The sequence below is a fragment of the Aphis gossypii genome, unplaced genomic scaffold (genome assembly GCF_020184175.1).
Source record: "Aphis gossypii isolate Hap1 unplaced genomic scaffold, ASM2018417v2 Contig00060, whole genome shotgun sequence".
In the NCBI taxonomy this organism is placed as follows: domain Eukaryota; kingdom Metazoa; phylum Arthropoda; class Insecta; order Hemiptera; family Aphididae; genus Aphis; species Aphis gossypii.
Window position 1 is genome coordinate 295 of NW_026082995.1, and position 68,534 is coordinate 68,828.

Here is a 68,534-nt window from a genome sequence, read left to right on the forward strand (position 1 = left end):
CGCTACCGCTCACAACTGCCGCTCGCCGCTAGTAATCAATGTACACACTCCGGTTTAATTACATGGGCTTAAATTTTTTTCCTAACGCGCCGCTCGCCGCTCGCCAATGTACACGCGGCCTTATGGTTCCAAGCGTCAACGCGTTCAAAACGCAAAACCGCGACAGGCAGCGGTGTCACGCGGCAACGCGCGTCAAAACCGCGCTAGTCTGTCGCACTTCATTTACACATGTATGCATTTCCATCCCGCGTTTTCGACGCGCGGTGCTCGCGCGTTTTCACCACGCGTCAAAACCGCTGTAGTGTGTCGCGGCCCTTAAGAGGACGCCACAACCGCATGTGTTGTCTCCGTCTTACATACATACAACATAGCAAATTTACGTTCAACGGAATCAATTTAATGCTATTATATTATTAACTGTTCTTACTAGTTAAGTATATGATATACTTATATCTACCACAGATTTCTATAAAGAACTAGATAGCGAACTCCTGCTATCAATTGAAGTCAGATTTTTCAGTTGGCATTATATGGTATTGTGTATGTAAATATTAATTATGTTGTATTGTATTTTATGATGCCTAAACTTGTTGTTTAAAAAAAATAAGAATATTTTATAGAAATCATTTTTCATTTATTTCTATACTTTACCATTAAAAACGATATTATTCCAAATACTATATACGACAATACGGGACACTTACTACTGTAAAACCTGGCGACCGGTCTTATCAATTCCCCCCGAGATTGATATTAAATTGTCTAACTTTACTCCTTAAAATATGATAATACTTCCCACCATTTTAGAAGATTGAATATCAATAATTGTCATCAATTAACAAGATTCATAAGTTAATAACAGGCGTAGTAATTACTTATATTACTTTTAACTGCTTAAAAAATAAAAATGGTGTCCAAAAAAGTATGCGCTATAAATCATTGTAAAAATGATTTAAGTGGTCAACAGAGATTGTCTTTTCACTCATTTCCAAAAGACGTTCATATGTAACTACCTATTTGTTTATTATAAAAATCATTCGTAAATCATAATACACTAGAATTATTATTGTTTATAATATTACAAATTTCAGTTCTCAAGAATGGGTTAAGTTTGCAAAAAATTCAAAAATAAATGAAGTTATGAGAACTTTTGGACATTTACATCTGAGTCTAAATTATAGTATTTGTTCAAACCATTTTAAACCAGAAGATTTTGTACCGAACAGGGGTTCTAGTAGAAGATTGTAAATTATACATATCTATAGTATTAGTATTATATTATACATTTTTTGTTTATGAATATTTTTTTAGATTGAAATATGGTGAAATACCTTCATTAAATTTACCAGTTACATCTCCTCCTTTAACTAAACCATTGTTGAAAAGTAAGGGTTTGATACATTTGATTATAAAATATATATACCAACTTATACCTAACTACTATAAATAACAAACAATTGTTTTTTAGGTTTAAAATTAAATTTCAATAATATTTTTGAAAATGAAATGAAAAAAAATCAAATACACAGTCCAGTGTTTTGTATGTATAAAAAATTTGATCGTTTATCAACTCCTAAAAAACTCACAAGTTCAAAAAAAAAACATTCCGAGGAAAATAATGTTTTAACTGAAGAATGGAAGATACATAAGAATCCAGTAAAACGATCACTTTTTGGATCAGACCTAGATGCATCAACATCAAATTTAGCAAATATGTTACCAAAAAATGAACATAATATTATGGATGAATCTAAAGCAGGTTTGAATATTTATAAGATGTTTCATTTCCGGTCTGGGACATGGTTTGTGTTGTATTTTTTTGTAATATTGTATTAAAATGTATGTACTACTAATTGTAAGAATAAATACTAGAATTTAGATTTACAAGCGAAAAAAATGATTTACTCAGACATTTGTAAATTGGTATTAAAATAAAAATCATTTAAATTATTATTTATAAATGTGTATTGTGAAATGTTTTGTGGATAAATGTTACATAATTGCATAAATATAATTTTTATATAATTATATATTAGTTTTGTCCACGATCTTGGTTTTCTGTAATGGTATATTGGTATGTTATGTTATGTATTATGTTGGTTTAAGTGCTTTTTTTGTTGGTCAACTTTTGATTTTATCTTATAATTTACTATTATGTTTTTTTTCATCTTGTTGATGTCACCATTTTTAAAAAAAGTATCTTATGATTTAACCATAACTGAGTAATGAATACATACACACATTTTTTGTTTTAGAAGTACCTTATTCTATGTCTGTTAAAGCAAAAAATATTGTAGAACATCAAGAAAGTATGATCCAATCACTGAAGGTTAAGTTAAGAAATGCTCAGAAATTAATATGCAAGGGTAAAAAAACAATATTAAAACTGAAACAAAAAAATAAAAAAGAAGTGTATGACAAAAAATCTAAAATGGATAAATTTTTAAGATCTAACATGATAGCTAGGTCTGAATTTCGGTTAAGTCAATTGAAAATAAGTGCAAAACGATACAAAGAAACAGAAAAGTCATTTGCGCTGGGTCTATATTACCACTCACCTGTAGGTTATAAATTTATGAAATCATACCTTAATCTACCTGCTGTAAGATCACTGAGGAGATGGTTGCAGGGCTTAGATGTATCATGTGGTATAAATGAAAACATTCTGAATATCTTAAGTTTAAAATTTAAAACAGCTCCAATAAAAGAAAGATTAGTTTCAATAATTATGGATGAAATGTCATTAAAAAAATTAATATCATACAATTCACAGAATGACATATTTACTATTTGCTCTTGTCGACGCGTCAGCAAAACCGTGTATTTGTGTGACTAAGACGTTAGAACAACCAATTATCCATCTTGGAATGTGGATTTCTTCAAGTTCTGGCAACGTTTGTTGATAGTTTTGCCATTTTTCGTTTAGTTCTGTACTTACAAGATCATCCCAATTTATACGTGCTAACCATAATTTTTGCATAAATATTTTTGCGACGACGACAACGGGTCCGACGAGACCAAGTGGGTCGAATATAGTCGCTATCGTTGATAACACTATACGTTTTGTAATTCGTTCTGTATTGTTTTTGCAATTATCGTCTACTTTATATTGATAAACGTCGTCAAACGGATTCCAAAACAGACCTAATGTTTTTATAGTGCTATCGTCTAAATTTAGAACGCGCAGTGGGTCATTGTCCTCGTTTGATATATTTTCTAATAATCGATGATCATTAGCAATCCATTTACGTAATTTGAAACCGGCGGTGTTTAAAATATTGATAACGTCGTCGCGCAATTTTTCGGCGGCCGTTATATCGTTAGCGCCGCCCAGATAATCGTCCATGTAGAAGTCATTAGTGATTGCTTTATGAGCAACCGGAAATAACTCTTGCATTTCTTCTGCCAATTCATTAAACATCCCGTAGCTAAATAGGAAGCTGGCGTTGTTCCGTATGTAATTGTTTTTAATTTGAATTCGGTGATCGGCTCGTCCGTTTTGAGCGCCATAGGATTCGTTGAAGATTTGCATCGGTGTTCGACACCCAAATTTGGCGATACATTTTTTCTATGTCTGACGACATGACGTATTTATATGATCGGAAACGTGCAATAATGCATATTAATTCATCTTGAATGTTTGGCCCCTTTAGTAGCAAATCATTTAAACTTTTTCCGGAATCGGTTGCACACGACGCGTCAAATACGACGCGTAGTTTGGTGGTAGCGCTACTATCGCGTAAAACCGCGTGATGAGGTATATAATACGACTTTTCTTCTTTTTCACCTGGGTTTACCCTTTCCATATGACCGAGGTTCGCGTATTCTTCCATAAACTCGACGTATTTTTGTTTTAATTTGGGATTCGACCTAATATTAAAATATTTAACAAAATAAACTCAAATATTTTTACCATTTGAAAAAGCATTAAATAATTTTAATTTATTTATTTTGTGAATGATTCATTACGATTTATGAATAATACAAATATTTATGTAGGTATTAAATTTATTGAAATTATGACAGTGGAAATATATAATAATTGTATTTAACTCAATACAAATTACAGAGTGTGGTATATTAACTAAGTGCTAATGTAGCTTGATTTTGTTGTTTTTTTTTTTTGTTTTTAATTGATATATTTGTAATAACTAATAAGAATATGTTGGATTAATAGTCAGTATTTTAACGAAACACATGTTCAACAATGAGTCATTCTTCAGGAGGCAATACTATACGCAAAATAGTGTCCTCTTTTTTAAGTATGGTCCGGTTAGGATAACACTGATAACAAATTGAACAATGATCAAATTAAAGTTGATTTTTAATTAAATAAATTATTACAACTTCATATAATTATAGATAAATATGTATTTCAACACTAAGGCGGCATAATCATTTATTTAAACCAAAATCGTAAAAAAACATATTTTGTATAGGTATACAATATACATATTATACCTAATATATAAATATATTTAATTTAAATTCATTTACTAGTGTTATTCTAATGGTATGACATAAAAACAATTTCATCATCTTTTAATTCGGATGATATAATTTTTGAATTGTGATTAAAAATTTGTACAAATTGTATAACATTTATTATGATATGGTTTTTGTGTTGAATTTCAAACTTGTGGGAGACAGTGTATTAGTAGGTAATTGACATGATATGGACGTTCTATAATCGCCCAGTGTATCGTACTGCCTATTTATATTATTCCACCCGGCATAGGCGTGCGCACGGGTGTTGCAAGGTTTGGTATAGCAACACCTGCGGGCTACAAACACTCACAATTTTTATTTTTTCTAACTAAAAATAGTTAGTAACGTAGTAGTTAAAATGTACAAAATAAGAAACATTACAAAAGACGTCTAGCATTGTAATAATAATAATAATATGTAATAACGTATTGTATAAAATAAATGACATTTTTGTATTAATAAAATAAATAATATGTATTGACTTATTAAATATAATTTTTAGCAACACCTACCACTAAGTCCTGCACACGCCTATGCCACCCGGTGCATATAGGAAAAACGGTTTTGATCGGGTTTGGGGTGTTGTACAAAATTGTACAAAAAAAAGTACATAAGACTATATCATTTAAAATTGAAATTTTTAAATATTTGGTAATGGCAGTGCTGGAGTAACGTTATTCCAACACGCGCATAGGAAAAACGGTTTTGATCGGGTTTGGGGTGTTGTACATAATTGTACAAAAAAAAGTACATAATACTGTCAAGGTTTGGTATTAAAATTCAAAAGTGGCAGTGCTGGCGTAACGGACCTCGATATTGTGACGAGTCTCTTGATGAGGCGCTCAATCTACGCATGCGCAATGCAACTCCTCGCATATTTATCCATAGTATCCATTGTAACCTATGGATAAATATTAAATCTTAATATTAATTAATATTAAAATTAATTAATATTTAATCAAGAGACTCGTCACAATATCGGCAACATTTTTTTGTACTGATATAATACGCCGTGGCTCCATCCATAGTATATGATCTAAGACGCCTTAGAACGCTTTGCCACTCGTCCCCCAAAGTACGTAATATACTACTAACTAGTTAAACAGAAATGTACATTATTTTGTATAATATCAACGATTGCATACATTTCACATTTTATCTTATCTTATAACTATAAAACCTAATTTTTAAATAAATACTATAATAAAAGTCATTACTAAGGGTAGTTATGTCAATTATTAATTTACACCATATAAGCGACTAATTGTCTACTTCTAACTGAATTTTGTATATTAATTTTTTTTTTATTCTATACATTATATATGGAAACATTTTTTGCGAATAAAATAAAAGTTTAAATTAATTTAGAGCGTGATTTATTTTATTTTATTGTAATTTTATTTTTGCATATAAAGTAGTGTTATGTGCAATTGAATAAAATGAGCGCATTATTGATTGCAATTGGTCTGTCAAAACCCATAAAACACCAAGCTAACTTTACCAATTGATCTACAATTAAACCTTCCTATATTGGATCACTTAATTAGGCTAACCATTACAATAATACAAAAACCACATAATCGATGAGTAGAGGTTACCAATATTTAATAAAAACATATAGTGTAGTCTGTATATTAGCTATTTGAAACAAATAATCTCATATTGGTTACTATCGAAACAAATAGATCGAAAACGAATAATAATTGTATTAAATTTTTATGATCAGATCTAAAATCACTGGAAGTTTTAATTTATTTTAATCTTTTTACACTACAACCACAATGACTAATAATAATCAATTCGAAAAACTTTTGCTAGAGGCGTGGGAACGGTGCACCGATGACAAAACTTTACGCGAGTCAGATTCATACAAATGTGCCAGACAGACGTTGGCAAAATTGACGTGCTCTAATCGACGAAACAATGACGAACTATGTCAATTAAAGTCTTTAATCAGTGCATTGAGAGCTGGCGAAAAGGTCTGTTGTCCTAAAGAGAAATCCGACGATAAAAAAGCGTGTTGTCAGAAAGAACGTTTGAATGATGAACACTTGTGTTGCCCGAAAACACAGATGCCAAACGAAACTTGTCCCCAAGATGAGAATCCAAATAAAGAAGTTATGTGTGGGTTATTCTTTTCCAAGGATATAGAAAAACCAGAACAGATTATCTACCCTCAGTTTCCTATTCCAGATACTAAAGCCGATTGCATACTTAAATCAGCATTAGTCACAATAGAAGATAATGTCAGTATGCAACAGTTCTTTCGGGACGTGGCTGTGAACACTTGTGACCGTGGTGATTTGCTGATGCGTGTCACCAACGACGTGTTAACAGATTTTCGGGTTTTTGTAGACAGCGTTTTCAGTAACCGCGTAACACAGATTGGCATGGTGCTGGCTCGTGAGCATATGTCCATACGTGATCGATATGCGGAACTTGAGTCCCGGACGTTAAATCGGGCCCAATTATCGGTGTTTCATGTCAAGGAAGTAATGCCCATGTTTGACTGGATGCGGTATTCATCGGAACCAGGCTATATCAAGTCTGTGGTAGTGTCAGGATGTCTGCAAAATGCCCGGGCGGAGGATACAGATGGCGAAGATGCCCGAGGAAAGGGGTTACTCTACCAGCTTAACTGGCTTCGTTCCGAAAATGACAGGGCTGACGGCGAAAATCACTGTCTGCATGAACGCCATGCTAAGCTTACGGCTGAACTTTCCACAATAAATGGAAATATATCATCAGTTCAGTGTCAGGCAGCCAACGACATAGCCTGTTTATCAGATCAGCTGGAAAAACTTCGAACAAAGTCATGTGAACAGATGGCCATTATTGACAAGCTTATGGAGGACATACAAATATCTATTCAAAATACAAAAAAAGGATCAAAAGTTATAACAGTATCGACACGACGTTGTATTTAATTTATTTATGGCTCTATCGATGCGGTGATTCAACTGGAGTAGTTTAACGCCCCTGGTTCATCTAAAGCTTTTCAGAATGTATCTATCAATACTTTATTTTCACAAAAACTATAAAATTTGTACAATATTATAGCTTTTTTTTACATAATATACGTAAATTCAATAGTAAAAATAATCTGTATCATTTTACACATGCCATCCACTAAGTGTTCTAAAAGTACAGTAATATCACTCTGATTTAAACTCTAGACTTTCGCGAACCATACAATGCATTTATGCATTAATCTGTATCAAACAGTATCTGAATACGCCTGTTGCATTATCAACATCTCAGGTCACAATAACTATTGAAGAAGTAATGTATGCTGGACACCAGTGTTGTTTTTAGTACGCAGATATAGATCTATGGTTTATTTTATTTTTAAGGATTATTATCTTCTCTGCTCGTGGAATTTTGGTGAGTTTTGTGGTCTATTCACTTTTCCCATCACAATTAAATAATAAATAATCAATAATAAAGCATGAAACAATTATTAATTCAAACAAATTGAATTATTGAACAATTTTTAATTCTTCCAACAAACTTAATCTCCCACATTACGAGTTATCGTATACTATAGACCAGTGCCGCTACTAGGTTTTGTGGGCCCTAATGCTAAACAATATTATGGGGCCCTTATACTAGTACAATATATTATATATAATATATAAAAATTTTGTTTTCACTATTGTAAGTTGTTTCTATAGGTCCCATAGGAATCAGCCTTTATAACCGAATTTGTTTATGTTACCTTGTAATTTGAATAGTATATATATTCAGATTAGTTTATTTACATTATTTAAAAAGTCGTAATTTATTATACACTTTAAAAATTAAATACAAACATAATAATATATAATAATAATAATAATACCTAAAATTATAAATGTGAACAAGAGTAAATGAAGTAAAATACAAAGAATCATAAAGCCAATATACATAACTAAATACTTGTGTAGATGAAATTTAAAATATGTTCTACAAAATAACTTTTTCTTATCTTAAGTATATCAATGATATACTGGAAATTTGTAGACAAATTACTTACAAAATTTTTTTTTTCTTGCCTTTTTAAAGCAAAATCATTAATAATTTTATTATATTCAATTCATGAGTTTTTGAGCGTTCTATACTTAATATACTAATATTTGATAGCCTTTCTTGTTCCATTGGGTTTCTTAAGTAGTTTTTTATAATTTTTAATTTGGAAAATGAACTTTCAGCTGACGCAACAGTGACCGGTAATGCTATAAAAATGATACAAGCAGTTAATAACTCTTTAAAAAGAGAAACCATATCATTTTCTAAATCTTTTGTAGTTTTAATAGTTAACAGTGAATCAATCATAACTTCCACTAATGATAAAATCTGTCTTGAAAAATCTGAACTTATATCTTTCTCATAGTAGAAAATAATGTCATAAGTAGCCTAGAGAAGGTCATTTTCACTAGATGGTAGAATTACTTGTAGTTGTAAAAAGTTGACTTTATCAACTACTTTCTGTAAACCTATAAAGCGATTATTTAGCTGAACTAAAGCTGTATCAATCATTGGAATAATACTTTTACTCGGAGGATTTCTTCCATAACATCTTGTCTTCAGTCTCCATCTAAATCAGCAAAAAAATTGTTTGAATATATTTGACGCCGATGATTAATGTTCACAGATCTTCCTTAACTACTACACAAATGTGTTGCTGAAGTAACCAGTTCTTCGCAATTCTCCCTCAAATTTTGAATTATCGTAATAGCTGATTGTAAACATTCATAAGCATTGTGAAGGTTAGAATCAACTGATTGAAATTTTTTAGATACCACATAAAATGGTCTTATAATTTGTTCTCATATATTAAGTATTAGCACAAACTCAAAAGATTCTAACTTATTTTTTAGACTTTAAGCTCTATTAATTTCTTCTTTCTTGTTACTTGTTAGCATTATACTTGTTAAAGATTTTAAAACATCCTTGTAACGATACTTTAAGGCAAAAACTGTGCTATGTCGAGATTCCCACCTAGTTGTATATATTTTTTTTAAGGTCCGTCAGCCTGGCACCCCGAATTTAAAATTTTGAACTCAGACAACTCTAGAAAATTAGCAACCAATTCGTAATAATTTGTAACCGCAAAATCAAAATTTGTAACTTAAGTCTTAACCCCCAAATTATATTTTTTCTATAAAGGGTTCTAAGCTGGCACCCTGAATTATAAATAGTAAGTAACTTAAGTTGCAGGTAAAACATACTTTGTAGACTGTAGTATCAGACTACTATTCTAAGTGGTTTGAATCAATTAAAGTAATTCTAAAAATGTAGGCACAGTTGTTAACGAACAGAAGAAATTATTTTCTAGATATGGAATACCGAATGAGATTATATCTGATAATGTACCATTTGATTCTTTAGAATTCAAAACGTTTTTTTTAGACAATGATATTAAATGTTTTTTTATGAGTCAAAATCATAGTCAAAGTGACGGGATAATTGAGAAAAATCAGTGGGTATTTTTAAAAAGATTTAAAATATTAAGTATGATGAGAATAAGTTGTGTATAGCTTACTGGGATATAGAAACAGTCCACTTTAAAGCATCAAATTATCTCCAGCTTAGTTATTACTGAATCGTGGATTATAAACTAACATACCAGTTAGTGCAGTGTTATTAGAACCTGAGATATTTGATAAAAAAAAATTATTGAATCAATTTGTGTTGAACAGAGAAAGACAAGAGAAACAATATAATGTAAACTCCAGAGAAAGAGATCAGAATAAATTAAGTAATGCTAAATATCTATAGTGTGGTACAATGGGACCAAGGCTGTAACTGAGGGGGATGTCCAGGGATGCGGACCCCTCTCCCCCCCCCCCCCCCGAATTTTTAAAAGTAGAAACATTTTAGCGGTGAATATAGTTTATAAACTATAAATTGTATTAAATAATAATTGTATATTTTTGTTAAAGTAGTAATTTAAAATAAGATAAAATTTATCATTTTATTTTATTTCAATGCCGTAATAAAAATAAGGATCATATATAGATACGATTAGGTACTAGCATTTATAATCAATGATACTAGTTACAATAAATGTGATTGTCACAACTCACAGATGATATAAACATCAAACTTATATATGAAAGACGGTCGCTGAAAATCCAAATTATTTAATATTATAAAACAAGTATTTAACATTATTGTGTGTATTGTAAACATTCATTTTACTGCTGTTCGTGCTCACATAAACTGTATAAAATGAGTAAAAGAAACCAAATTCAAAATTATTTTACAAAAAGACAAAAGGTATGTTAAAAATTTACTATTGTATTTGATTATAATTATATAAAATGGTTATAATTCAAATGTATTTTATTATGTATTAATAATTATTATTACGTTCAATGCCGAGGTCGACACATAGATTGACTTTAATGTCTCATTATTTTTGCTGGTGTTGTTTGATTGTATATTATTATTTTTTTTTTAATAATTGAACATGTTAATTACCATACTATAGAGTATAGATCAATAAAAAAATACCTTCTATTTTATTTATTTTAGACTGATGATATCCCCACTGTCCAAACACAAGTAGATATTAATTTATCATCTGATCAGGAAAGTTATAGTATTGTGCAAACTAAAAGTTTAGAATCGGAAACAAAACAAAATAATGAGTTAAATTCAAATTATAACGAAACAATTGAGGTTGAAAACAACGATATTAGTTACTGTTTAAATAAAAATGTGTGTGATGAACTAGAATTAAAATTTTTAACTTCTCCTTGGATGCCAGATAAAAATTATGTATTTCCAACATCCACAACTTCAAAAAAAAATAATTAAAATTTTAATTTCACTGGTTTGAACGTTTCCCGTGGCTTGTTTACTCTAGAATTGATATTGGTGGTGTCTTATGTAAATATTGTGTAATATTTGGTTAAAATTTGGAGGCAAAGGCAATAATCAAAACATTCCTCTTTAGTATTCAAAATTGTTAATAATTGGAAACATGTAATTGAAGTATTTAATCAATATTCTAAAAAAGATTTTCATAAATCAACGTTTTACGAGGTGATAATTTTATAGCTATCTATTCAAACAATCAGCAAAATATTGCAGAAAAATTAAATTCAGCGCGTGCTGCACAAATAAGTTTAAATCGAAAAAGATTAATACCGATAATTGCAACTATAATTTTATGTGGCCGGCAAGAAATAGCTTTACGTGGTACTAATGATTCTGGACCACTTTCATCAAAAGATGTTGAACCCAAACAAAATGATGGAAATTTTTGTGCTTTATTGCGAATGCGTGTTTCGTGTGACGATAAAAACTTAATTGACCACTTTGAAAATAATAAATTAAATGCTTTTTATTTAAGTCCTCTAATGCAAAATAATTTTATTGAAATTTACGGAAAAATTATACAGGAACAAATAGTAGAAAAAATAAACAAATCAAAGTGTTTTTCCGTATTGGTTGATGAGACGACTGATATATCTTGCTTTGAACAGTTACCTATTCATTATATGTGGGATATTTGGAGCAAAGTATAGATGCTAAAAATGATATTACATATGTACTAAAAGAAGATTTTTTACAATTTATACCAGTATATTCTACAACAGGACAAAATTTGGCAACAGTAATTTTAAAAAATTTAAAAAGGCTCGGTATTAATAGTCGATACATGTTAGGACAAGGGTATGAGGGTGCAGCATCTATGAGTGAAAATTTCAAAATCATAGTCAAAGTGACGGGATAATTGAGAAAAATCAATGGGTATTTTTAAAAAGATGTTTAAAAATATTAAGTATGATGAGAATAAGTTGTGGTATAGCTTACTGGAATATAGAAACAGTCCACTTTAAAGCATCAAATTATCTCCAGCTTAGTTATTACTGAATCGTGGATTATAAACTAACATACCAGTTAGTGCAGTGTTATTAGAACCTGAGATATTTGATAAAAAAAAAATATTGAATCAATTTGTGTTGAACAGAGAAAGATTAGAGAAACAATATAATGTAAACTCAAGAGAAAGAGATCAGAATAAATTATACTACAGGGGTACTACACTCAGCTATTAATATACTGATTCCTTATACATATCATTAATCAGAGGATCTATGTACATTGTACGTGTACAATGTGTACATACTTCATCAATTGTATTAATATACATTTATATATATACATATATATATATATATATATATATATTTATTTATTTATTCAAATATACGGACGTAAGTCCTATTACAATTTCGAATATGTGCACATAAGAGTGTAAGATATTAACAAAGTAGTAAACAAGAAAAAAAAACATTAAAACAAAAATAATACATAAAACTAATAGTATTTAAATGAATATAATAAGAAAAATATAAAGTGCGATAAGGTATATAATAAAGATAACGGACAATAAGTTATATAAAATCAAAGGGGTAAGTGTTACCAGCTACCATGAGGAGATTAGCGGGGGAATTTAAAATTTAATTTTTATTTGAAAACTGAGGGTAAAATGGTTTCGGATCTCAGGTATTAAGGTTATTTATTTTTAAATCAATCAATGATAACAATTCCGGACAATCAATAACGCCTAATAGTAATTTATTAAGAAATTTGGAAAGTAGGAGTATTTGACGTTCATTAAGTGGTAAAAGATGACGCGGTGACGACGGTCGTACTGTTGTTGGTGACCGCGGCTCACCGGTCCCGGTTCTATGTAGGATAGAACACAATGCGAAGAAAAGGAAAAAGAAAAACTAACACACGGTTTCTGGTACACGAATGTGTGGGGGGTTTGTTTTATTAAAAACACAAAAAAAACAAGAGAAAAAAAAAACAAAAAAAAAGGGAAACAAAGCCAATAACGTGGCTGTACCGTTTCGGTGGGTGGTCGAAACTTTTGATCTACGCTGTTCGACGGTTAACGCAAGAGAGCCCGACCGCCGGCGGCCGATACTCGTTCGGCACGGCCTGTCTTCCCGTCCTGCCTAGCCTTTGGGGCGTTGGTGGGAGAGTCGACAGAACCGTCTTGTCGTCGTCCGTGATGGCGGTTGATAAAAGTGCAGACCGGTCGTTGCGATGCCTGTACTTTGTACTGGCAGCCGTTGCGTACCGTGTCAAAGATATAGAAAATGTAATACGCTATTATAAGAACCGTGGGGAGGCCTGTATATATTAAATTTAAAGGAAATGAAACCTAGAAAATTATTTTGAACAGATTCTAGGGAAGAATTTTGTTTTGAGGTATTATTTATCCAAATAAGAGGGCAGTATTCTAGATGGGAACGAACAAGGGAGCAATATAGAATTTTCAAAGGAATAGGATCTATGAATGAGCCACAAGTGCGCTTAATAAAACCCAAGTTACGCATAGCTTATTCTTTATCATTTCAGTGTGTGGGGAAAAATTTAATTTAGAGTCAAAAATAATGCCTAAATCCATAAATTGAGATACAAGCTCAATATTTGAAGCGGAAATAGAATAATTATTGTTAATTGGATTTTTTATTAAATAAAAGTGCATAAATTTACATTTATCAACGTTCAAAGATAAGTGATTCTTATTACACCATGAAAGCAAGTTATTGATGTCAGATTGCAAATCAAACGCATCTTATTCAATTTTAATTATTTTTATTAATTTGAAAACGTGTAAAAAACGTGTATAACATTTGTAAATGTAATACAAATTATTATCAATATCAAATTTTTATCATATCATATTATATTTTATATTATACAACTAATCTTAATCCTTTTACTTTGAATATTATATATATTGTATACATAGAGTTAGAGTAGTACTCAATAGATTTATATACGAATTATATTCTATTTAACTATTATATATCTATTAACTTACACAACTTTCTACCATCACCTCAACTTTAATTTTAATACAATGATTGTATTACAATCAATACTAAATACTAGGAAACTCAAGACCTACAATTTTTAACAGCCATCTTACGACAAACAGTAAAGTACTTATTAAAATATATTCTTAATTAATAATCTTAAACATGTACCAATATAATTGATTAAAAAAAGGTATCATTGTAACTAGAGACCTAAATTTTTATTATTATTATTATTACCTATGTAAAAAGACCAACAATATTGACATATAAGTATTATAAATAATAATAATTAATAAATAAATAACAATAATAATTTGGCTTACAAAATTATAATTTGGAAAAAATCTTTTATTTTATTCTTCTAAAACAATGAAAACAGTTTAATTTTATAAAATTAAAACTAAAAACAATTACTTACCTAATAAATAATTATACAAAATTTTACAACTACAAATACATATTAAAATTAAATATCCATTAGATTCTAATGATTTTTGGCATTCATTTGATTTTGAGCCACATTGTATTTCAGGTTATGTGGTCTTTTTTTATAATATTTTAAGATGGCCTTCTACCAGCATTTATCTTACGAGACCCACGTGTAACTCCTGTTTTACGACGACTTATTGATGTTGGCTGTACTTTAATTTGACCTTTCCTCTTGTTTATATTGGAAGATGCACTACTCAGTGAATACATTAAGTTAGCAAATTGGGATGTATTTTTTACATGGCTTAATCTATTTCCTATTTTTTTAAGTATCGATGGTGGTAATGTTGGTATCATATTCTGCAATCTATTCCATTCATTTTGAACATGTTCTACTTCTATATTTAAACTATTATTACAGTCATTATTAAAATTATTTTGTATCGGAGAATCTTCATTAATTGGATATTCTATAGTATTCTGTATGTCATTTGATGAGTTAATTGATGTATTATCCAATTGCTGAATGTCTTTATCAGTATTTTCTATATCATCTGACTTGGATGCAATTGATACATTTTCTTTTAATCCTAAAAAAAATGTCGGTTTAGGGCATTTAGTACTTCCTAAAGCTAACATAGCAAGTGCATGGCGTTCTTCTAACGTAACAGCTGGTGCGTTTGGAAGTTGCGATTTGATGTTTTTATGTATCCATGCTTGGTGTTTACAAAATGATCCTGTATGTCCCATTTTGCAAGTACAAACTCCATTATCTATATTTACTATATATGTCTCACTTGGATTATTTACACTTGGAATAACATAGGTGGATTCATTAACTTTTTTTACATCACTAGTGTTAATATCATTTTAGAACATCATTTTGTATATAATCTGTGGGTTTCTAGATGTCTACCATGTGCATGATTAAGTATGCGTAGAGTGAAATACTCTTCACCAACTGATATAATAAAATCTAGAAGAGCAACAACATTGTAGGCTTTAGTTCTATTTAATAATATATCTTTCATTATTCGAATTGATGCTACAGCATAATTATTTGTATTGTTATTCCGATAAATAATCTTTGATCTATGATAACGAACCCACTGTTCCTGTCTTTTGCAGTTATTCTCAAATTGCTTAATAAAATTATCTGGGGCTTCTTTTTTAATACGAGCTTCAATTATCTGAAAGTCGTTTTTTGATTCAGAATACATTGCCTAAAAATTAAAATTTCTATGATTAGGTGTATAATTTAAACTAGGTATAATAAGTATATAATGTAATGTAATTATTAATTGCTATGAATCTATAGCAACATTTTCATTGATTGGTTTGATGTTTTGTAGTTTAATAAGTTAAATAAATTGTGAACATCAAAATTAAATATTACCGATTGAAATAGCTTTATTAATGGCATATGGTTAGAAAGATGAATTCCATTTTTGGAATCGTGAAGCCATCGACACTCTGCTTGTGCCATATACAAATTACAAAGAAATTTATTTGCCTTTGGCCAAAGTCTAAGTAATGCATTTTTTTCAGCAGTGGAATCATCAGTCATAAAGACTAGTGGAACCTAAAATATTATTTCACTATAAGATATTTCTTAAGATATGAATTACCTAATAATAATTGATAAAATCATTTATAAAGTTACATCTTATACAACTATTACTATTATAGATAAAAGTTTATAAATAAGTGACTTAAAGTTGAAACCTAAAGTTTAAAAAAATAAACTGATTATAAAGACATAAGGTGATGAATCAAAAAGAGTTGAGTTAAGGATTAATAAAACTAAACGCATAAAAGTCTAGCTTATTTTTACTTTTAACACACCAATACCTTGCCTTAATAAATAATAAATATCATTGTTGTGTTTTACCTCATAGCCACCAAAGCTTAAAGGGAAATTCTTCTGAAGAAGTGTAAATGGCCCAATATAACTGTTCTCAGATTGGCCTTCATGGATTATAACAGCTAAAGGGATTGCTCCAGCTTTTGATGGGGTTAATATATTGCAGTGGCGTATTTAGAAATTTGTCATGGGGAGGGTCCGGAGAATGTTCATAATACAAATCTGTGGGGGGGCTTTGCCCCCCACACCCCCCAATTACCCTTTATTAAAATAATTTACCATATTTATAAGACCATTTACAATTTTTTAGTATTTAATTATTTTATATATTTATTTTTATCATACACTTTGTAATAATAATAAAACCACAATTAACTAACACATCATGTAAGCAGTTTACTAGTAAACTATAGGTAGTAAATTACTGACATACTTAGTTCGTTATTCATGATTACAATTTAAAATTTATATTTTAAGTGCTATAACACATGATTACAAAACAAAATCTAATTTCCTAGGGGTAAGCGCCAATTCATCAATAATTGCTTCCACATCAATGGGTATGTCCCGATGAACGGACATCAATGCCAGTCCATTTAGCCTATCCTAAATACAAAACAAATTAAAAATATAGTAATGTTATAACTTTTATAATAAATATTTCTTAAATACATTACTTAATTCATAGTTGATCTTAGATAACTTTTCAACCTTTTTAAGGTTGAAAATGATCGTTCTGGAGTGGCTGTAGACACTGGCAATGTTCAAAATATTTTAATTAACAAATGTATATTTGGAAAATCTGTCTTCGAACAGCTCATAAGTGCTTCTAATCCAGTTTTGGTATTGACATCTCCATTGCTTATTTTAACTTTCCATATTTTTAATTCTACAAAAGCATTATCCTTTTCAACTGGTTGTATATAAAACTCAACTAATTTCTCAAATGCCAATCTTTCTTCATCAGTAAAAGATGAACTAAACAAACACTCAAAACCTATAACATATAAAATAAAACATCTTCAATTTTTGTTTTAACATGAAAATATTGTTACGTTGGAGATTATATATCTAATACATTATAGTATAATTAATCATAATTCATATTGTGTAATTATTTATTTATATAGTTTTCTACTAGTCGCTAGGAACTAGATACTAATAAGAGTTTTGAGATAAAATTAGATAACATTAAATAGTTTTACCTTCAAAAACTGTTTTATGGTTCAAAAATCGAGAAGTTAGTTGGCTGATAAAATTATCTATAAATGGCACAAACACTGTAACTCTGTAATACTCTTCTACCGAAGATACTTGGGGATTCGCTCTATTTGTCTGTTTTCCAGCAGTGCGTTTCTTTGATATTTCCGTGCCAATAACATCTGCCAAATTCTATTTTAATATTGAAAGTTTATTTATTATTATGTAAACCCAAATAATTAAAACTCAAATTACTTACTTTTACTTTTTCAAATAAAATTTGAAATTCTTTTTCAGAATTTTCTCTTATTTCTTTTAAAGACTGAAGTAATACTTCTATAATATTTATAGTATGCTTTAAATCTATTCTTTTCTTTTGTAATTGTTTGCATACAGGCAGTCCAAAGGCCAAAAAAATCTAAAATATGTTTATTATTTAGGTAATTAAGTAAATAAACAGTACATATTTATTTTTTTACCTTTAAATTTGAATTTAAATTTGATATAACTAACATTATTATTAAGTTACCAATGTAAAACTGAAATTGTAAGTGTAACTGAGTGCATTTAAGGAAAATTGTAAAGATTTCTGTCTTGCAGACATAAACCTTTTTTTTTGTTGGGAGGTGTTATGGTCTATGAGATATCTGTAAGATATCTACAAGATATCAAGGCTAAGTTAGCATAACCATGCCTCGTGTCGAGGGCAATGCGGTTGCTACTATGACCACATAAAAACGTCATTATTAACGTAGTTTTTTTCTTATTTTTTAAGCGTAATAATGGTACAAACTACAAATTCAACATTCTCACGCTTCTAGTATTTGACTTAATTATTAACTACTTACAAAGAATTGTATTAAAGTAGGTTCTAGGCATTGTACAATATTATTTTATTTATTTTTAGGTTTTAAAAAATGTATGGATTCCTAAGAAAGATTTTATTTTTCCTATACTGAATACGTATACAAAAAAGAATTTGAGATTTCAATATACTTGGTTAGAAAGATTTCCATGGCTAGTATATTCTAAAAAAGAAGAAGGAGCTTACTGCCGATATTGTGTAGTTTTCGCAAATTATGGAGGAGTTGGAAACCAATCTTTAGGACAACTTGTACTTAGTGTATTTCGCAATTATAAAAAAGCTCTTAAAGTAATAATCGCTTTTAAATTTTTAATAATTTATGAAATGTTTATAGTTTAACGGCTTTCAGTTTAGTGCACTTATACTTATTTGTTTTTAAATTTTTCTATTATGATAATATGTATAACATAAAACTATTATAGGAATTTCAAGATCACACAAAGTCTGCTTATCATGAAATGAGTGTTTTAAAATCTCAACAATTTCTAAGTATTATATTTGACCATAAACAGCCATCAGTAATAGAACGCATTGACACCGATAAGTGAGTTAACTATTTTAACAAAAGTACCTTAGTACCTATATATTGTATTAAATTTTCAATAATGTCATCATCATTATAGATTGGCTAAAATCAAAGAAAATAGAAAAAGACTAGTTCCTATTATTCAGTGTATTTTGTTGTGTGGTAGAGAAGAAATTCCTTTACGGGGACATCTGGATTTTGGTAAAATAGTGGTAGATGGTAATTGAAATTATAAATAACTAATTTGTTTGTATAATTTGAATTACATATATTTATTTCAACAATCAACAGATATAAATTCTAGAGAAGGTAAATTTCGTGCCATTTCAAAATATCGAGCAATAGGCGATGAACATTTAAAAAATGTGTTGGAAGGTTGTGGTAAAAGGAACAAATATACAAGTCCTATAATTCAAAACCAAATTATTGAGGCGTGCAATAAAATTATTCTGAAACAGATTGTTGATAAAGTAAATTCTTCAAAATGCTTTTCAATCTTAGCTGACGAAACGACTGATGTAGCTACGAAGGAACAATTGTCAATAAACGTGCGTTATGTGGATGATGATGATTTGTTACACGAAGATTTCCTTCAATTTTTTGAAATAAACAGTTTAACTGGATCAAGTTTAGCTTCATCTATATTGAATGGTAATATCAATTATTATAAATCATTGTTGACTATTTAAATATTATATATGTTATATGTTTGAATTTTTATTTCAGGTTTAAATGACTGCGGTATTGATTTTAACCACTTGTATGGCCAAGGCTATGATGAGGCCAGTAACATGGCAGGGAAATTCAATGGTTTCCAAGCTTTAATTAGAGATACCCATCCAAAGGCACTATACGTTCATTGCTCTGCACATTCTTTCAATTTAGCAGTATATACATCAAGTGATATAAAATCAGTTAGAAATTGTTTGGGAATCGTTGAACGACTTTATGTATTTTTCAACACACCAAAAAGAAAAAATGAATTAATCAACGAAATTGAAAACAGTGACTCTATACCTAGTTCTAGCGCTAGGACACTTAAAAGGCAATGTGCAACACGTTAGGTACAGAAATATGAATCATTAAATGATTTTGTTGAATTATTACCATTTGTTATTAAAACACTTGAAAATATTTCTTCTACGTGGGGTGTACCATCTTCTGTAGATGCTGAAGTCCTATTAAAAAGTGCATTGGATTCAGAGTTCCTTATTTCTTTATATGTTACTATGGTACATTTTTAATTAAGTAAACTTCAGTATTCTTATATTCCAGACCAAAATCACTTCTTAATGTAATTACTGAAATATTTAACTGATTATTGACTGTATTTAAAAATAGTTCAAGTTTATTTTTAACTTCTGATTTTTCTTTCATAAAATACACATATGTATAATTAGAATAATCATCCTTGATTATAACAAAATACCGTTTACCTCTAAGAGAATTTTCCTCCAATGGGCCACATACATCACTGAATTAACTGACCTGGCTTAATAGTTTTAGTATTACTTAATGTGAATGGTTTTCTGTGTTGTTTACCATAAATGCAAGCTTCGCAGAAAAGTTTGTTTTTTGTTTCTGTATATGGAATCCGCATATGTTTCAAGTAGCTTCGAATATATTAGACATTCTGATGACTTAACATTTCATGCCACTGAAGTAACGTGAAAATTTCAACTGCAACATTTGCTTGTTCATCTTGATTTAATGGTTTTATTCTCAGAACCATTGAAAACATTTTATTCTCACGAGATCCAATAGCAACTACACGATTGTCCTTTTTAAATGTACTACCATCTCTGCCTGTCGTTATTTTTATACCTTTGTCAAGGTACGCTCCACACAAAAACAAATTTACTTTAAGATCAGGTACATGCAAAACGTTTAACAAATAACTATCAACTCATTTATCATCGATTTTCACTTGAACATTTATATTACCTTTACCAAATGCCATGATAAGTTTACCATTGTTGCGTGCCAGTATCAGATTTGAATCCAAATGGTTAATTTGAATGAAAGTTAAACTTAATAACATAATATGTCTTTATTGCATATAAACAAAATACATGTAACAAATAAAATAAGTGGCTGAGTGACGTGAAAGTGCTCAGTTGTTGATAGCTTTGGTACATCTGTCGTTGCTGGTCTTCGGGCTCCCTTATATATCGTGGTGCGTCTCTTGTTTACGTCGTGCGGTCGCCTTTTGGGTGAAACCAGGTGTCCTTGTGGTTGTTGTTGCCAATAACATCTCAAATGTATCATTAGAGTACTATAATTATTGGTGCGCTTACTATTCTGACACAATGTGGTCATAGTAGCAACCGCATTGCCCTCGACACGAGGCATGGTTATGCTAACTTAGCCTTGATTTCTTGTAGATATCTTACAGATATCTCATAGACCATAACACTATCACCGATACGTACTGGTAACTGCACTTCAAATAACCCATAATTACTGAACCACTATTTTCTACTGGTTATGTGATCGCTTGCACCTGAATCCACATATCATTTTTCTGACTCGCATACTTCGATGTCTTTTGATTTTTACTCCGACCAACTCATTTCCTGTGTTCGACTCGTTTTTATGCTTTTCTTTTTGTTCCTTTAAGAAAATCCGGCATTCACGCTTCCAATGCCCTGGTTTTTTGCAAAGATTACACTTGCCTGGTTTTTTATCATTGTTTCGTTGATTTTCAGAATTGGCAGTTTTAGTATGTTTTTCTTTAAATGTTCCAAACGATTTCTTTGCAGAAAATGCACTGCTACTTGCAGTATCTTTCTGTACATCATATCCTTGAGTTTGCCTTGTTTCCTCTATTATGAGTCTTGATGATAAATTAGACAATATTTTATCCACATTTGGTATCGAATCCCATGAACTGTAGAAATATTTATAGTTTTCTGGCATAGTCATTAATATTTTGGTTATAGGCATTGACTCAGATATTGGTTCACCCAGTTGCTTTAATTTTCTACTAAGACATTCCAATTTCGAGATATGACTTGCCATATTGTCATCTGGGTTCATAACATAACTGTAGAATTTTTGTTGAATTAGCGTTACACTTGAGTCCGATTTTTGTTCATATACGCTAAACAACTTGTCCCACATCTATTTAGCAGTGTCACAATTCATTATATACTGTAGTGGTTGTTCGTCCACTGGCGTGACTACTAATTTGTATTGAGATTTATGAGAATTAATTATTGAGAGATTATGAGATTAATTGTGAATTTTATTTGAGATTATATATGAGAATTATTTGAGATTTATTGAGAAAAATATTAATTAATGAGTACGGGTTCTGCAGAGAAGGACGCCGAAATCATTGACGAATTTGAAGAAATAACTCGAGAAACATTAGATAAGATAATAGGTATAATAGAAAACGATAGTAGTATTGTAGATTTAAATGATAGTAGTAGTGAATTAATTACTGAAGCAGAAATAAGTAGATTAATTAAGGAAGATATAGAAATAAGTAGCCCAGCAGATTTAAATAAAAGTATTAGATTAATTAATTTAGAGGAGTTTGAAAAAAGTCCTATTACAAATAATACGCGTACGATAGGATTAAGAAGCAATAAAAATATTGTTCATTCAGAATATATAACCTACCCCCCTTTTTGATTTTGCTTTATGACCTAATGCCTTGAAAATAATTGCCCTTTTATCGAGTATTTCTTTTGTGTATTGTGCGAAAACTGTCTTAAAATTATTGCAAATGATATTTTTCTGTGTTGGCATTAATTCGTTTTCAATACAAAAATTGTTTGTTGTATCTACATAATGGTCGAAAAAATTTTCTTTTTCATTAGTTAAGTTAACATATGTCAGTAGTGCCCATTTTGTGTTTATGATCCTTACGGACCCCTTGTTTTCAAAATATAGTCCTGAATGATTAATCACGTGTGTAATATTGTACAGCGCATTGTATGGCTTCCTTCTAGACAAAAGTAAATTAATACAAAATTAGTGTATTTTTATTTTCTAACAATATAATTATTGTGTGTAAATATTTTTAGCACAATATATTGGTAAATCTGTAATAGAAAGTTTAATGAGATTGTCCCAAAGTGGTTACTTAAAGCTTAATTTTAAATTAACTGAATTACACTTGCATGCTAAAGAACATCAACGCCAGAAAGTAAGATAAGCCACGCAACTTTTTTCACGTACAGTAGCAAATGCTATTCAATATTATGGTGATAAAAATGCTCTCTTACCATCAAACTGGGAAAAGGTAAATAAATATTTATTTATTAGCAAAATATTAACTACAAATTATTTATCAAACAAAATATTACTTACTTAAGTGTGCAGAGATCATTCTTTTGGCGAACAATTGGTTTGATCGATTAAATTCTCAACAAACATATGGGGATAACTCAAATGCATATGGTTTAGAAATAGATGAACAGAATAAACTTCTTGATGAAATGAAATTGTCGGAACGGATTTGGTTACACATAGAATAATCACACCTCCAAATCATCCACCAATTAACATAAGACAATATAGACTGGCTGAACAACAAAAAGTGGAAATCAATAGACAAATTTCGGAACTGTAACAACAACAAGTAATCGTCAAAAGTAATTCACCATGGAATCATCCATTAATACTAGTACCAAAGAAAGCAGGCATTGACGGAGAAAAAAAAATCAGATTGTGCGTGGATTTCAGAAAGTTAAATTTAATCACGGAAGGCAACTCATAGCCTTTACAATTAATTACAGTCATTCTAGATAAGTTGGGGCATTCAAAATATTTTTCTACACTTGATATGGCAAACGGTTATCATCAAATTTCAATCCATCCATGCGATGCGCATAAGACGGCATTCTCGACCTCTACGGGTCATTGAGAATGGATTAAAATGCCATTCGGTTTAAAAACCACACCGGCAGTTTTTTCAGAACTGATTCATGCATTATTATCAGGATGCGAAGATTTAAATATGTACGCATATTTAGATGACATTGTCATAAGTGCAGAATCATTAGAAGCAATGATAAAAAAATTAAAGTTAATTTTCGGAAGATTTCGGGAGAACAATCTCAAATTACAACCACATAAGTGCCATTTTTTACGTAAAGAAGTGACATATCTAGGACACAAACTGTCAGAAAAAGGAGTACAACCAGATGAGAACAAAATTATATGTGTAAAAAACGTACCAATTCCAAAAATCCAAACGGACATAAAAGGATTTCTAGGTTTAACTGGATATTACAGGAAGTTTATCGAAGATTATGCAAGAATTGCGAAACCATTAACAAATTTACTTAAGAAAAACACAGAATTCATTTTTGACGATACTTGTCAAAACTCGTCTGAAAACTTAAAATATTTATTGACTACAGAACCAATACTAATTTATCCAGATTTCAAGAAAAAATTTATATTAACTACAGACGCATCCAACTTCGCATTAGGCTGTGTATTATCTCAAGGTGAGATTGGAGAAGATAAACCAATAGCATACGCATCTAGAGTATTGAACAAAAGTGAAGTAAACTATTCCACAATTGAAAAGGAGTGTTTAAGTATCGTTTTCGGTATTAAATATTTCCGTCCTTGTTTATGGGGTACAAAATTCAAAATAGTTACCGATCACCGACCATTAGTTTGGTTATTCAATGTATCAGATATGAACTCTAGATTAGCTAGATAGCGAATCTTATTACAAGAATTTGATTATGAGATAATTTACAAGCCTGAGAGGGAAAACGGAAATGCGGACGCATTATTACGAATATGTTTAATTAAGACAAACGAACCAGAAATTATGTCTTTTGAAGATTTTATGAATTCAAAGAATATTTATATTAATAGGAACGTTAAAGAATTAAATGAAACATACTCGTATACTAAAATTCCAAATGACTAGTGAATTAATAACAATACCAGGTGATCTAACGTTGAGATTACACATATTAAGAGATTATATTAAAGAACTAGGTCACATTGGAAAACAAGTTTTAAGTTTAAACACAGTAACAGAAGTCACAGTGGTAAATGATAATAATAAAAAATATTTATACGCTATTTCTCATAAGAATTTTAATCAGAGTCCAATGTACATAGAACTCTATAACACCTTAATTAATGTAAAAAATGTGTGTATTAACGAAGGTATATTCAAACTAGCAATAACAAAGATAATGTTGAATCTAAACTTTGACGTTGTCAGAAGTATGATTAGGTATATTTTCAGAAATACTAATATTCAGATAAATATATACAAGGATTATGCAATAAAAGAAGAAAAAAAGCAGATATTAATTGAAGAACAACATATAACTTGTATAGGCAGTCATCAAGGAGTATCAAGGACGGTTAAAAGATTAGAAATGTGGGTATATTGGAAAAATATGAAGAAATATGTACGAAAATTTGTTAACAATTGCAAGAAATGCCAAATAAACAAAGAAAAAAGAAGAACACGTCAACCAATGGTAATAACGACAACATCTACAAAGGCTTTCGAGAGGGTAGCTCTCAACATAGTGGGACCCCTACCAAATTCAAAAAACGGGCATACACACATTTTGATGCTTCAAGATGATTTAACTAAGTTTTCAGCAGCGTTTCCAATCAAAGCAACGGACGCAACAACAATCGCAAAGACGTTTGTAGAAAAATTTGTTTGTTATTTCGGAATTCCGAATACAATACTTAGTGATCAAGGTTCAAATTTTTTATCGGACGTTTTTAAGAAAATGTGTAAGATGTTGGGAATAAACAAATTACAAACAACAGCTTATTCACCACAATCAAACGGAGCACTAGAAAGGTCACATAAGACTTTAAAATAATTTTTAAGAAATTTCAGTGACCTTAAGAAAGACATTTGGTGTGAGTACATATGTTTTGCTATGTATACTTATAACACGACACCTCACACGTCACACAAATTTACACCATACGAGTTAGTGTTCGGAATCCAACCTATTATTCCATCACAGTTTACGAACAGAAATCATAATGCATATAATTATAATGATTATGTATATGATTTAAGCGGCAGGATGCAAGATGCAAGACAGATAGCGCGTAAACATTTAATTGAAGCAAAACACAAATCAAAACAGGCTTATGATAAAAATGTACATTCACTAGTAATAAAAGTAAATGATAAAGTGTTAATGAAAAATATGAAAAAAAAGAACAAATTAGAACCTAATTGGTTAGGGCCATTTGAGGTTATCAAGATCAATGAACCGGTAAACGTAACAATAATAAAAAACAATAAACATGTTAGAGTACATATTAATCATTTAAAACTATATAAAGAGGAATCTGAATAAACATTTTATTACGAATATTAATTTATAATTTTATTCTAGAAATAACATAATCTTAATTTCTTTTTAGGTTTAACATATTATATCTGTACACCATTTACACGGTAACATATGTTTCATCTCATGCGCTGTACAATATTACACACGTGAGTAATCATTCAGGACTATATTTTGAAAACAAGGGATCCGTAAGGATCATAAACACAAAATGGACACTACTGACATATGTTAACTTAACTAATGAAAAAGAAAATTTTTTCGACCATTATGTAGATACAACAAACAATTTTTGTATTGAAAACGAATTAATGCCAACACAGAAAAATATCATTTGCAATAATTTTAAGACAGTTTTCGCACAATACGCAAAAGAAATACTCGATAAAAGGGCAATTATTTTCAAGGCATTAGGTCATAAAGCAAAATCAAAAAGGGGGGTAATCGATAGTATAGGAAATATTGCGAACATTTTATTCGGAGTATGTAATAGCACTTGTACCGAATCAAATAATAACAATATTAAGTAACTACAACAATCTGGGACAGCATCACTGAATATTCTTAAAAAACAAACTCGGTTTATAAAAAATTTGTTGTAGAAGCCGAACAGAATTATAGGGACATGGTATTTTTACAAACAAAAATTAACGATTTTATGCAGGAAAATCGAGCATCATCGGATTTCTTACGTAACCATACTATGGAATTAGAACATAAAACGCGAGTACAGGACATGTATTTATTATTGAACTTACTTCTTAGTTAGTACGCGTTCGAAACCAATTATATATCGGAAATGTTAAACGTTGCGAGGTTAGGGCAAATACATCCGGGAATAATATCAATAGATATACGCGCGAAAGTATGAAAGAAATTAAATTATGATTACCGATAGGAACTTCTTTACCAATTGATATCGATGATATTGACCCTTATAAATTATATCAATTATCAGAGGTCATTGTTGTATATCATAATCAATTACTATAATTTAATATTAAAATACCATTAGTAGATCAACAAACTTACAATCTATACATATATTACCAATGCCAATAAAAATAAATAACACTAAATTTGCTTACATAAAGAATAACTATGATTATATAGTGATAAGCCCATATAAGGAATTTTATATAACTTTTACACCACAACATGTAGATCACTGCAAAAAGCTTGCTAACTATTTTTTATGCCATGCTGTTCAACCTATTCATTCTAAAGCGTCAAATATAATTTGTGAAATGGCATTATTTAATAATCAGGTAGCTAATACGCAAAATTGTAAATATCTTTATTTTAATCTAAAAGGGAGTATATTTCATAAATTGGAGTTAAGAAATACGTGGATTTATACAGTAAGCACGGAAAATGTAGTTTTAACTTGTGGGTCGGAAGAGAAAACAGAAAATGTTCTGTTATCTGGAACTGGGTTGTTAACTTTAGACGAACAATGTAAAGGATATCCTAATCAAAACATTTTGCATCCAATTACTACGGTAATAAGTGAATAATTTATTGATTTCATTCCTGAAACAAAACTGTTAAAAGGGGAACAAATGGACCATATTACTTTATCCAAATTATCAAACTTGCCTTACACAGGACAAATTGAAAAACTACACGAATTAAGATCGATTTCTAGTTCAATTGACGAGATAAATAGGGATATTGATTACAATTTGACAAAACAGTCAATACAACAAGTGTATACGTATAACCATTACGTAATTTTTAGCATAATAATTTTATTTATATTTATTGTAATATGTAATAAGATAAAAAAAATATGTAAACAACCTACTCCGGTACCCGTAAGAGATTATGGAAATATTCATTTCGATACGATTACTAAGGTCACGGAGGTCTAATTATAAGATCATGTATAATGTTTTATTGTATAATTGAAATTAATATTTGTGTTTTTTTTTTTAGAATTTAAGTATATATCAATTGTAAACATGTTGTGAGCGTTCAGCCTTTTTAGGGGCTTACTTACCACCCATCACATAAGGGGAACACTTATGCGATGACCCATAGACCGAACCGCGTGGTGTATTGTGGACACATCGGTAGAGTCTATGGGCTTTAAACAAACTTAACGTTGAATAAAAAAAAATAAAATAATAATATTAAGTTTAGAGGAGCCTTATGAAATAATAATAGAAAGTTAGGGTAATAGATATAAATATATATGTTGTACATGACTACATGAGATACTCAACATGAGAATAAATAATATTAACAATAAAAGTAATTAAAAATGGAGCAATAGTTAAATGGCAAAAATGGCAATACAGATATAATACATACAGCATTACAAGAATACATAATATAGTTGTCACATGGCAAATGCATAAAATATATAAGTGTACAGTTTTTATTAAATGAGAAATTGATGAGAATACATATGAACAGAATAATAGGTCAGAAAGAAAGAAAGAAAGAAAGAAATGAAATAAATAAATATGTATTTGAAAAGACAGGGGATTGGGGGGATAAATGGGGATAGAATAATACTAATATGAGCTGCGGCTCCGAAATTCGGTTACCGAGCTTATTATATTAATTACAAAGAAATAGGAATATTATTTTGTATAATATATATATTAAGACAGACCCATAGCTCCGTGAGAACGGTTAACGGGGTATAGAGATTTAGAAAAGAGAGAAATGAGATATAAGAAAACAGCATGGTAAAATGGATAGACATTATTTTTTATAATATATATATTAAGACGGACCCACGGCTCCGTGAGAACGGTTACCGGGGTATAGAGATTTAGAAAAGAGAGAAATGAGATATAAGAAAACAGCATGGTAAAGTGGATAGACATTAAAAGGGGGGTTTTTTGGGGAAAATTTATACGTTACGACGACTGAAGGCTGGAGGTATTGATGGTGATCTCGACGTGATGGAGAACCGTTGTGAATGTGGTGGCTTCGCCCGCCACGGGCCTGCAGATGTAGTTAGCCCATCATATTGTCACGTACAAAGCGTTAAACAAAATGGTAGATAAAAGAAAAAAGAAAACAGGAAAAAAACGTTGGTCAACCACGTGGGTAGGTATAAGTGAATTATTGGACGCCAGTTTCCAATAGTAGTGACCAAGTAGACGGTTTTTGACAAAATGCGCAGAGACGGAGATCGTGATGAACGTAGTCGGTGAATTTCGGTGTCTTGCAGTGTCGTCTTGCGGTGGGAAAATTTACAATAATTTGGGTGTTCAGGTATGCCCTGCTGACGCATACCGACGGCGCGGCAAAGCAAAAATCTCGCGGTGGAGTCAGACCGACAGCGACAACCGAACACTGGTAGGAGAGCGGGGAAACGTTATTACATAACCGTTAGGATGTTGTTATAGTTACGCATGGAGATAAGGAATGGCCTAAAATTCTGTGACGTTACAATGTATAACAAGATTAATTCAATGTAGGGATGGAGGAATGTAATGATTCTCATTATTAAATGTATAATATTATATAAAATATTGTATTTATGCATAATATCATTATGTATATAACACGTAGCGGATGTATGGGATTATAATACGGTACGAACGCTGACGTTCACGTAAACAATATTATAATGTATAAAAATAGTGGAATAGATCAATAAGTTATGCACGCGCGATCTATAATCGAAGTGGCGTGATCATAACAAGGGGAAAACTATTAGCTTAAATAGAGAAGAGCATCAGAGATTAGGAGAGTCTGCCTTGGAACTTGAACGACGTTGTACTTTAAGTTAACGATTGTTATATGTATTGCAACGTGCTCTGATATTTAAATATAATATATAAATTACCATAGCCAACAATACTCTAAACATTAGGGGCATAGAGGACATCCTTATAGTTATGTTAGGGTGAGCAGCCAAGCAAGCAATGATCGAGTATAATAAACTAGGACCGAATCTAAAAACAAACGGTAAAAACCAATCGAAAGTATCATCGCCCGTATGCTTTCTACCCGCAGGAAAGTAATGACAAATAATCCGGTGACATATTATGGATACGTAATTACCACCCGGTAGAATATATTAAATGCGGAAGCACTCACCCGATAGAATATTATAGTCATATAATTGACGAACGGTATCGTTCAGATAACGCAAAGCGTGGGTAGAAGCGGATGCAGGTGCAGATGACCAACAGGGGCCTGAGGGTACCGCGGGAGTCCCTAGACGATATAAAAGGGGGTCCAGATTAGGCACATTTCAGACGTGATCCACCAGAGTTAGAGCAAGCACCTTCACGTCACCCAGATCAATAGTTTTGTCATTTGGACTTAAAATATTCTTCACAAGTTTAATTTATTTAATTTATTGGACTTAGAATAATTTTTAATAAAAAACACTTAGAATAATTTCAAGAGTCTTCATTTATTTTACAACAACCTTATCCGATACGACATCATTCTACTGATTGTACGTGGCACATTACAGTATTGTAAAATATATTAGTGTACTGGTGTATTCAAACTCGTATACTTTATTTCAATCCTTACCTCAATTTTACAAGTGCTTGCTGGACACGTTACAACAGGGCCAATAACTATTTCAATAACTTTGTCAAAACAAATATCATGTGCAATATATACTTCATCAAATGACAAAGCGGTTATCTTGTCTTTTTCATCCATTGAAGCACCTGAGGAAAAATGTTTATATTTCTCAATATTTTATTAATTTAATTCTTGAATAGGAAAGTTAACCTTTTTTTTTTCCATTATTGCCATCACACCATCTAAAACACCAGTTTCGATAGGAAAATTTGATGATCATTTTCTCAATGTTGACAGTCCTAAACATTACACCCAATATACATTTTTATAATTTTTATTTTGTATTAAATATCTATTAGATTGCTATTTTAATATGTTCTTATAGTTGAGCTAACATGTTTAATAAAGGAATATTAAAATTTAAAGACATTAAAATAATAAAAACTTTAAAATATAAACCTGGTAATGCATAGTTTAATGTATCCCTCAAATAGTTATATGCTTTTGTTTATACTTTTTAAAGTGATGGCTTTTGTAATATCTTCTAATTCCCATTTAATTATTTTGTTTTTTGGATTAATGAAGTAATTGATTTATGTTTTAGTGAAGAAAGGTAATAACATTGAATGAATTTTATCCTCAAAATTAGTTTTCAATTCAATGTTTTGTTTCGATAATGTTTCTATTTCACTTTTCAATAAATTATTAGCTTCAGAAATATTGGCATACTTTTCATTAAGACATTTATTTGCTGGAGTTTCAATTTTGTCTCATGTAACTCCTGATTAATTTTAAATAAAAAACTTAATTTAGTAAATATTAACATGCTAAAAATTAACAATAGCCTTGTTTTTGTGAATTGAACATGTACCTATCTAAACTAGAATCTAGACCATTGATGGAACTAATAGATTCATCCATATCATTAAAAATACATCTAGATATAGGTTTTCTATTATTTATAATATTTTCTACAGCCTAAAACAAAATTGTACTTACATAAAATTGCTTTGGAGTTTCATCATGGCTTGTACTTATGCAATTTATCTCTTTGAGGCACTGTGGGACATGTTATGTCCCACCAAAAAAATAAGCATTTCTTCACGGGGTGATACGAAAAATAACCCACCTTTTCTTTTATTTTTATTTTTTTCAGACAAAATATTTCTTTTATTAATAACTTAAGGTTGATATTGTAACATATTTTAATGACCTTGATATAAAAATAAATAGCTTATCGGTAATTTGTGATAGTTTATTACAATTTTTTTGTCGATGTTATTAGTGCACTATAGTTATTTATGTTTGAAATTACTCAGTATTTTGTAGACCGATTTGTTTGATTTTATTTTCATTCTACGTAAATATTAGTGAATATTATTAGGATATAAATATAAATGTTTTCGTAATTGTTAGACCAGTGTTATATTGATAAATGTGACCATCCAATAAATAACCTACCGTGCAGTATTGACAGTCGTTTTTCGATCGTCTGGTAATCAGTTCATAGCGTTCGTGTAGTACATAATTTATGTCGTTTTAGATTATTTACTAACGTTTAGTTTTAATTTTTTGATTTAAAACATTTTTACTTACATTTTTACTAACAATATTATTTAATTACTAAGTAATTATCATGAAAATTAACGATAGTGATATAAGTGATGCATTGTTTGAAAGTATACCTTCAGATGACGAAAGTTTTACTTCAGTTGATGATACGGATGAAGATATAGACTATACTCCTAAAATTAAAAATGCAAATTTTGTAATTGAAAAATCAACTGATTCGTCGGATTGTAAGGTAGGAAATTATGTAGAAATTTCAAATCTTGATAATAATATTACGTAGGTACATACTGCCAAGCCCTGTCAAAACGTGTTCAAGTATTCGAAAAACTCGAAATAATGTTGTTGATTATTAAACGGGCCAAGGGCATATAATAATAATATGCGCACTCCGGACCTAATTGTTGACCACTAACACGTAGGACAGGTCTTAAATATACGAGGACTAGCTGGGTGTGTAGTGGTGTAATAGCTCGAACAGCAGTGGTCACTGGTCAGGATTGCCGGGCAAATACTGTCGAGCTACGTAATGCGTGTAGTGTGTTTATGTGTATTATTTGTGTGTTATGTGTGTATATATGTGGTGTGTTTACAATAATTAAAAAAAAGAACTCACAAGAAGGTAACTAAGTTGAAATAATGGTAACAAAAAATGATTTGATTGGTAATAAAATATAATATAATGAATAGCACGGCCCTTATGGCCAAACAGAATAAACAATATTAATTATGACATGGCCCTTTTGGCCCAACAATATATAAAAGATAATAAAAATATAACTCACAGTTGTGAAGCGCAGACTGGCCAACTGGTTCCTAAAACCTGTATAATATAATTTCACACACACAGAATAGTAAAACAATATTGAAAAAAAATACACTAAAATAAATAAATAAATAAGGTGATTAGCACCGGCAAAAAATACAATAATAAATATAAAACCAATGACTGGTGGCGATTATAATATAACAAGAAATACAATATTGAGTATAATATAAGTGGTGATTCGCGCTCACAACAATGATAATAAAAAGGTGGCGATTTGCGCCCACGAATTGCAACTTAGCAACTAAAAAACCCGGCGATTAGCGCACGTAAAAGGCGTTGCTTTGTTAACGCTGGAGAGAAGACTAAAAACAATAGTTATAATAATATTAATTTATTACGACCGCGGCCGGCCTGAATTCTTATAATTTCGCCAGCCGCGTTAATATATCCCAGCCACTGAGATAGATAAGAATATACTGGAGCGCGGACTATGATGTAAAAACGGGCCGACGTATTTTTCGTTACCCCCACTCCTGTATGGCAAGAAATTGAACTTCCATACCAATAACATTGAAAGACTACACATTTTAACTTGACATAACTCAGGGATAAATTATCGTATTACGTTAACTTTGGTATCAAAATTTTTGTATTTATGTGTACTTCAAACTTATATTTACAAAATATAAAAATAAAAACTCTGAACAACATTTTTATTAAAAACAAAATTGCCCACGCTGTAGTATAAATAGTATAATACTCATCACGCGATACCATATTATAATTTATATTATTTAATGAAATTAATATTAAAAATATAATTTTAATAATTTTATCATAATGAATCTTGGAAAAAAAAGCCCCGTACCAACTAAATACATTTTTTTTTAATTTTATAATGTACCTTTATATCAACTTAATTATGTAACACTTTTTTTGACATAGGTATTTATAATATATATTATATAAAATATCCGTTTAATAATAATTTGTAACTACTTTTATATCATAATAATATTAATAAAATAATACACCAAATATTTTAAATTATAGGTATAAAATATACATTTGAAGTATCTATAAGAGATTAATCATAATAAAAATAACATAAATAAAATAGATGTCATTTGTATATAGTTTTAAAAAATGTTTAAGGGTGGTAAAAAATTTCATGTAATAGAAATAAATAAAAATAATTATCATAATAAAGGCATTGTTTTCTGATGTTGTGGCTAACTATTAGAAATATTAGACTACTATTAGAAAATCTAATACCTACACTTATCTCATGCATAGTATTCACTATTTTTGTTTTGTGTATTTACTAATAACATGTTTTACATTTTATTAATTATATAAGGTAATTGAGACTTTAAGTTAATTTCCATATAAAAATGGTTTTGTCATGTTCGGCCTTTAGATGTACAAAGAGTTGGAACAAGGAAAGTAAATTAAAATCTATTCAATTCCATAGGTGAATAATATATTATCTAATTATTATATTTTTAATGTAATGTAGATGGTCTTGATAAATATATTTTTAATTTTTTAATTTAAAATCATGCTGTTTATTGCAATTAATAGGTTCTATAACTATTGTAATAAAATATAAATTAGTATCCAATTAAAATTTAAAACCCTAATTTTAATATCTAGATTCCCACTCAAAAAACCTGAGTTATTACAAAAATAAATAAAAATGTTCAGAGATTTTATTTTTATTTTTTGTAAATACAAGTTTGAAGTACACATAAAAACAAAATTTTGATACCAAAGTTAACGTAATACGACCATTTATCCCAGAGTTGTGTCAAGTTAAAATGTGTAGTCTTTCAATGTTATTGGTATGGCAGTTCAATTTCTTGCCATACAGGAGTGGGGGTAACGAAAAATACGTCGGCCCGTTTTTCGTAACATACGAGCATAGGCAAGTCCGCGCTCCAGTATATTCTTATCTATCTCAGTGATCCCAGCAGATGCACGGCGGCGGCGTACGATAACGCGGTGTAATCTACATGTTATACAACTCACAAGACACGTTCAAATAGGTACATACAAAAATAAATATTATGGTAACAGGTGATAGTGTGTGTGTGTGTGTGTGTGTGTGTGTGTGTGTGTGTGTGTGTGTGTGTCCAGCTGTCCGATATCGATAATTATTTTAAATGATGCGTTTATTGTATGATAGAATTATGTTGCGGCGGCAACAATTATAACTAGAATAAACCTTGTAGTCACCGAAATATTTTTCCAAATACTATTTCACAAAACACAATGCTAAATCAAGAAGTACTATTAGCCCGACCGCTTTCTGAAGAACTTAATGTTTCTATCGAAAATGTAAATGTTTTTGAAAATGGTTCAGTGGTTTCTGCTAAATTTAATTTTGTTGAACCTGTTTGGTCGACATCAACAAATTTTACCTTATCAACTTTTCCGTTTACCTACTTAGAAGGCCCTACTGACGAAATCGATATTTTGATAGAGTGTACACCGTTTTCCATTTTTAAATTGCTAGTTACAAATGAAGTTATTGAGCATATAACTTATCATAAAACTTGTATAGTCAACAAATATATCAACAAAAGGGGAAAATATATGAACCTACAACATTTGATGAAATTAGTTTATTTATTGGTATAAATATATTAATGGGTATTAAAAAAATGAGTAGCTATCGTGACTATTGGTCATCTGCACCTGACTTAAACGATACATATATTAGCAATCTTATGCCAGTCAATAGATTTAGTTGAATATTATCTCATATACATGTCAATGATAATTCGACCATGCCCAAAAAAGGTGAAGAAAATGTTGACAAAATTTTTAAAATAAGGCCTTTTCTTGATTTTATTTTAAAAAATAGTGAACGTTTATATAATCCAACTAAAATAATTGCCATTGACGAATCAATGATTAAATTCAAGGGACGTCAGTAGTAAACATTTGTATGTTCTGCGCACTTTTGACTGCGGAGATTGCAAATTTTTAAGGGGGATTTTTCCCCTCAAACTTTTTTTTTCTCCACTGTACCAGTAAAAACACTGATTTTAAAAATTTAAAACCAATTATTTTTTCCCCTGTTACACATAAAGTTTAAACAGTGTATACACTATTTATTTCCCGTGTAACACAGACGGAGTATTAAGCTACAACCAATAAATTTTTTTCTATGTTACACATAAAGTTTAAGCAGTGTATATACACACTTCATGATTATATTTTTTAGTCATGTTTTTTTTAAAAAATAAAAAATAATACGTTTTGGTTCAAAATAAAAAAAATATATTTATATGTATTGTCTCATTATTCTAAATTAATTTTAAATTGATTAAACTAGTTTTCTTACTTCCCTAGTAAAAGGTACATATTCTACAATGCGATCATGAATTAATAAACAGTAAGCAGTTACACCTGAAAGAGATTCTGATGCTTCAATTTCTAATTGAACATCTATTGATGAAGCTGTAGCTGAATCATTCTGTTTTGACGTATCGATAACAATAATTGGAGCTTGCGTTAGAAATGTAGATGGGCTTAATATCGGGTTCCGAATACTTTTTTCATAGTACGATTCTTGAAACGATGTATACATATCATATAATAAGGTAAAATTATTTTTAGCAAAATCCAAATTTAAATTATCATAAGGATATGCTATTGAGTTTAAAAATACTTTTACATTAGTTATATTACAATGATCGAATTCACCACAATCTTTTTCTAACGAATTTTTATGTCCCTTTTGTAATCCGATTATAATGAATCGAGGTTTTACTAATTTTGAAGCAGTTTTTAGGTTCCATACAACTTTTTTTGTGGTTCCGAGTTCAGGATATTCAAAAGTTTCAAAAGATCTGAACGGGATAAACAAACTTTTTTCTTTTCAATAAGTTTTAATAATTTTAACCTTTCTTCATCATCAACAGTAATATGTGGAACCTTCTAAACTATTTTTTCAAACAACATTTTCCAGAATTTGTACTCTCCACTAGTAATTACTTTTAGAGCGTTTAAATCGCTATGACTTCGAGTTAATATTAGTTCTAATCTAGAATTAACTAATATCTTTTTAAAGTCTTCAAATAGACCTAACCAATATTTTAACGGAATGCATGCACTAAATTCTCCATTACTATTTGCTGGGTTTGAACTATTTTTAAATATCCAACCAGCATTTTCATAACAATTATAATTATCAGGTGTACCTGATAGATAACCTTTTAACGAACTGGTAATACCTAGTACACGTGTACTATCTACTTCTATTCCATTGATTTCAAGTCGTATTTGTTCAAAGAGATAGGAAAAACCGTTATTAGTAAGTTTTACTTTTCCAGCATCTGATACTTGACCTTCTAAATATATAAGCTTTCATTCAGATACGGATAAACATCTGTTTGTTGGATTGATATACGTATTTCATCATTATTATTAAATAAGTTGTATACGGTGTATATGAATGATATTCGATTTTCGTAATTTTAGAATCGGTTTCAAACGGTGAACTTATATCTAAAATATCACTTTCTGGCATTCTGCTTTAATTTATAACCTAAAGCCTTTAAAATTGTTTTATTTTTCGTTGTTATTTTTTTTACTTTATTCGATGTTACCGGTACGCTTTAGTTATATGACTAGCAAGATTTATCTTTTGTAATGGGCTTATATTAAATTTTAATCCCATCTTAAGATCCGTAACGTTTAATATGTAGATTGATTACTAATTTTTCACCTAAATTGTTTCGGATTATGATCTTGATCAACTAATTGTATAGTTATTAAATCGATATTTGTTATTTAATTATAATATATTAGGTTAGTTGGAAATTGAATCAGCTTCGTCCCTATGTTCTCAGTAGGGGAAAACTCATAAATTGAACGACTAGGCATATGGTTATTGAATGAACCTTGAGCTATATTGCACATTACTTTTATTGAATTAACACTGTTCAAATTTACCACTTTCTGTGAATGATGGCCATCAATGTATTGCATGTGTGGTTCATAATTTTTTTTTTCAAATCCCAATTAAGGTCCTATACTATTTTTTACGTTACAACGTATTGTACCATTACTGAATATGGTTGTCCTAAAATCTACTTTATCAATCCCGATATCAAAAGTTATTTTTTCTGTTGGTTTTATTCCAATGTATTCGTTATCATTATAAAAGTCATCTATTTGTGTCAAAATTTGATTTTTAATATCCTTAATACCGTAACACCCCTTATTCAGTGTGATATAACAGGTTGGAAATTTATTATTATTTAGTAAACGATCGGGGTTTTCTAAATGTATTTCAAACTGGTTATTAGTTTCATTTATGTTTGGAAATGTATTATATGTTTGTAAATTTAACAAAGCAATTTCCGAGTCATCGTACTCATCAATTGCTGGAAAATAATGTACAGATAATGTAGTCGTATTACCAGTTAAACTTAATGTAATTGATTCATACATTGTAAAAATTCAAGACATAAATGTCCACAATTAAATGAATTAAAATCTTGATAATTTGAATAGTTATATATAATCGTGTTTCCTTTGAAATAGTTTTGTAATTCAATTGGTGGAGGTAAATCACCGAAGCTATCAAAATATACAACCTTATCTTTAATTTTGTAAAACGCTACCCAATGACTTCCATCACCTGAAGATACGTCTAAGTTTAATATACCACATTCAATTGTTCGTGGTTTTTTAGGTAAGTCATCTCGTGAAAAGACTCCTCTGAAATGATTGATATTAAACTTTACAATGTATTTTATAATGTCTCTAGATGTGAGTGGTCTGTCAGGTAACGTTTTTATCAGTTTTTTTTCCTTGATCCATTATTGATTAAATTCAATCCGCTACCTTTCTTTTTTTCGAATTTTGAATTGCATTATAAACACTAGCACTCCCAGACATTAAACTTCCGAGAGCTAATAACCCTGCGAAAATAGGAATTAGAGGAATCGCACCTCCTGTCTGACCTGGTGTTAAAATCAATCTTTTACCATTAGGATTTTTCTTAACCTTTCCTTTTTTTTGCAGCTAGTGTTCTCTTTTTTATTTTTTTATTACTTTTATGTTTACCTTTATAACTCATACCTATTTTCTGTTTAACCTTCATCATACTTTATTTCAGTATTTATAAAGAAGTTTATAAAACCTTCACCAGTCTTATTTGATTTCTACTTACAGGTTGAGCACACTATCTTTCACTGGTTATAAATTTAAAAGATCCAGAGTATTTATAAGAAAAAAAATGGATTTGATTGAACAGAAAGATATTAGATATTTCGAACGTTGATACTCAAATAATAAAAAAAACGTCAAGACATGGACCGTTATTACCTGATACTATACGTGCTATTATAGTCGGTCCTAGTGGTTCAGGTAAAACAAATATAATGTATAATCTAATCACTCATGAAAACGGAATAAGATTTGAAAATATTTATTTATACTCAAAAACTTCTAATCAAGAAAAATATGTTTTATTAAAAAAATAATAGATGATATAAAAGGTGCTAACATTTTTATATTTTCAGACGCTGATAAAGTTATAAAACCGAATTTAACTAAAAAATTCTGTAATAATTTTCGATGATGTTTTATGTGGTCCGCAGTCGATAATAAGAGAATATTTCGGAATGTGTAGACATTCAGGTGCTAGCTCTGTATTCTATTTAGCACAAACATATTCTAAAATTCCGAAGCAACTGGTAAGAGATAATTCAAATTATTATAATCTAAAAAACAGGATGATACAAATTTAAAACATATATTCAATGATCATTCATCAGCAGATATGGATTTCTCAGAATTTCGGAAAATTTCTCATTTCTGCTGGAATCATAGTGATTACGGATTTATGGTTATTGATAAAACACGTGAAATGAATGAAGGTAGATATAGATGTGGTTTTCATACTTTTATTAAAAAAATAAGTATATAAATATAGTTGTAATATAGACAAAATCTACATAGTATTATCTTTAGTTGAAGGAAACAGATATATTAAGTTCATTATTTTCAATGAATAAAGATAAAGTTTTGTTAAAAAATTTGATATTATCAAAAAAAAATATCAAACGTAAAATAAAACATGAAGCGTGGTGTTATAGATTCTGATAACTATTTTCGCGAAACATTTATACCTTTACTCAAACCATTGACTTCAATTCCAGAAAAAAACACTTCATTATTTCTGACACTACTAAAAAAAAAAATACCTTGATCACTAGTGATGGAGATAGCGAAAACGAATCAAATTCATCGTTCGATAATTTTTTTAATTTCTAATCCTAAATACAGCGATATGATAAATCGTATGGCATGCATTATGATTCGGTAATGATCAACTTAAAATATCAGATATTCCTGTCACTTTTGATCATGGTAACTTACGCTTGCTTGATAATTACTACCCTTGGACTAAAGGACTTTGGTCTTTATTATGTGAGAAAGTACCAAAAAATATGACGATAGAAGATATGGAATCATATTATAATATTCTAAAAACAAGTAAAGTTTATTTAAAGGCAGACGGGAAACCTAAAACCTCAAGATATTTCAAATGGATGAACGTTGTAAAACCTCTATATGATCGAATGAAAATTGATGAAAAACAATTAAATGAGGAAGTATTGAAAATAAATAACACAAAAGTTAAAACTCCTTCTCAATTAAAATTAAAAGAATTTGATAACTTTTTATCTAGCTCAGGCGCAAAACGAAGAACATTATTAATGATACAGCCATATCAAATGAACCATTTGATTTTTCTTCTTCAGTGATTAATTCTAAATTTGAAGAACCTCCAACTGATCAGCTATTTAACTTTAGTTTATCACCGTCAGTTAAGAAAGGATCTGGTTTATATAAAGATGTAATACCTCATACACAATTAGTGTATTATGATGATCCAAATGAATTAGTTGTTAGATTAAATCTTTTAACATCGTCCCAAAATGCTGGTAATACTGGTGTAAATAATGAAATCATATCTATTATAGAAGAATTACGTGAGAGGAATATTATAGTTTAATGTCTACATTAGAGGGTTTAGCTAATGAGCTACATCGACCTGCAAGAAAAGTATTTCCAAGACGTAGTATAATAACACGATTTAAAGATGACCTTTGGCAAGCTGATTTAATGGATATGCAATCTCATTCTAAACAAAATCTTGGTTTTAAGTATATATTTAGTTGTTATAGATACATACACGAAATATGTATGGGTAGAATCATTGAAAAATAAAACAGGAAAAGAATGTACAAAAGGTATGTTTAATATATTAAAACAAGCTAATCCAAAATTATTACAAACAGATAATGGTACAGAATTTTATAATAATCAATTTCAACAGTTAATGAAAAAATAAAATTAGACATTATAGTACGTATAGCGTTATCAAGTGTTCAATTGGAGAACGTGTTATACAAACTCTAAAAAATAATATATACAAACATTTTACTGCAACAGGTACATGGAATTGGTATAACAAAATATCAAAAATTATTTATAATTATAATCATACAAAACATAGATCAATTAAATGTACACCATATGAAGCTAGAATAAATACAAGTAAAATCAAATCAAATATACAAACAAATAAAACATTATATAAACCAAATTTAAAATTAATGATAAAGTAAGAATATCAAAATATAAGCATATATTTAGTAAAGGATATACACCAATTGGACAACAGAAATTTTCACAGTTTCAAAAGTTTTACATACAGAACCAATAACTTATCAGCTAAAGGATGGATCAAACAATATAATTCTAGGTGGTTTTTATGAGCAAGAAATTAAATTGACTGATTTTCCGAACACATTTCTAATTGAACGTATTATAAAAAAAGTTAAAGATAAAATGCTTGTTAAATGGATGGGTTTTGATTCCAGTCATAATTCATGGATATTATCGAAAGATATTATTAAATAATTTTTTTTTTTATATATATTTACCTTTTTATAAAAAATAAAAAAAAAACAGTATTAAATTAAATTATTTTAGTTATTCATATAATGTTTTCCTTTCACTTTGAACGACACCTACTGATGATAATAATTTAAATTTTAGAAATAATTATTATCACTAGATAGCGTGGAAAAAACACCTACTGATGATAATAATTTAATTTAGAAATAATTATTATCACTAGATAGCGTGGAAAAAACACCTACTGATGATAATAATTTAATTTAGAAATAATTATTATCACTGATCGTGGAAAAAACACCTACTGATGATAATAATTTAATTTTTTAGAAATACTTAATATCGATTTTCTTAAACATAGTGAATATTAGAATAATTATTTTTTTAATTTATAATGTTCGTATGCTAGTGAATTAATCCCATCGTTTGTTATAAAACGTTTATCATCGTTACCACTTAGTACAAGCTTATTCATTGTTTTAGAATGAACAACATGTTTATTCGATTGAATAAAATTCATGTTTCTACAAGTTTGTTTATTTCAAGAGAGATATGGTTTATGTACGCATTTAATACTTCTATATAATTTTTAAAATACATATGTTGATTAATTACATATTTTTTACACCTTTAGCTTTTTTAACCTCATCGTTGTTTTCAGTCTTGTAAGCATATAATTTCGGTCTTAATGAAACAAATTCTTTTAAAATTTTTCCCCCCATTTCATCTTTAAATAACCAGGTTGATTTTTATGATTTTCGCTAAAACAATAATGATCTTTTGGATAGTTTGATGTATCAAAATACGGAAATAAATCATATCTAATATCATCAAAAAATTAAATGTTCGAATATTATATACCAAAGAATCTGTATCCGAGTACAATAATCGTATTTTATTATTATATTTATTTTTCATTACATTATAATGAAAATCATACATAAATGTTTTCGAGACATCTAAAATTGCAGACCCTACATAAATTGCTTTATCGAATTTGATAGTTTCCTTATGTTGGTGAATAGCCATAAGATTTTCAGAGTATATAGTTCTATCTTTAAAAGTATTTTTCATCATCAATTTATTTGCTTGTTTATCTGATGTAACCAGTTTTAAAGAAACTCTAGTTCGAACATTCTCCATACATTTACCAAAAACGCTATTAATTAATAATTTCCAAAAATCTTTTTCAAATCTATTTTTAGCTTCTCTCCTCATTCTCGTACATAGTTCGATATATGAGGCCATCCATTTACTCTGTGAAAATTTGATTGCTCGATGAATTTTTACTAATTTAAGACCATTAGCAATTGCTTGTTTTAAATTTTTATAGTGTAATATATATTTTTTTTTTGATGATAAAGTAGTTAATAATTTTTTAACTTTTGAATTTGGAGGACATTCGTTTAAAGGTAAAAACGGGAAATCATTATGTTTTTCATGTAAATATTCAGGATAATCAATATCAACTTCTAATATATATCCGACTTTTGAATCATCAGGAATTTTAGTAACATCTATGTTCAAGTCATCAACCCATTCGAAATCTTTGAAAGGTAGCTCAGTTAACATCGATTTTCCATATAATTTACACAATCAAGATATGTAATCCATGAAATTGATTTATTAGGATTATAGTTCAAACCTTTAATGTTTGGTATGTTTGCTTTAGCATATCTTTTAACTGATTGACAGATACCCCCTCTGATTGAGGATTCAAAATATAAAAGCATGTTATAATCAGTCAATTTTTCTAATTTAACCTTAGTATATTTAAGCATACAATCGAAAGCAAATCCTGGAGCAGTCATATAATGAGCAGGATCTAGACTAAGAGTAGATAAACATAAATCTCTAAAATTTTCGAACACATCCGTTAGTATGGTGACATCAGTTTTCAAATAAAGATCACTATACTCACCCAAAGTTTTAATATTAAATACTTTCCAATTTTTTTAGCATGAGAATAATCATTATTATTAATTTCTTCATTTTTTAAAGAGTTATAAAATGCAGATTTTGAAGGTAATCGAGTTTCGTTTAATTTACTCCAACTATCAATATACTCATAAGGGAAAACCCCTTTTCGTGTGACTAAATCAAATGTTTTATTAGAAAATAATTTTAAAGTTTCTTTAAACCTTGATTTATCTTCAAGTAAATTTTTTGCAAGCTCGCTTAATGAGGAGGCCATAAAACGGAATGTATCAACGAATTTTATACTAAATCTCGGAGCAACCTCTTTACTAAAAGATATATATTTTTCTACAGAATTTGGAATAACATGTATATTCTTATCATCAAAACCAAGTTCTCGAATTATAAAGTGACTATCGTAAGATAAGTTATGAAAAAAAATTGGAACAAATGATGGGTTGGTTATTTCAAAATTACATTTAAAACAAATACATTGTCTATATTTACCAGTAATATGACAGTGATCTCTAACTTTATATAATTCATTTTCTTCAAAGATAATAAACATATTTTACAAACCTTTGCTATTTGAAATTCTTTTTCCTCCTTTTCAGTCAACGTAATCATTGGTACATTAATTTGATAAATATCATTTATTTTTTTTGAAATATCAATCATATTTTCCATAAAATTTTTGCCGCATCAATACCTCTATAAAAATTATTATGTTTGTTGGAATTTTAAACTGTTTCTAGAAGTGTTTTTTATTAACTTTAAAAAAATGAATTTATTTTCTTTTCCTTCTTCAAACATTATCGGTCTTCCTAATTTATTCTTACTACACATTTTTTATGTTCAGTTAATCCTGTTTCACCCCAAAGTTTACTTTTACATGGTTTATTTCCAAAAGTTGTAAAACACCTCTTACAAATAATTAATTTAGAACAATTTTTAGTTTTCTGACTTCTAATAAATCTTGAAAAATCTTTAATATAACAATAATGTGATGTTTTATGATTATTGACAAAAAATAAATCAAAATGATTTTTTTCTTCTTTATTATTTATAAATAGAGGGAAAATAGTACCTTTATTATTTAAACTATAAACATTAACTGAAACATTATTTAAACGTTCAAATTTTTTAATTTGATTTATTGGTGTTGGGAAATCAATACATTTAAAATCTAACCCACTCTTTTTTTCAAGAAAATCAAAATATTTTTGGTTAAATCGTGATTTATTAGAACGCTTATCATATTTGGTTAGTATAGAATATTTAAAACAGTATTTATCTTTATTTTTAACGTTTATAATAGCCTTTTTTTCTCGTATAAATTTAGGTAAATCTAAATATGCACCTCCTTTTAATGGATTTACTAAATTGATTCTCAACTGTAACCCATCTATTGAAACAAGTGTCCATCCTGAACCTTTAGCAATAAATTCAGATTCTTCAGCTAATATTTTATCAAACTTTATGTTTAACAAACTAGCGAAATCGGATGAATTACATGCTAAAACATTCGAAGTTTTAAAAGCCACATCTTGTTTATCATGTGTTATAGGACGTGTGTAAGTAGCGTCAACGTGTAAATTAAATTTGATCGACGTTTTAATACACGATTGTCTTAACTTTAAAATTAACTCATGTAAAATATAGTTAAAAAATAATTTGTAATCTATATATTTTCACAGTTCTTAATTATGAAAGTTTTTGAACCTTTTCTAAATCTTTCTATTTCAATAAGTCCACTTCCAATCGTGTTCATACGCTGTTTTTTTGTTATTATATTTCTGTTCATAATGAGACTGAAATAATAAAAAAAACACATTAAATTTATATATATATATATAAATGTATGTTTTTTTTTTTGTTTTACATTTTTTAAAAAAAATAATAATAATAAAATTCTTAAATAAACAATGAGTACTTAGTTTTTTTTTAAAAAAAAAAATCATTTTAGATTCAAACAAAAAGATTCTGTTAATAAATTTAGATCATCCAATAATGTACAATAATCGCTATGCAGATGATAAGCTAACGTCTGTTTTCGAAATCTAACATAACCATACAAATCATAATATTTATTAACAAGTAATATTTCATTTCTCAAATTTATATTTCTCTTTTAAGATTTTTATTTTTTTTATATCTTGTAAAAGTGTTTTAGCTAAGTATTTTTCATATCTTAATATTTTAATTTTTCTTTTGATTAAAATTATAGTTTTTCTTTGTTCATGTTTACTTTGTACTTCCTTCTCATCATTATCATCGATTTCTTCATCCAATCGATGAATTTCAATTAGATATGGTTAAGTAAATCCATTTTCTAAAAAAACATTTTTTTTTTTTATGTTTTGGAAAAGCTATTATGAACAAAGTAATACTTCTATATAAGTAGGTGTATAAAAAAAAAGAAAAATGGAAATATAAAGAAATATTAAATCGGGTTAAAAAATAGATTTATTTAAACAAATTTATTTATTTATTAAATCTTCTAGTTGATTATTTAAAATTGTGGAACGATAACGTATACGTCTATTACATTTTTCACCAATATAATAAGAAAAATTAAACTCATCTAAAACGTTTCTTTTTTCATTTCTTAACCTATCTATTTCAACTAGATCTATTATTTTTTTTTTATATAAATTATTAATTTTTTTATTTAAAGCTCTTATATCATTTTTTTTTTCTTTCTTCATCTTGATCAACACTTTTTTGGTTTTCTAAAACTTCCAAATGTAATTCTTCAATCAAAGATCGGAGGTAAACGATTTGAGGAGATTCCATTTTATAATTCTGAAATTATAGGTAAATATTTATTCGTTTATTTTTTTATTTTAAATATAAAAAAGGTAATGTAAAAACTATATCTCATTTACACCACATCTAAAAAAAATAATTTGTACCACTTTTCAAGTTTATAATTCACACCAAATAAAATTTAAAAAAGGGGCATTATCTAATCTGTACTTACTAAAATTATAATTTGTAACATTGTTCACATTATTAAAATTATAATTATAATAAAATGTATATATATATAAGTAAATTTTTTGTTTAGCAATAATTCATAAAATATATAAAATCAATCATACTTTAATTATAAATAAATGTAAAACAAACTCTATATATATATATTAAATAAGTATTTTTGTTTAGCAATAATTCATAAAATATATAAAATCAATCATACTTTAATTATAAATAAGTAAAACAAACTCTATATATATATATATTAAATAAGTAAATTCTTGTTAAGTATATTATACTATTTTTTTTTTTTAAAAAAAATAAAACATAATTTATAATTATTTATATCAACTAAACTCTGAAAGAAAAAGCTAGTAACTATTTTTTGTTTATATATATATATATATATATATATACCACAGAATATATTCCGTGTACATACCGTACATTTACTATAACTAAGCTAATTATAACAAAAATAATAATAACTAAAATTAAGTGTATAAGACGTAACAACACAAAATATTGTTTACGATGTATCTGTGTATATGTGGTTTGGAAAAAAAAAAATGTGAAGATATAAAATTAAACATATTATTATTATAAATAAATGACATACTTTTAAATGTTGTACTACACACTAATCTTTTTGAACTATTCAAAATGTTTCGTACTATACTCAATTTTAGGGCTGGTACAAATTACATATTTCATTTCGTTTTTTTTTTTACGTGGTGTAAAAAAAAAAAAAAAACTAAAATTTATTTATTTATGTAACGCAAATACATGTTATATTTTTGATACAAATGAACCTATTTGTGGTGTAAATTATGTAAAATACCATTATTAAATGGAATCATTTTTTATAGTGGAAAATTATAATAGTAAATATTTAATTTAAAGCTAGTTAATAGTAGTAAAGTAATAGTACTTACATTTCTGTTAGCGTGGAGATGCTTGAAAAAAAATATACTGGCTTCTAGTTGTAGTGAACGGTCTTGGTGAAGATGGTTCAGCCGATTTAACGACGAAGTCCACTTTGTCGTATGTGTAAGAAATTTGAAATTAAAGTTATTTATTCACTGAATATAATAAAAGCAAGCTCGATGTATTGTTAAGTATAGAACAATGTCATCGGTCTATGCGTAAGTGAAGCTTAACTTTGTCTAATTCTTAATACTACCACAACCCATTTTATATTAAACTATTTGGGAGTAGTCCCCCAAAAATATACGTACGTGTCATGGTAAACAGGAAATTCGACTATACGTTTCTATTTCATATTTTACTATAACCAATTATTTAAATACATATTTTTTTAAAATATATATATATATATATATATATAAACGATTATTAAAACGATGTTCGTAATCCAATTATTTAATATATTAATATTTATTATTCTAAATCTAACCAACTAATATCAGCTCAGGGCAACAGGAATGAAGTAATGTAATATGTCGGATTTCTACATAGTGTTTTTACTGAACTAGCTGTATGTCTAATTCTTAATACTACCACAACCCATTTTATATTAAACTATTTGGGTGTAGCCCCAAAATATACGTACGTGTCATGATAAACAGGAATTCGACTATACGTTTCTATTTCATATTTTACTATAACCAATTATTTAAATACATATTTTTTAATCTTTAAAATATATATATATATATATAAACGATTATTTAAACGATGTTCGTATCCAATTATTTAATATATTATATTTATTATTCATTATTCTAAATCTAACCAACTAATCAGCTTAGGGCAACAGGAATGAAGTAATGTAATATGCAGGATTTCTACATACGAACTAGCTGTATGTCTAATTCTTAATACTACCACAACCGCTTTTATATTAAACTATTTGGGCGGCGTAGTCTCCAAAATATACGTACGTTTCTATTTCATGTTTACTATCACCAATTATTTAATTTTAATCTTACCTTGCTAAATTTACGTACCTTGCTAAATTGTATATAACCTTTCAAATCTGACATTGAAATGTAGAAGTCAATTACATTCTTTTAGATACAAATTGCACTTGTTATTACATTCTATTTTTTCGAATTGAAAAGACGTACCTTTCAAATTTTATTCTAGTTAGTGTTTTAGCTGAACTGATTATTTTAGACTTAAGAGGAGGAGTAGAAGTGGTTATATATATATAAGAGACTCATCGATACAGTATATTCAGTTTACTTCAACAGATTTACAATCTAGACTTTTTTTTTTTAATAAAATTAATTTAATTTTGAAAAAATGTCCTGCTACTCATTTAAAAGCGATGACGAGGAGTCGGTTGTATTTTCCGAAGTAAGTAAAAAAAAAACATTTATTTTTTTATTTATTTTTTTTTTTTATAATATAAATATATAATAATTATTTTAATTAAAAGACATTAAATATTTTATGAAAAATTTATTTTGTAAACCGTCATCAGCTTATCGTCTATTTTAATTATAGGATAATATTGCAACAACATCTCAAAAAAAGGTACATCGAAAAGGTTAGCTGTAAAACCGGAGAAGAAACCAGTATCGAAAAAGACGAAAAAGGTGAGTTATATAAATTTATGGCATATTACGAAAAAGTAAAAAAATATAATTTAATTATTATTTTATAGAGCACTGCTATTTGTTATACAGACAAAATATTAGATTTAATAACAGATCCAACTATACCAACCGATGCAGAGAACACCTTGAATATAAAAAAGGATGATTGTTCATTAACGGTTAAGACACCTGTAGACAATACGGCTGTAGATTACTGGACTATAGCACATTATAAATGTGCTAAAATTGATAAAGTTGCTCTGCAAGATAGGTAATAATAATAATAATAATAATAATAATATATATATATTTAACTAAAGTGAAATATTTATAATAAAAATTTAATTTAACCTAACCTAACTTTTTTAGATGGAAGCATGCTGAATGCTCACTCAAAATATCTTTAACAGGACAGCATCCGGATGATTTAACTACAGCCAAAGAAATGGTGACGCTCATTCAATCTGTTTTCGACAAAATGATGCGACATCCCGCCAAGAAGCTAATCAGACACAAACCAAAAAAATAAACTTATAAAATGTATGTAATAGGATATGGTGTTGGATTAATTTTATTTAATAAAAAAAAATTTTTTATATTTATATTTTTTTTTATTATTTAGATAAAAAAAAAAATAATAATAATTCATTTATAGGTTAAAATAAAATAAAATTAAAAAAAATAAAAATAAAATATTGAAAGTTAGTATATAAGTTAATTGGTATTAATTTCACATTTTTTTTTTTTTTTTAACAAGAACGATAAATTAAAATAAATTAAGAAACTTTTTTTATCACTACATCTTGTAATATCATGTTCGACAATGAATTAAAATGAAATTGTAATAACTCGTACATAAATGAACAATCTTCACTTTGTATATTGCTGTAGCTGAAATCATAATTTTGAATATATTGATTTGTAAATTCGTTTCGTTGACAAGATGATGGTAACCCATTTACGTCAGACTTAATTAACGTATAAGCTGTATCAAACGTTTTTTGGTATGATTCCAATTTTTTCTGTTTTTCAACAATATACAAGTCAATACAATGTTGTAATTGTTTCAAACGATGAAGATCAATATGAGATAATGTTATATAATTATCATTAGAATATAAAACTATAGTTGATTGGTTTACATTAACAGAGTAGAAAAAATTATCAGCTATCTTAACACGTTTACAACGAGTATGCAAATTTTCGATAATTGTATTAAAATTGTTTTCGCACATTAACTTACACCACTGATCAAGATCTAACGTTACAACAACTTTTTTAGTTAATTTACATTCTAATAATATAATAATTGAAATTTGCTTATTAACTAGAAGTCCAACGGTTACACTTTTCTTACTAAAAGGACGAATATCGAACACAGATTTTGATACAACGATTGATGGATTCATATTGATAAAATAAAAAAAAACAGTAAACAGTATTTTTTTTCTAGAAATATGAATATGATCACTAGACAGCTTAGCTCAAACTAACAAGTTTTGTTTATCCATACATGTTATATACTAAACAAATGTAAGGTTACAAAAGAAAAAAAAAAAAAAAATGTGAACGTATAGTGTCTAGTTGGATAAACAGTAAAGAGTTATTATACTTACCTACCTAATTCGATAGAACCTGAAACATTTTTAAAAATCATTAACATATTAAATTTAAATTAGACGCGTTATCCCACTAGGCTATACGTTCACGAGGTATTAAATAAGTTATTAACACATTTAAGTTTATTAAATTCAGATTTTTTTTATTGAAATATAGAAAGTTAAATGAACTAAACAACAGTATCATATGACCTTGATCCACAATCACAATCACAAATATCGATAATCTTACCATATTTTTTTACTACATTTTCAACAAACTGATTTCCTTTTGATAATAATACAAAAACACATTTCGGATTCCATCTTGAATGTTCAATCCATGGATTATCTTCTTTTTCCCAACGATGCATATAATACCGCAGCAAAAACATTCAACAATATCTTTTTTCCCTGAATATATAAAACCGCTTTCAGCTAATGAGTATTTATCTTGAGATGAAGTCAACGGAAATAAATTGAATGTTTTCAATCTTGATATAAATGTAGTGAATTCTGGATATGTAGGATATGCATTGTTTCGTACTAACGAAACAAGTGAACAAAACTGTTGTTAATTTGTTGAAAATTCATTTTTTATAAAAAAAAAAATAAAAAAAACTTAAATGAATTAAACTTGATTAAAACTAACAGAACCTGATTGAACGATGGTTGAATATTAACTGAACTGTCTGAACTGAAATGAATTCAATAAAACGACTTTTATCTATAATTTTAAAAAAAAAAAATGAAATTATTGTGTAACCTGAATGTTTAACTTACAAGGGAAATAAATAGTGTTGAAGTGTGTATACACTGTTTAAACTTTATGTGTAACAGGGGAAAAAATAATTGGTTAAAGGCGGAAACTATCCTTAAATTTTAAAAATCTCCGCAGTCAAAAGTGCGCAGAACATACATTATGGTTTTTGAGAATCAGTGTTTTTTTTAGTACAGCGGAGAAAAAAAAAGTTTGAGGGGGAAAATCCCCCTAAAATTTTAAATCACCGCAGTCAAAAGAGCGGAGAAAAAAAAAGTTTGAGGGGAAAAATCCCCCTTAAAAATTTGCAATCTCCGCAGTCAAAAGTGCGCAGAACATAAAATGTATACTACTTGTATAATAAATAAATATTTCATTTAAGATGAAAAATACCTGTATGGTGCCTATACATATATTATAATGTATATGAACATTAATTAACTGCCTACGTATAAGCTGACAGTTGCAAAGTATAGCAATATGCATTTAACAGTACAACAAATCATTACAAAGGTAATAATTTCAATATCATTTAATTGCAAATGAAGTGCATAAACAAAATCCTTACCTACTACAAATCTTTTTGTCTTACGTACGTGGAATCTTCCTTTCCCAATATTTAACAGTTCAATATCCTATAATAGTTCATACAACAAAATGTCATACCTAGTTTTTTAATGTAATTTTTTAGCTTACTTATAATATATTTATTTTGTTTTAATTTAAATAAATTGTAAATGTTTCATTTGTCTCAATTGTGTACAATGCTCATATGCATAAACATTTTTTAAGTAAATGTTTATTATCCATGAAGTAATGAGTGTTATGACTTATAAATTATATCCTGATTTGGGTTGGGTATTTTTTACAAACTATGCAAATAAATAATAGGTATTATATATTTTTACAAAAGTTTAAAATTGAATTAACATAATAAATAATAATAGTTATTTATTATTTATAGTAACTATAATTAACAATCTATATATATAAAAATTTCGTGTCACGATGTATGTTCGCGATAAACTCCGAAACTACTGAACGGATTTTGATAAAATTTGGTAGCCATTTATAATATGGTCCAACTTAAAATATAGAATAGTTTTTTTTCAATATGTATTATTAATAAAATGTGCTCAAACAGGAATATTGAGATTTACGATAGAAATTTTTGTTTATAAATGGTTGCTATGGGGGTTATAAGATTTGAGAATAATATTTATTTATTTGTGGTTGCTATGGTAATATATAAAATTAATCTGACCGAGTCAGTCATTATCGAGTTAATCGCGTCGTTAGGAGTTTTGTTTGTTATTTTTATTTATACAGTTTAATTTGTATCGGTTTAGTGTTTTCGTATTTTACTTTACCTACACACTAACCATAAATACTTGGTATTGTGTTATTATTGTGCAGTGTTCAGTATTGAATATTCTTTAATTTTTTTTTAAATTTAGTATAATGCCGCGGAAATATAACCTACACAATCAGTATAGTAAAAATACACGACGTAATTGCAGCAAGAAACGCAGCTCAACAAATCAGAACAGCAGAAATTCGCAGACAAGAGTCTCGAGAACAGCGTGATGAACGTCTACGACAAAATATATTGAGAACAAGATCGGCGCGAGAACGGCACATAGCCACATTTAGAGAACTTGACAGAGAGCGACAACAAACCAAGCGTGTATTAACACGTGCATCATTCGTTCGAATATGCACCAGATATCAATTACTCTGCAGATACTAAAATTATAATTGGTGCAATGGATAAAATATGCCAATATTGTCAAGCGTTAAAATTCCGCAATGAAACGATTGGTATGTGTTGTGCATCTGGAAAAGTTGTACTGGCACCTCTTCCTATTCCACCGGAACCTTTAAAATCATTTCTTGCTGGCGAATCAGACGATTCGAAATTCATTTTACGTAAGACACACAAATTCATTCTTGCTTCCAATGACGTCCTTTGGCGCAACTAAAATTTGCGACCTCACATCTGATGGAAATAATTTTGTAACTACGTTAAAATCCAAGGCCAAGTGTACCACAAGATTGGGTCATTAATGCCAATGCCTAATGATGATCCAAAGTTTCTCCAAATTTATTTTATGGGCAGTTGTGAGGAACGCGTAACAACTCGGTGCCTGCATAATTTCATCGAACAAGCAGAAGAGAGAGCAATTGTGGAATCTTTGGAAAACTTTTTTGAAAATTATAATCAACTTATCCAATTATTTAAAAGAGTATCGCCTCAATTAAGAAATGATAATTATCAAATTGTCATCAAAGCCGACAAAGTACCTTCAGGAGAACACGCTGGAAGGTTCAACGCGCCAACCGTAGATGAAGTTGCTGTTATTATGGTTGGTGATCCAGTTAACAACAGAGACCTCAAAATCATACGTCGAGACAGCACTGTTCATATAATTTCAGACCTTCATCGTTCGTATGACTCACTTCAGTATCCCCTAATATTCTGGCAAGAGCAGGATGAATATCACATCAACATCAAACAGCGTGATCCAATCAATGGTACGTTTAATAATATATACTATTTAATAAATTATTTTGGTGATTTTAATTTCTTATTCTTAATTTTTATAACCATTTAATAACTCATTTTTTTTAGGTAATGAAATAAATAAAAAAGTTAGTTCAATGAACTACTACTAGCATCGATTGATGATTAGACTTAATCAAGATAATTATATCCTTCGATATCGTCAACTATTCAATACGTATATCAATACGTTGTGGATATGTTTGCTAAGATCGAAAGTGAACGTTTACGGTATATTAGATACAACCAGGCTAAATTAAGATCAGAAGAATACATCCATTTACGAGATGCTATCACCGGAAACATCGATGAAAATTTAAACGCCAATGACATCGGAACTGCATGTATTTTACCTTCAAGCTACATCGGCAGTCCACGGAGCATGCAGGAATACATACGAGATGCGATGACTTATGTACGTCATTACGGTTGACCTGATTTGTTTGTTACATTTACGTGTAATCCAAATTGGGAAGAAATAAAAAGTTTGTTATTACCAGGCCAACAATCAATACATCGTCACGATATCGTTACACGTGTGTTTAAACAAAAGTTAAAATCTTTAATTAATTTAATCGTAAAATATTCAGTTTTTGGTAACACACGTTGCTGGCTGTATTCTATTGAGTGGCAAAAGCGAGGTTTGCCTCATTCTCATATTTTGGTTTGGCTTGAAGATAAAATCCGTTCAGAAGAAATTGACCAAATAATTTCTGCCGAAATTCCGGATCCACTAACTGACTCAGAATTGTTCGATATTATTACCAGTCACATGATCCACTGACCGTGTGGTGCTTTTAAAATGGCATCACCATGCATGGAAGAAGGAAGGTGTAAGAAACGTTTCCCGAAATCCTTTACCAATGATACTATTACGGATATCGATGGTTATCCATTGTATCGCCGCAGAGACCCTGAGCATGGTGGTCACACATTTACAATTCGAAAGTCAAATTCTATAAATGAAGTTGAAATTGATAATTGGTGGGTAGTTCCGTACTCACCATTGCTGTCAAAAGCGTATAAGGCTCATATTAATGTCGAGTTTTGCAGTTCCGTCAAATCAATTAAGTACATTTGTAAATATGTTAATAAAGGAAGTGATTTGGCCGTATTTGAAATACAAAATATAAACAAAAATGACGAAATAGCAAGATACCAGATGGGTAGATATATAAGCAGCAGTGAAGCTATCTGGCGTATTTTCAGTTTTCCAATACACGAAAGAGAGCTTTCTGTCCAGCATCTTGCAGTACATCTTGAAAACGGTCAACTAGTATATTTTACCGAAGAAAATATTCTCCAAAGACCATTTGAGACACCGAAAACGACACTAACTGAATTATTTACATTATGTCAAAAATCTGATGTATTTGGCCAATTTGCAAAAACATTATTATATACCGATGTTCCACGCTATTTTACATGGAATAAAATAGGGAAAAAGTGGGAGCCCCGTAAGCAAGGAAAACCACATACATCGATCCCAGGCATATTTAAAGCTAAGACATTGGGACGACTTTACACTGTACATCCTAAACAACGTGAATGCTTCTTTTTGCGTTTATTGCTGGTGAATATTCACGGACCAACATATTTCGAATATTTGCGAACAGTGAACGATCGAGTGTTCAATACATATCAAGATGCATGTTGCGAGTTGCAATTACTGGAAGCAGATAATCATTGGGACTTGACACTTGCTGATGCAGCATTGACATCTACACCGAATAATATTAGTCAACTATTTGCAATAATTTTGACAACATGTTTTCCAACACAATCATCGACTCTGTGGGAAAAATATAAAAATTATGTGACTGAAGATATACTGCATCGAATTAGACGAACAAATCAATGTCCAAATTTAGATTTCACACCAGAGATGTATAATGAAGCATTAGTGTTGATCGAAGATTTATGTATTTTAATTTCAAATTTGCAACTTAGTCATTATGGAATGTCATCACCTGATCGCCCGGCTGTAGACTTAGTGAACACTGATTTGCAACGAGAAAAACAGTACAATGACGTTGACTTAGCTACAATTATTATGAATAATGAGCCATTACTGACAGCCGAACAAAAAAATATTTATAATCGGATAATGCGGACCGACCAAGGTGGGTTTTTTTTTTAGACGCACCAGGTGGAACAGATAAGACATTCTTAATATCATTAATTCTTGCAAAGACACGTTCCCAACAGAAAATTGCTTTGGCAATTGTATCGTCAGGCATTGCTGCAACTTTGTTAGATGGTGGACGAATAGCACATTCAGCATTGAAGTTGCTATTAGACATTCATAATAAGTTATTTATACTCTATGTCGACGCGCCCGCAGCCCTCAACCACTATAAATTATATTATTATCGATAAGATAATTAATATTTATTTTGTATCTTATTTGTTAGCATCGAGATAGATAAACAATACTGGAGCGCGCTCTTACCAATATCGTCCGTGAGACGAAAACAAGCCATGTCTTGAACGTTACCCCCACCTCTGCAGGGCAAAAAAAATAGCTGCAAACTTGCGAACGTACTAGAGAACATAAACGCCTTATAATAAGTTAGGTACTTCCACTCGTCCGATTTTAAAAATTAAAAACTATTTGTACTTGTGAACAAACCTACTATACAGCGATATAGTTTTAAACAGAAAAATAAAAATTAATAGCTACACAAAAGTATAAAACAAATAATTGTAATTATTACAATAATATAGAGATTTATCGTGTTTACAGCTAATCATTTATCTTTAAACATAAGCAATTACATTATAATCCAAATTGTATAGAATATAAATAATTTAAATAGTCATTCAGTCATCCATTTAAATAAAAATTAGTAGTTAATACCATATATACTATATTATATTGAAATACAGCAATACTCCAAGTCTACAAATCATAACATAAAGTCAGACGTACTGTGATTTAACTATTTAAGTAGGTACCTATTACTAAATAATAAATAATTAATTTAGAATATTAAAATATAATATTGTAATAACTAATAAGCAGTGTCGGCCTGGGGTATGAAAGGCCTAGGCAGGGTTTTTTTTAGGGCCTCAATTTTTAGTCAAAATTTATCTTAGATTGAGTTTAAATTTTGAAAGTCATGTTTTGTAATATCTTAAATACATATATAAAATATATACATTATATACATGAATACTTTTATTGTAGCATATTAATTAATGTATTATTTTTAAGTACATAACAATTTGACTTCATACACAACATATAGAAAATAAATAATTAAAATTAAACTATTATTTTGTTATTACTTATTATAATAAATGTGTACATAATATTTCTTTTAACTAAAAAAATAGATGTATTTTCTACAAGTTTGAATCATAATTTATACTCTTTAATAGATATTAAATTTAAAAAAAATTTTAAAAAGGTGAGGGCCTCGGCAGCGATCGCTGCCTCGCTGCCCTGGCCAGGCCGACACTGCTAATAAGTAATGTAGAAAATGGGAAACAATAAATACAAATTTAACACATAAAAGATATATTTATAGCATTTATTTATTTTAAAACATCGATACAAATACAATATAAATTTAAATACATCAGAACAAATAGAATATTTTTATAAAATTTACATTTTAAACATTAAAATAAATTTTTATTTTATTTTTTAAACATTTTGAAATAATATTAGCTTAGTTAATTTTTGCCTCAAAGAACTTTTATTTTTTAATGCTTCCTTTGCATTAACTTCTTTAGCATAATGTCGCATTCTAATATTTATGTAGCTGTCACTAAGAACTGAGAATAGTTTATGATCATGACTAGGAGAACCAAGTTCGATATTTATAGGATGAGTATTAGGAAAAAAGAATAAATTTGACTTATTTAATATATTCTTCCTTGCTAGCATTAAAATATTGGTTTTTACATTTGCATGTAGTTTTTTTTGCATGACTATAATAAGTTGAAAAGATTTTTTCAATTCTTTAAGAATTAAAGAAACAGCAGGAGATACTATTTTTAATTTTCCTCTAGTAATAAAAGAGGTAAAGTTTATATTTTTTGTGTAGCCATGGTCAGAATGTCCTTCAATTAGTATATCTAAACAAAAAGGGCAAACTATTTTTCTAGATATATTCCTTACAATGTATCCAGCAATATAATCTAATATTTCACCAGTATATTCTTTTAAATGTATATTGGATAAAAGATTTTTATATTCATCACCAAACACATCCAACTCATCATCATTATTAGTAGATTTTTTAATACTTCTTTTTTCAGAACGAAAATCCAATATATCTCTACCGGGAATTTCATAATATGAGCAATTTCCATTCTCAACAATAATATTTTTGATGTACAATAATTGCCTCAAAGTTTTTTTTAAATTGAACACAATTTGGGTTATAATTGTTCCCACCCCTAGCTCGAATACACCCAAAAAAAAGTTCAATGTGACTTTGTGATGTTTTATAAGTCAGAACATATTTAAGGGGATTTTGGGATCTATAAAGAAGCTTATATGCAATTTCTATGGTACTAGACATAGTTAATATGAAGCTTAAAATAAACATTTTCCTTCCACCCAATATTAACAGGTTATTCTCACATTTTAAAGTTTTTAAATATTCAGATGTGTCGTTAAAAACCGATCTTATTGTATTGATATTACCTGGGTTTATAGGACTTTTGTAACCTTTGTAAAATGGTATTCTGGAATTGAGGATATCAAATATTCGATCTATTTGTCTTATAAAATATATTGTAGCATCACTGTTCTGGAATGATGGTTCACCTTTTTGCTGCAAGTATTGAATCGCATCTGCTACTCCACTGCTGAGTGTCTGGGCAGCTAACTTCATTTTCATAATATAATTTTTGTAATTAATATGTTGTGAACTTAATTTGTTAGCAAATTTTAAGCCAAGTTCATTTTGAAATGCATTTAGAGAGCTTATGTACTGCCATTTAATATCACCAATATTAGATTGAATAATTTGTTTATCAGCCAAAGAAGATCTAGCGAGTTTAAGCATATGACAAGTATCAAAAATAGAATATACTTCAATTGATCTATTTGCATTATTTACAGTAAACTTTGTGTTCAAACTATCCATATCAAAATTACAGCCTAATTTTTGAAGCTTTGTAAATTAGAAGGAGCACCATCGCAAGTTACATTCCATACTTGTATTCCAACCTCATTAAGTTTAATAATAGCAGTAGATATTAAGGTACTTAGAACATTACTGTTAATTTTGTTGACATAAAAAAAACCAATAGGACATTTAAACTGTCTAGTTAAGCTAACTATCATTAATACTAAAGCTTCAGTTGCTAATTCAGAATTTTCACCAGTACCAACATCAACATTTCCTGCACATCTACCTTTCTCTGGTTCCCAAACTAGTTGCTTTCTTAAAGACATTGAATTATGAACAAGTGAACAATCTTGAAGCCAAGAATTTTTAGAAACTTCTTGCTTCAAAAAAAAAAATACTTCTTCCAAGAAACCGGGTTCACATTCTATACTACTTAATCATTTTCTAATAGTTGAAGGATGCGGAAGCGTGAACATTTTGCGTACATATTTATAAGCTTTAGGCGAATAAAAAAAAAGGGTTTTAGCAAAATCTTTCATAGCATTTGTATATCGTACACCCTTTTTATGAAGCATTTTAGACTTATGTTCATGCAGTAATAACGTTAATAGAAACCCACCAAAATTGTCTTCCAGCATTTGCGTTACTTCATCAGAAGATGTAACATTTTTTTTTATTCTCAGAATCAGATCTAAAAAAAAATCTTGATTAAAAAAATCTAAAATATATAGTTATACATGTTTATAGTTAAAATTACCTTTTAATGATTTAATTTTACTATTTCTTCTTTTCAATCGTTGTTGTAATATCTTAATCTTGTTTTGGTACAATTTCTTATTAAATGTTTTAATATTACACTGTACCATTTTATCTTCTTTTTGGTGAGATGTTTCACTCTGGTAAAACTACAAACATTAGATATTAAACAACAGATAATTATTAATTACCATTTACCAGATAAGAGCTTATTAATATTAAGTTTTATTTTTAGTTTTATTTATTAGTATTAACTTAAAATCCAAATAAATTATAAATTAAACAATTTGATAATACCATGTTATTAGTTGATGAATCTTTACCAGCTTCATTAACTATTTCTGCATGAATCATATTATTTTGATCATTGGCCTAAAATAAATTTAATAAATTAGTATACAATTATTTATACTTAAGTAGGTATCTGAGTATATATAATAAAAAAAATAAAAATGATGCTTTTAAGCAATTGAAAAAAAATATATATTTAAGTAGTAAATAATATTATTTATACCTAGGTAGGTATAAACGTAATTTATTATATCACTATTGATCATTAAAGGTACACTATAATATATCATATAGTATGTAAATTAATTGGAAAATTAGTAGCTGTAAAAATAATATAATACATAAAATAATACTAGTACCTACCTATATGGTTATATAATATATTAGTATGTATATTATAAATTGTATGTATAGTGTAGATAGATATTTTTAAACTACTATTAACTTTTTAAAAATAGACTAACCTTTTGACGATTTTCAAGTAGTGGACGACTAGCTTTTTGTTTTTTTTTGTAAATTTTGAGGAAATTTAAAGACTGATGGAACTGCTTCATCTTTTAGCAACTTCTAATCTAACTCTGGACGAGATTCATTTAAATAATCACTAGGTGTGAAACGTTCACTGCATAAATAGCTGTACTGGTTAGGTGTAAAATTTTTTCGTCGTATTTCATGTAACCATTTTTTTAAGACCTCTGGTCTTTTTAAAGGAAATCTAGAAGTATAAAGTGTGTTCATTGAAAATTATGAGACGAGATTTTGATTTTTGATAGAAATATTCAAAAAATGTATTACACTTACCGATGGAAATGTATCCCGTTTTTTTTCTGTCGCCTATTTGTACACCCATACGCTGAACACGATACAACCATATTATTATTTATTATTTAAAATAACTAAATGAGTTTTAATTATTAACTTGAACGAAATTCCGACGCCAAATTGCCAAATCGTAATAGTAACTATGAAATATTAAATAATAAATCATTTAAATCATTTTAAACTGTTTAGTGTTTAGGTTAGAATGTAAACTAATATTTTCTTGCCCTGCAGTGGTGGGGGAAGCGCTTAAAAATTTGGCTCGTTTTCAGTATCAGTGTACGCGCTTCAGTATTGTTTATCTATCTCGATGTTTGTTAGCATGAATATTATTATTATTATTTTGAAATTATCACCTACTATTTTATCATTCCATTGACAAAATCGCCTGTCGTAGTGTCGTGCGTTGTCATCATATTATTATACTTTATCAATATAATATCTATTTTAATTTTGTTTTTATAAACGCCAAGACATAATGGCAAATAAAAAAAATTTAAAAAACAGACGTACCTCCAATCTGAAAGGGGGCCGAGCACTGGCTTATAAAAAGTTGTAAAAGACAACTAACAAGTAAGTTCCAATTTAATTTTCCAATATTTTTAATTTTCAAATTTAAAATAAGTAAGTATTTTCGATAGTTATTATATATTTATGTAATTTATATAATTATATAACATTATTTATTATTTATATACCTAGGTAATTAAAATGTTTTCGTAGAGTACCTATTTATCGATTTGATTTAGGTTAGTGGGTTACACATTCTACAAATTATTTAGTAAAAAAAAAATCGGAAATTAATAATGGTATACGGAAAATAAAAATGTACCTATAATTCGTTAAAAACCGTATTGGATGAAATCTCATCTGAATACAAATTTAAAACATTCTGGCAATTTTATAATAATATAATATAGTCTTATAGATATGTTCTTTTTTTTTACTAAACAAGTATAGAACTCATAGAAAATATTCTTTTCGTATCTAACATTTTAAAATTGAATACAAGATTTTCAAGGTTTCTCCGTATGTAGGTACATTGTAAATGAATAGGCATTTTATAAAGTATATAAATAATACCTTTAAAAAAAAATTACAGAAAATCATTATCGACTAGTAAAAGCTTTCAGCAGTTAGAAGAGACCGTTAACGGCGTTGATTCTCAATCTAATAATTATTCAAATATTAGTACTACTGTGCCAGATGAGACTATAGAGGATACTTTCTCAGGGTAAGTTATTAGATTTTTGTGAATAGATGACTCTATACTATCATTTAAAAGTTATTAAAAACATAGGCACACATTTTTTTATAAACGTTTAAGTCCAAATATTGACAAAAATACAAAATTAGTCAAAATCATGAATATTTGCTAATTATATTGTACTTAAAATGTATTAACAAAAAAGGTTGGGCAAGTGGTTGTCGATCTGCTGTACAGTAGGTTACAAGTGAGTCACTGTAATGGATTGTGTTAAATTTGATTCCAATGATATAATATCGTTGTATAAGAAAAACGATTCTGAGCGAAGATGGTCAGTGAGCGTCAGCCTACCGCCTGTAGTAAACCGACGTTTTTAGAATAAAAACGTAGTGCTAAAGTCCAGTGGCCTATAACTATATCACGCCACCGAGTCGGACCACTGATGCCGTTTCCTGATTGGATTAAACACATCACGCTACTTCATAGACGTAGATCATCCGATTCTCCATCACGGCATGTTCCATATAAATATGAGTCTTCATCATAGATTTAATTAGAGTTAGTTAAGAGTCAGTTAGACTTAGTCAGTGTTGTCACTTGCTCTCCGGTAGTCAAGTACTTGTGCTTACGCTAACGAAAGCCTTTTCATTTATTGTTTTAACAAGTTAATAAACGTATCAATTATCTTATTAATCTATTGTTAACTTATATACCTCATCTCTCCAACCTACGGCGGAACGTGAATTCGTCGTAAAAGAAGCGTGCAGTAACTATCACTGGTTACTACACGCCTACCTATGATATTACTAAGTATATTATTTGATGATATTAATGTGAATAAAGTTATTATTATATTATAACCTGTTTACATGGAATCTTATTTTAAATTTTAAATCCTTAGCTATATTTTACATCTGCCTTTTAAACAATATATTAGGAGTCTGCTATTAAATTTTCAATAATTTTTACCCAACAATTAAAATTTTATTGATATTTATAGAAAAAAAATGGAAACTGAAAATGTCCGAAAACAACTCAGAATAAGTCAAAATGTTATGGTGTATAGAAAATGCTAATATAAATATTCAGTCAAAATTTCATGGATCTACTTTCATTGCTTTTAGAGTTACACCATAAACCAAAATCGATTTTGTCGAAAATTGGTTTTGCGTAAAAATTCACGTATTATATTCGCTTCGCTCAGAATCTAAAATTGAAAATATAATACTATATTGTGCATACTGCGTAAGTTAAGCTTAGAATAATTATGAACAAACTTGAGGGTTATTCAAGAATCTAAAATTTACGAGTTTTTAAAGTTTTAATTTTTCCGAAATCCAAAATTTAGCGTAAAAAACGATTTTCTAGCAAAGGAATTTTGATTTTTGTTATAATTAAAAAAGTACCTAACCATGCCGTATGCAAACGCCAATCCGTCCTAATTTAAAAATATATTACTTGAAATAAAATTAAATACCTATACAACAATATTTAAAAGTAATATATCCTATACTAACAAATCATCTCCATTCAAAATCGTTTTTCGTATACAATTTAACACATACATTATAGTGACCAGATGATATCTAGATGTACAGCAGAGCGAGTTTCCGGTTATTTTATTTTTGAATTTCATAATTTTAATTGGTATATAAAATATATTTCATTGTATAGATCTACAAGTTATGTAAATAAAATTTCAATTGAAATAGAAAATGGTCCAAATTAATGTGAAACACAGATACCGTTAGTCACGAGTAGTACACCATTAAATAATACTTACATAAATGTCAGTGACCAGGAAATATCTAAAATAAATAGTCATGATCTTAAAATTGCCGAAGAAGATACATGTAAAACTCCGTAAGACTTAATTTTTAAATGGTGTGCCTAACTTATTTACTGTATAAAAATATTATAATTTATAGTGATCTGAATTTTTAAAATGGAGGACGGCGAATTGTTGATATGAAACATGTATTCAAACAAATTCAAAATCCTAATAATCATATTCGTGGTGTTGATTGTACATTTATGGATGTTGAATTTGTAAATGAAATCTGTATGGGATTTGAGACACGTTGGTATTTTAAATATAAAATGTGCAATAAGGAAACTGTATTAACTTCGGAAAGTCGAGATCTTAGTTATATTCCAATAAACAAGGCTGCTGTAAATGGAACTATCGCAATCGGTATAGGATATATTCAATTAGCAGAATTATCAGCGAGTTTAGATATCCCATGTATGTCTCCTACAACATTCATGAGTTATAATAATGTGTTAAGTAAACATGTAAAAGATTCTGCATGGGACGCTATGAAGCTGGCTGGTATTGAGGAAAAACGCTTAGCAATTGAAGCTGGTGACGTAGATAAAGATGGTACTCCTATGTGTCTTGTGATAGCTGATGGCCAATGGAGTAAACGCAGTTACAAAACCAAATATGATGCGTTATCAGGAGCGGTATAAATATTTACCATTTCATTCCGTTGTCTAATTTTGAATAATTTAATGTTGAATAAAATGTCTTAAAAAACAATGTTATAGGCTACAATTATTGGTTACCGAAGTAAAAAATTTTGTTTTGTGGAATTCGAAATCGGTATTGCGTTGTGTGTGAAAGGGCAAAAACGATAGGAAAAGAACCAAATACCCATGAATGTTTTTTAAATTGGTCTAAAGGTGCCACACGCATTGAGGCTGATGCTATTTCCGAAGGGTTTTTATGCAGTATAGAAATGCATGGACTGAAGTATAATAAATTAATTGGTAAATATTACCATCGATTATAATTTTTTATGGTTATAATATAATCTGAAACTTTATTTTAAATTATTACTAAATACCTATTTAAAAAAATATGCCCCTGTTGCCCCCCCCCCCCCCACAGGTACGCCACTGTCTAATACTTTATTTTTCATGTTGACATTATGTACCTTAATAATAGGAGATGGAGATAGTAGCGTAACGAAAAAATTGAACGGTGTAATGCCATATGGTCCAAACGTATTAATAGAAAAAATTGAGTGTCGCAACCATATTCTCCGTAACTATGGACAAAAGCTACTCGGAATTACGAAAAAAACAGAATATCCTTGTTTTATACGTACATTTATTATTAGGAATATAATGAGATTTAGAACTGCTGTAACAAAAGGAGTGAAATACAGAAAGAACTTAAGTGAATCTTATTATGAAAAAATTGAGGGTAAGAAATAACAAAATTAAATTTTGAGTTAGAGTTAATTTTGCCGTAAAAATAGTTAACTAATACTAAACTTGTTTTAGGTTTAAAAAAAAATATTTCGAATAGCCCATATCATATTTTCGGTGAACATTCTAGATGTGAAAAATATTTTTGTACTGGGCCAAAACTGAGTGAAAAAAACTAAGTGTCTGAGATTGAAAAGTGTGGACTCATGAATGAAATAACTTCTGCTATTCGATGTGTTATTAACAATGCAAAAAGTTTTTTATATGATGTTGACAATAATTATTGTGAACAATTTAACAGCATAATAAATAAACACATCGCCGGCAAAAGAAAAAACTTTACTCAACGACAGTCGTATATTATTCGAGTTCAAGCGGCTATTGTTTCTTTTAACTCGGATGGCAGTTTTATTAGAATGATGCATAAAAAAATCACAGAAAAAAGTCCAGGTTAATTACATAATTTGTTTTTGTTAAATTTTGCAAAATTTTCTAATAATATCTATAAGTTTTTAAAAAATAAATTGTATTACAGGAATAATCGGCAAAAAATTTTTAAAATACACTAATGATAAGAAAATATGTTTAAAAAAACAACGAGCTCTTTTTGCGTTAAATGGAAAATTTAAACAAAAAAAATGTGTATCAAAAGGTCCTGATGAACACTATGGGTTAGCCCTACCTCTATTAGATATTTTGTCAGAAGATGAGTTCCGAATAAAAAACATGAATTTATTCAACAAATTACACTATCTAAATCTCAAAAATTAATATTAGAACGAGAAACCAGAGATCAATCGAATAGTCAAAAGTGGTTTGCTGAGAGAAGAACCGTTTAACAGCATCCAACTTTGGAAAAGTATGCAAGATGCGTCCTCAAACGTCTTGCAAATCAACTGTCTATGACATTCTTTATAGTAATATAGCCACTAAAGCCACGGAGTACAGAAAGAATACCTAAGAATTTGCTATGAAATATCTGAAGAAAGAAATCGGAAAAGAAATACAACGATGTGGATTGTTTATTGACAATTCTATTCCGTATTTAGTAGCTACTCCTGGTAAAGCATATTTTTATTATAATATATAGTTAATTAATTGGTACAAATTTTAATTTAATATATTATTTAATAACAGATGGATTAGTGGATGACAACTTCATTGTCGAAATTAAATGTCCGTATTCAGTAAAAGACTATGATTCTTTAGAAGAGTCTATTGAAGCAAAAAAGGTTAGTGTTTGATGTCTGTTTTTAAATTGTTTATCTAATATTTTTAACCGAAAAAGAGTTTACAAAATAGGAAAATAAATAAAAAAAGTCAAATGATTATTGGCTTCACTTATAATCTAAAATGTATTTACTATTAAATATTTAGATTTCATACTTAACCATGACAAATGGTAAACATTGTTTAAAAAAAGAAAGTAATTATTACTTCCAAATCCAAGGACAAATACGGATTACCAATAGAAAAAAATGTTACTTTTTGGTATACACTCCTAAGTGGACCTTTTTGGAAATTATTGAGTTCAGTGAATTATTTTGGGAAGCTAAAATGGAGCGGCAATTAATTTTGTAAGTATCTATAATGTTGTTATATTGAAATATGTTATATTTATAATAATATCAATAATTATGTGTGATTTTGAAATATTTTAGATTTTATGAAGAATGTTTACTGAGAGAAATAATTGATCCTCAATACAGTAAAAAGTTGCTCAAAAGTGATATAGTAGATACCGTATATATAAAAGAAAATATGAATAAGTTTACTTTATCAAAGAGTTCAAAAAAAAAATAATAATACAATAACATATGAATAATAAGACAATAAAATATTTTAAATAAATACAATTATTTCTAATTACGCTATATTTATTTCAGTATTATTTTACTATATTTTACTATTGTAATAAATAAAATATTTGTGTACTTTTGTATATTTTTTAGTACATTTATACAGGCTCGGACTGGCCTGGACCGCTGATCAGCGATTGCTGACGGGGCCCTCAACTAGTCGGGGGTTCGGGGCCCTTGCCTTGTCGATTTATTATTTTATTACATTTTTGTTTTAGATTTCATAATAATTTAGGAAATACAAATGCAAAAGGGATCAAAAAATACTTTTACTATTTTTAAATTATTTTAAATAATATTACTAATATAGCTGGTAACATATTACTATATTGGTATAATAGTAAATAGTAGATCAAACCAGTACAATTTCGACTTCCCAATAGTACCTATTATTATTTAGTTATTTACTATTTAAGTTCTATTAATAAATTTGTTATTTGTTGGCCGCCTGCAAGTGGCGTATGGTCAGAATTGAATTAGTATTAGTAGAATACATGGTTCTATTTTTGGAAATTCTGAACACTTATTACAGATAACAAAATATACGTATTTCTTGTCTACGGTATATTTGGGTGATTAACACTAAAATTAGCAA

General features: G+C 28.8%; 4 protein-coding genes, 2 long non-coding RNA genes and 1 pseudogene across 6 annotated transcripts; 6 read left to right on the forward strand and 1 right to left on the reverse strand.

Annotated features, from left to right (window-relative positions):
- Positions 1-858: 858 nt before the first annotated feature.
- LOC126553060 (uncharacterized) lies at positions 859-1,836 on the forward strand. The gene is made up of 4 exons (XM_050208251.1): positions 859-1,005; positions 1,092-1,244; positions 1,312-1,385; positions 1,469-1,836. Exons 1-4 carry the CDS (start codon positions 908-910, stop codon positions 1,834-1,836), a joined length of 693 nt encoding a protein of 230 aa, XP_050064208.1. The 5' UTR covers positions 859-907.
- Positions 1,837-19,137: 17,301 nt separating this feature from the next.
- LOC126553061 (zinc finger MYM-type protein 1-like) lies at positions 19,138-20,269 on the forward strand. Its single transcript, XM_050208252.1, has 4 exons — positions 19,138-19,223; positions 19,303-19,424; positions 19,497-19,856; positions 19,932-20,269. The coding sequence occupies exons 1-4, from the start codon at positions 19,138-19,140 to the stop codon at positions 20,267-20,269; spliced, it is 906 nt and encodes a 301-aa protein (XP_050064209.1).
- A 2,883-nt stretch (positions 20,270-23,152) lies between these two features.
- LOC126553059 (uncharacterized) lies at positions 23,153-23,625 on the forward strand. Its single transcript, XR_007606439.1, has 3 exons — positions 23,153-23,173; positions 23,243-23,460; positions 23,534-23,625. It is a non-coding gene; the product is annotated as an uncharacterized LOC126553059 (long non-coding RNA).
- A 21,436-nt stretch (positions 23,626-45,061) lies between these two features.
- Positions 45,062-46,042, reverse strand: LOC126553062 (uncharacterized; annotated as a pseudogene).
- A 2,966-nt stretch (positions 46,043-49,008) lies between these two features.
- LOC126553058 (uncharacterized) lies at positions 49,009-50,319 on the forward strand. Its single transcript, XR_007606438.1, has 4 exons — positions 49,009-49,538; positions 49,689-49,780; positions 49,849-50,051; positions 50,150-50,319. It is a non-coding gene; the product is annotated as an uncharacterized LOC126553058 (long non-coding RNA).
- Positions 50,320-55,503: 5,184 nt separating this feature from the next.
- On the forward strand, positions 55,504-56,841 carry LOC126553063 (uncharacterized). Its single transcript, XM_050208253.1, has one exon. The coding sequence runs from the start codon at positions 55,504-55,506 to the stop codon at positions 56,839-56,841; it is 1,338 nt and encodes a 445-aa protein (XP_050064210.1).
- A 7,991-nt stretch (positions 56,842-64,832) lies between these two features.
- LOC126553064 (uncharacterized) lies at positions 64,833-65,441 on the forward strand. The gene has a single exon (XM_050208254.1). The coding sequence runs from the start codon at positions 64,833-64,835 to the stop codon at positions 65,334-65,336; it is 504 nt and encodes a 167-aa protein (XP_050064211.1). The 3' UTR covers positions 65,337-65,441.
- The last annotated feature ends 3,093 nt before the right edge of the window (positions 65,442-68,534 follow it).

Coding starts and splice junctions, on each gene's coding strand:
- LOC126553060 (XM_050208251.1), top strand. CDS start 908: ATGGTGTCCAAAAAAGTATGCGCTATAAATCATTGTAAAAATGATTTA. Junction 1,006..1,091: donor TTTCCAAAAGACGTTCATAT/GTAACTACCTAT, acceptor TACAAATTTCAG/TTCTCAAGAATGGGTTAAGT. Junction 1,386..1,468: donor AACTAAACCATTGTTGAAAA/GTAAGGGTTTGA, acceptor ATTGTTTTTTAG/GTTTAAAATTAAATTTCAAT.
- LOC126553061 (XM_050208252.1), top strand. CDS start 19,138: ATGAGTGTTTTAAAATCTCAACAATTTCTAAGTATTATATTTGACCAT. Junction 19,224..19,302: donor GAACGCATTGACACCGATAA/GTGAGTTAACTA, acceptor TCATCATTATAG/ATTGGCTAAAATCAAAGAAA. Junction 19,425..19,496: donor TGGTAAAATAGTGGTAGATG/GTAATTGAAATT, acceptor AACAATCAACAG/ATATAAATTCTAGAGAAGGT.
- LOC126553063 (XM_050208253.1), top strand. CDS start 55,504: ATGGCATCACCATGCATGGAAGAAGGAAGGTGTAAGAAACGTTTCCCG.
- LOC126553064 (XM_050208254.1), top strand. CDS start 64,833: ATGAAACATGTATTCAAACAAATTCAAAATCCTAATAATCATATTCGT.